Source organism: Neovison vison, chromosome 2 (assembly GCF_020171115.1).
Source record: "Neovison vison isolate M4711 chromosome 2, ASM_NN_V1, whole genome shotgun sequence".
NCBI lineage: Eukaryota > Metazoa > Chordata > Mammalia > Carnivora > Mustelidae > Neogale > Neogale vison.
In genome coordinates this window covers 24,929,493-25,000,161 of record NC_058092.1, presented here as the reverse complement: position 1 = coordinate 25,000,161, position 70,669 = coordinate 24,929,493, and the positions used below count along the sequence as shown (strand labels likewise).

The 70,669-nt window shown below is 48.5% G+C and overlaps 1 protein-coding gene, 1 long non-coding RNA gene and 1 other non-coding gene across 6 annotated transcripts; all 3 read right to left on the bottom strand.

Moving 5' to 3' along the window:
• Positions 1–19,434: 19,434 nt before the first annotated feature.
• AZIN2 (antizyme inhibitor 2) lies at positions 19,435–58,006 on the bottom strand. 3 transcript variants are annotated; one of them, XM_044237736.1, is made up of 11 exons: positions 57,906–58,006; positions 57,694–57,814; positions 56,832–57,014; positions 55,145–55,318; positions 48,352–48,524; positions 47,242–47,376; positions 46,343–46,508; positions 44,829–44,991; positions 43,534–43,646; positions 24,768–24,982; positions 22,022–22,220 (listed from the first exon to the last, which is right to left on the bottom strand). In XM_044237736.1, exons 3-11 carry the CDS (start codon positions 56,934–56,936, stop codon positions 22,082–22,084), a joined length of 1,383 nt encoding a protein of 460 aa, XP_044093671.1. In that variant the 5' UTR covers positions 56,937–57,014; positions 57,694–57,814; positions 57,906–58,006; the 3' UTR covers positions 22,022–22,081. The 3 variants fall into 3 exon arrangements, with proteins under 3 accessions (XP_044093670.1, XP_044093671.1, XP_044093672.1); XM_044237735.1 differs by lacking the exon at positions 24,768–24,982 and having other exon boundaries at positions 19,435–22,220; positions 57,694–58,006; XM_044237737.1 differs by lacking the exons at positions 22,022–22,220; positions 24,768–24,982 and adding an exon at positions 43,314–43,437 and having other exon boundaries at positions 57,694–58,006.
• LOC122901522 lies at positions 35,397–35,502 on the bottom strand. Its single transcript, XR_006383535.1, has one exon. It is a non-coding gene; the product is annotated as a U6 spliceosomal RNA (small nuclear RNA).
• An 8,809-nt stretch (positions 58,007–66,815) lies between the features above and the next one.
• Positions 66,816–70,351, bottom strand: LOC122898646. 2 transcript variants are annotated; one of them, XR_006383019.1, is made up of 5 exons: positions 70,256–70,351; positions 69,992–70,058; positions 69,582–69,768; positions 68,984–69,081; positions 66,816–68,862 (listed from the first exon to the last, which is right to left on the bottom strand). It is a non-coding gene; the product is annotated as an uncharacterized LOC122898646 (long non-coding RNA). The 2 variants fall into 2 exon arrangements; XR_006383020.1 differs by lacking the exon at positions 68,984–69,081.
• Positions 70,352–70,669: the final 318 nt, after the last annotated feature.

Below are 70,669 nucleotides of genomic sequence, written 5' to 3'. Positions count from 1 at the left end.
GAGAGCAGAGAGGGAGCCACAACAGTCATTGAATTTTGGGGGGTTCTAGATGGAGGGGCATGAAGAAAGATTGGAGAAATTAGCAGAGGGAAAGGTCTCTGATGGGTTGATAGAGAGCACCCAGTTTTGGGGGGAGGTGATTTTGAGACTAGAGTATCCCCAACCGATCCCTCAAATCTCTGTGGCTCCCCCAAAGCCATGCCCCTCCATCTTTGCTCAGCATATCTGTCTTCTGGGGGAAGAAGCGCCCCCTCCACAGTCCTTCCTACCCCTCTCCCACTCAGCCTTGGCACAAGGTCCAAGGAGTGCTGGCCATATCCCAGTCCTCCCTTCAGAATTCCTGAATGAAAGAATCTGGAGTTGTCTGGCTGATCCCGGGAATCCCCCACTTAACACAGACAAGCAGAAAGTGGAGGCAAAGGCATCCCAGTCTTGGGGAAGAAGGAGGGATCAGTGGAGGTCTTACCCAGAGCACGAGAGAAATGTATCCCTATTTGGATCCCAGTTTGTGGTCAGCAGACAAAGGGCTGATACTTATCTAACACCAAGACAAGCCCGTGAGGTTGGTATCATTTTCTCAATGTTTGAGTGGAGAAACATCACCTCCCAGGGGACCCACAGCCAGTACTCAATAGGGCAGGAAATCAGACCCAGGCCCATGCAAAGCTAAAGTCAAACTCGTCACTGGACCTCCCTCAGAATGTTTCTCAACTTTGAGGACCCCTTCGGTGACAGGCAGCAGACACTTGAACTGGATCCCCCTGGGACTCAGAATGGGACTTTAACCCTTGCTCCACACCATTGTGCATTTGTGCAATTGTGGGTCGAATCTCAGCTTCGAGCCAAGACTCATGTGTCTCTCAGAGTCGGTAGACTCAAGAAGTTACTCTGTGACCCTAAGTAGGTACCTGTTTCTCCCTGGGCCTCAGTGTCCCTCATCTCTTTTGGGGGAGGAGCTAGAGACCCAGTTAATTGATTGCCCAGGTTCTGGCTCTGATTATCCAGGATTCTCTAAGTCTAATGTGGCGTTTGTCCTGCTCAGAACATAACAAGGCCATTAGCTCTGGATATTTCTCTCTGGGGTGGCAGCAGGAATAGAAAACAACAGAGATAAGGTCTCCTGGCAGCACAGAGCTCAGCTGGAGAGGTCATTCCCGGAGGCTGACTGCTCACACCTGGGCAGTATTCCTGGCTTCCTCTCATTCTGCCTGGGTCCTGAGTCTGTTCACCATCCCCGAACAACCCCCCAGGAAGTCCGTTGCAAAGGGTCATGTCACAGGCTTAAATGAAGGGGGTTGAAGAGCAGTGGGTTTGGTGGAGTGGTGGGTGCTGGCCAAGGTGCTGAATCATAATTGCCCACCCGGGCGTGGTTATTTCTCCTCACTCTGGGGTGCCCATGATTCTCCTCTGTGTCTCCAGGAATCCTGAACCACCCCCGAAGATGGTATGATGGGAAGCAGAACAGAAACAGAGACAGAAAGAAAGAGAGATGCAGGCAGGAGACAAAGCCTCCAAAAATTTTGGAGGAGGGGAGACTTTTATTTTGAAATGTGTTCATTTTCCTTTGTTTTTTCCTTGTATCTGGATGAAATATCTGTGTGTGTGTGTGTGTGTGTGTGTGTGTTTACCCTGTGTACAGAATAGAACATTCTATTTTCTTTCAAAAAATTGATAGTTCTGTTAGATTTCTGACTATTTCAAAATGCACCCCCCCCACAGGCCCTAGGAATTAGATGAAATATGGGAAGGATTGACACTTGGGACCAGAGGCTCAAGGGCTTCCTACTCTGATGTCACAACAAGGCAGACCTTTCAAGAGGCTGAAGCCAGGGGCACAATGCCCAGGTCCCAGTGAATTCCCAGAAACTGTGGACCTGGGTATGATCAAATCTGAATGTTGGTGGGGCCTGAGGCTCAGAGAGGGTTGATTCCTAGTTCAAGGGCACACAGCACATGACAGAGCCAAGACCCAAGCCCAGATGTTCTGGTTCCCAGTCAGTACCCAGTGAAGGGAGAATGGTCAGCTAAGAGGGCCTTGCCCAGGCAAGGAAAAGGAGCTGAGAAGACCAGCTGGAAGGGGCCAGGAGCAGGGCTGAGGAGGGAGGCATTCAAGAAGGATCAAGAAGGATCTGTCTAAAACAGTCAGTGGGGGTGTAGGGGGACCCTCAGAGTCAGTTGCCATGCTCCTCAGAAAAGAGGAGAGAACAAAGGGGTCATAAGGTTGGAAAATCTTCTCTGGGATGGAGACAGCCCAACTGAGCTGCCAGTCAGCATCACAGGACAACTGCTGAGAGACCACTGGCTTCAACCATGTCATTTTATAGAGAAGAACACTGTGACCAATGAGAAGACACCAGCCTGTGGACCATAGCCAGGCCCAACCTAGGTCTCCCGCCTCCCAGTCAATGGCTCTTTTCATGCAACCTTTAATCTCCCCCCAGTGGATTCTGGTGCCTTCTCCCACCCCTTGGGAACCTGGAGCCTGAGCAGGGAAAAAAAAGCGAGTGTCCAGGGCCCCCACAGCCCCAGACACAAGGAGCCGAGTGCCTTTTTCTATCCTCTTCCCCAAAAAGGGACAGTTGGCCTCCACCCTAACATCCCTCTTCCAGGGCAAAGTCAGTTGGTGCCTGCCCACACCTGGCACCTCCCTTATTGGCAATAGAGTCCAGAGCCAGCACCAGCCAGGCAGCTGCTGGGCCACAGGGAGTGTTCCAGATAAATGAGGGCATCGGGGCAATGGCCCAAGGGGGCCCCCTGATTCCATGGCACTAGAGTCAGCACTGGGACTTCAGTGGTTTGGAGGTTTGGGAATATTTTTTCCAAGAGAAGGGGCTTTTGTCCCTCACTCCCTGTGGGCTGAGCCCCTGGACCTGCTTTCTCTGCCTACTATAAACCCCAGACAGGAGCCCCTCCCACCCAAACTACCAGATCTATGAACCAGGAATGAAGTCCTGGGGCCAAGCAGTCTGCTCTTGGCACGGGAGAAGGGAGATGCAGATAAGGACCCCAGGAGGTCCCAGAAAAAGTAGGATAGGCTGGACACATGGTATGTGTGCATATCAAAGGTGTGGGTTTGAGGTTTGAGACCTGGGAGAACCTTGCTAAATCTGGAGTGGGTTCTGGCTCCATCCCTGACACTCCAGTGACCCTCGAGCTCCCTTCATCTCCACCTTCAGGGTGTCCCTTCCTCACTGGTTCCGCAAGAGGGATGGGTGGCCCTGAGCAATGGGGTGACTCCTGGTTCTAAGGTTCTAGCAGGAGGTAGCCTTGTGGAGTTTGCCCAACATTGCCAACCCCCTCCACCCTCCCTCTTCCTCTGTCACACTCCTGCAATGTCCTCCTCTGTCCCTTTCCTTCCTCCATCAAAACACACCCTCCTGTGTTCCTCAGGGTAAGTGGCTTATGGCCTGAGATGCCGTCCTCTTCCCAACCTATGCATATTCATAACAGTCTGAAAGAGTGACCAGTGGTGGGACTTCAGGCATCACACCAAGTAGGTAGGTGGAAGTTTATAAGGGTATAGGAAGAAGGAAGGGTCTTCTTATGACCATTAAGGCAGCACAAGAGCAGTTGTTACTATGTGGGCACAGACCCAGCTAGACATGGCGGTGGCTCCCGTGCACCTGGCCAATGCAATTGTTGCTCTGGCCCAACCTTCAGCCCTCATTCCCCCTCACCAACACCCTGTCACAATGTGGCTTTTCTGTTTCGAGGGGCTACCTGTAGAGGAGGAAAAGACTGCATATAATGATAGAAGGATTCCAAATGGAGCATGGTAAGCATATTCGGGTCCTTAACTCCTCTGCTTTGGTAATACTTGTCTGCCTGCCTAGAAAGCCCTTGTCTTCCTTTTTCTCCCTGTTGATATCCTGTTTGCCCACCCTTCATGTCCCACTCAGGGTGCAAGCTGTCCCAGTTTTTCAGACCCAGCAGAACTCATGCTCTGGGCCCCTGCAGCACGGTGGGTCTCCCACTGCCACGAACATCTTGAGGCAGGGATCACATTTCCCAGTTCTGCCCACCGGAAACTGAGCCCCCAGAGTGAGCCCACTGACCACCCCACCCCCTTCAGCCAGATTCTGCGCAGGGAGAACGGGAAAGAGCAAGCGAAGGCTAGGAATGTTGCTTGATTATTTGCCCTTTTAATTTCTGCTCATTGTTTAAAAATTCAAATAAATGGGGCACCTGGGTGGCTCAGTGGGTTAAGCTGCTGCCTTCAGCTTGGGTGGTGATCTCAGGGTCCTGGGATCGAGTCCCACATCTGGCTCTCCGCTCAGCGGGGAGCCTGCTTCTCTCTCTCTCTCTCTCTCTCTGCCTGCCTCTCTGCCTACTTGTGATCTCTTTCTGTCAAATAAATAAATAAAATCTTTTAAAAAATTCAAGTAAATGTAAGAATGTAAAGCAGAAAACCCCTTCATCTGTCTCCCAGAAGTCAACAGCTGTTAACAGTTTGGTCCAGGCCCTTCCAGACATTTTTGTTTATGTATAAACAAAGATAGAGTTTTCTTTTACGAAAACATGACCAGTCTTCATATTTCTATGTGTTCTGTGGAATAAATTCCTACAAATGGAATTGTTGGTAAAAGACTTGCTCACTTAAAGTGTGTTGCTTTCCTGAGTAAATTTTTTTCTTATAACGTGCTTATTATAGAAAATTGAGAGGGCACCTGAGTGGCTCAGTGGGTTAGGCCACTACCTTAGGCTCAGGTCATGATTCCAGAGTCCTGGGATCGAGTCCCACATTGGGCTTCCAGCTTTTTTTTTTTTTAAGAGCTTATTTATTTATTTGACAAACAGAGATCACAAGTAGGCAGAGAGGCAGGCAGGGGGGTTGGGAAGCAGGCTCCCTGCCGAGCAGAGAGCCTGATATGGGGCTCCATCCCAGGACACACAGATCATGACCTGAGCCAAAGGCAGAGGCTTAACCCACTGAGCCACTCAGGTGTCCCTTGGGCTCCCAGCTTGGCAGGAAGTCTGCTTCTCCCTCTGACCTTCTCCCCTCTCATGCTCTCTCTCTTTCTCACTCTCTCTCAAATAAATAAATAAACTCTTTCTTAAAAAAAAAAAGAAGAAGAAAATTGAGAAAATACAGTTGAGACACACAAAGTGAAAATCATCTGTCCACCACTGTTCAGAGATAACCACTGATAGTTCCTTGGTGATAACATTTACAGTCTTTTTGTTCCCATGTGAGTGTGTTAATTTACAAAAGTCAGAACACAATCTCTTTTTGCTCCATAGCCCATTTTTTCCCACTTAATAGTAGATTGTGTTCATTTTCCCATGTCGTCCAATAGTCTTCTACAGCATCAGTTTGACACCATAAGGGTTGTTTGATCTCAGAGCCCCTGGAAGCTTGCTTTTCCTAACCCCCCTTCTGAGTAGGGAGCCTGCTGCAGCAGCTGCTCCAGGATCTAACCTTGGTCTGTCCCCTGCCTGTCAGAAAGAGAAGGCCCTGGGAAGGCCTTGAGTACCTGCCATCTCCATTCCTCCTGAGCTGAGGCCCCGACACCTCACTGATGGGCAGAGAGCCCGCCTGCAACTTCTCCAGGTGGTGCAGTAAGTAGAAATGGTGCCCACTGGTGTAGTAAGTAGAGCCCTGCCCCTTTCCTCTGCCACTTTCTTGAACACCAGGCACCTCTGATCATGGGGCGTGGAGGGCCAGGGTGGTCCTGATTTTTGGCAGAAGAGGGCTTCTGGGCTCCAGGGGTGGGAGGGAGTTGACGAAAAATGCTCCTTACCCTTGGGCTTCACTTCAGCCAGCTTTCCCTCAGACTTATGAGACTGGGGAAGGAACAGCCACAAGCCCATGCCACGGGGGGTAGGGAAGGAGCTGAGCCACTTGAACATTTTCCGGTTCCCAAAACAAATACCCAGCTTCCTGCCCAGGCCCCACGTTCTGCCCCAGGAATTTTCCAGCCAAATACCAAGGACTTGAGTGTGATCTTGCGCAAGACCCTTCTCCACTCCGAAGAGGTCTGTGTCCTCGTCCATATACCATGTGGTTCCTCACTCACCTACCCGACTCTGGAATTCTATAACTAAATATGAAGCCATGTTTCCAAATGTTTTCTTTTCCCTCCAAGTCCCTGCACACATTATGATGTCTTGAACCTAACCAGGCCTTTTTTGAGGCAGCATTAACAAAATAATTATTGAAAGATTTCATCTCAGTTAATCCTTAGTACCTGCCTGAGAGGAGGTACTTCTTTTCTCCCCATTTTACAGATAAGAACACTAAGTCTAGAGAGTTAAGATGATGTTCCAATTAAGCAGTAGAGTTCAGATTTGAACTCAAGGCTGTGTGACTCCCAATCCCATACTCCTTATTATCTTGCCATTCCCATACCACCCTGTGATGTATGGAGGGATCAACTTCCCTTGCTCTAGCTGGGGAAACTGAGGCCAGAGAAGAGAGATGAATTCCTCAAGGTCATACAGAAAGTTCATGGCAGAACTGGGTGAATCCAGGCTTTGTGCCTCCCAGCTTACCTTCACCTCCTGCCCAGTACTGGCTAATTTTCAAAGAGGAAAATTGATGAACAGACACAGCCTTTGAGCTGGAGTCAAATGCCCAGAACTGAATGGGGGTGGGGTAGTTAAGTGGGGAAGGTCATGTTTGTTCAGCCCAGCCTGGGTCCATCCTCCCTGAGCTCAGTCCAGAGAAGTATTGACTTTGAGCAAGTCTTAGAGGGAGAAAAGGTGACATTACCTGTGGAGTGGGGGAGGCTGGGCCAGAGGGTCACCCTGCAACCTTCTCCATTCTCCTCCAAAATAGCCCCACTGTGCTCTCCACTCTCTCTCATTCAATCACTCACCCAAAAAAAACCATATAAAGTGCCTACTATGTGCTACCACCAAGATAAGCAATGACAGGTGCATCCCAGGTCTCTATCCAAGAGTTGACGATGACCAGGCAGTCACAGCGCATGTACAGAGGCGAGGCTAGAGAAGAGGCAGCAGGAGAAAGTTCTGCTGAAGCTGAGGCCTGCAGGATGAGTCAGAGCTAGGCAGAGTGTTCCAGGAAGAGAAAACAGCATGTGCAAGGGTTAGGGGGCCAGAAATGGGATTATGTGGCTGAGGGTTGAATGTGACACAGACAGCAGAGCGATGCAACTGGAGAGGAAAGCAGGGCTGGGCCACACCATGCTGTGAGACATTTGAGGACACTGTGGAGCCATGACAAGGTTTTAAGCAGGTCAGGGGTGAGGTCATATTTGAACAGGAAAGAGCAAAACTGGAGGCAGAGAAGGCTGTTAAGGCTATAGCACAGGGTGGAAAGAAAGACAGAAGAAGGGAGAAGTTTCCTGGGAGCACTGGGGGCTGTTTTGGAGTCCTATTGTTCAGCCTCACTCCCTTATTTCAAGAGCCCCAGAGAGGACAGGTAGAGCAAGCTGGCAGGTCCCACATTGTTCCTCACACCAGTACAACCCGTAGAATGTGATTCCTGCTGTCTCCCACAAGCCAGCCTCTGCATCTCAGCCTCTCCATCTGGTAGAGGGGAATATCACAGGCAGTTTGCCAGGTTGGATTAGACAAGGCATAGAAAGCATCTGGTGTTATTAACATCACTTCTTTCACTTAAAGTCCACAAATATGGACCAAGTACCATGAACTTCTAAGTGCCAACCACTGGTGGTGGTGGGGGGGCGACTATTGGCTACTTGCCCAAGGTCATTCAGTCTCTGGCTCCAAGACTGTTCTTGCCTATACCATGCCTCCTCCAGACCTGGGATCCCAACCTTATGTGGGCACAGTTACTGAGGGCAGGGGCACAGCCTTGATGCCTCAGTCTCTTTGGCCAGATGTTGGTGGCTTACAGGCTGTAGTGATCATCATTCCAACCCTGTTGTCCTTGTCCACTCTGCTGATCATCAGCTGCATATTATGGAAGACCTGTTGCCAGTGGTCTCGGGTCTCCCACCCCAGCCCACAATCCCCATCAGGAGCCCAGGTAAGCCACTCAAGACTGAAAGACTGGAAAGCTTCCATTCTGTTTTATTCTCAGTCTCCTTGTGCACAACAAGGAGAAAAAAGCTTTATCATGTGTGTATTGTCCAAATGTGTAACATGTGACCCTTAAGTCAAGAGAAGAAACCCCTTTACTCTCTTGAGGAAATAAGCAATAATGTATGAGCTAGATAAAACCACGCAGAGGTCACAGCCATGTTGTGTGGCCTCAAAGTCTCTTGTCCAGGTTCTGTTGGACATTACTCACAAACTCTTGGCTCAAGGAAGCCCATTCTGCAGCCCCTATAACTGTCGCTCTGGGTGACTGTGAGACCTAGGTTGCCCTTGGCCACACACTGCCCCCTATCTCCCTGAAAATCTCCCTACCCTGACCTGGTGGGACCTCCACAGGGAACCTCACCAAGGAACAGGAAGTCCTGCTCCAGGGACCGGATGAGAGCATGTAGTTTCACTCCAGCTGGGCTGGGGCTTATCACATTACCCAAGGCTTGCTGTCCTTAGAATTTTCCACCTGTCATCTTATTTTTTTAAAGATTTTATTTATTTATTTGACAGAGAGAGAGAAAGCACATGCAGTGGGGGTGGGAGAGAGTGAAGTAGGCTCCCCCACTGAGCAGGGAACCTGATGGAGGTCTTGATCCCAGGACCTTGGGATCATGGTCTGAAGGCGGATGCTTAACCAATGGTGCTACCCAGGCACCCCACCACTTGTCATATCTTAAAACACCTCTGCTTTCCTGAGGTCATGGAGTTTCTGCTTGTTACATGGTTCTTCTGGAGAACATGGCCCTCAGCCCCTGACAGGCAAGGCTTGGATGGCATGGAAATTGCCAGGACTCTGAATCCCTGTCCAGCCTGGAGCCTCCCCTCTACCTTACCCACTGCCTGATCTCTAGATTCTGAGGGGCAACAAAGGGAGGAAGCAGGTATCACATAGCTAAAAGCCCAGAATTCTCACTAGTGCCCTAAGATCTCAGATATCTATTCTTTCTGCCCAGCACAGGTTCATGGCGTCTTTCCACCCATTCAATGATAACCAAGTATGTTGGGTGTTGTGTTCATATTGACAAATGAGACCCAGACTTATGTTTTTTTGTTTTGTTTTGTTTTTTTTAAAGATTTTATTTATTTATTTGACAGACAGAGATCACAAGTAGGCAGAGAGGCAGGCAGAGAGAGAGAGGAGGAAGCAGGCTCCCCGCTGAGCAGAGAGCCCGATGTGGGGCTCGATCCCAGGACCCTGGGATCATGACCAGAGCCGAAGGCAGAGGCTTTAACCCACTGAGCCACCCAGGCGCCCCCAAACTTATGTTTTTATGACTACTTTTGTTGTGACAAATAGTTGTTGACTACAAATAGTTGTGACAGAGATATTATGGCTTGCAATATATAAAATATTTACTATCTGGCTGTTAACAGAAAAAGTTTGGTGACTCCTAGAGGTTACAGAACTCAAGCTGCCTTTTAGGAACATAATGGCTGGAGGGTAGAGGGAGGAAATGTGCAATAAGCAGCTCACAATGAGTCCTTAATGGTTTGACCCAAGAATAGACACATCTGATTTAAACTGTTCTAATCAGGGGCACCTGGGTGGCTCAGTCTATTAAGCCTCCAGCTCTTGATTTCAGCTGGGATCCTGAGATCAGCCCCACATCAGTCTCCGTGCTCAGTGGGGAAGCTGCTTGAGAGTCTCCCTTCCTCTCCCTCTGCCCTTCCCAGACTCATGCTTGCTCTCTCTGTCTCTTTCAAATGAATGAACAGATCTTTTAAAAAATAAATAAATAAACTGATCTAATCAGATTCTCTCTTCCTAGGAATTTGAAATGTGGAATGTAAGACCCAGAAATGGAGCTGAGTTACAGTATTGTCTGTAAACCTCTGCTGATATGGCCCCCAGACTGGTTAATCAACAATTCCTTTGAGTCAAAAGCCCCTTGCAATCAATTCCCCTAAGCTTTGAATTTTTGTTTCTTTTCAAAGTCAGTTTCTGTTATTTTTAATAACTTTAACTAAAATTCAGGGAGTGGAGAAAGATGAAACTGGAGGGGTATGTAGGTTTAATCAGCATAGTCCAATGTAAGTATAATATGAACCACATATGCAATTTCACATTCCCTAGTAGGCACACTGAAGAAGGTAAAAAAAAAATGAGTGACTGAAATTAATTTTAATAATATATTTTACTTCACCCAATATATACAAATATTTCAGTGCGTAGCCAATATTTTAAAACTGCCAATGAGATACTTTACATTCTCTTTGAATTACATCTTTGAAATCTGGGGCGTATCTTATATTTATAGCACATCTCAAATCAGACTAGCCACATTTTGAGCACTCCACAGTCACACAAAGTTGGAGGCTAACATAATGGACGGCACAGATTTAGATCCTCAGGGCCATGGAGGGGCAGCTGAAAAGTCCTGGCTTCATTCTGAAAGCAGTGGGCATCACCCAAAGAGATTCAAGCCAGAAGATTCATTTTAGGAAGATCATTCTGACTTCCTCTTAAAGAAAAGACTGGACAGGAGCTAAGGCTAGCGTTGGCGAGATCAGCTGGGAGGAGTTAAAGTCATCCAGATGAGAGAGGAGAGATGATGATGACAGGCTTTGTGAGCAGCAGCAGGAATACTGAGATACAACTGAATTCAAGAGATGCTTGGGAGAGAGACACAACATGCCTCTTCATCACTGTTACCCTGACACACAAGCGCAATTTCTTACCCGCACGCTTTTGCATATCTCCTCCCCGCCACCCCATCCCAAATATTTCTCCTTGTCTCTCTGACAACCAAAGAAGTAAATCCTCCCAATTTTTAAGGCTGTAGTCTATGTTACTTACACATGCAGAATGGCTCACAGCAGGGAATCAATTAACAAATGTCTCCTTCCTCCCTCAAGAAAGTCTTTTCCAGGGCTGCTTGAATGACTCAGTTGGTAGAGCCTGAGACTATTGATCTCAGATTCATGAGTTCAAGCCCCACATTTGGTGTAAAGCTCACTTAAAAAAATACTGAAAAAAGAAAGAAAGCCTTCTCTGAATGCTCCTGCCCACACTCAACCCCCAACCATGAAATAGTTGAAAGCCGGAAATATCAGTCCCCCTCCCACAACTAGGTAGGCTAAAGGTCCTGTTCCTGGAATTGTTGGCAACTTTGAGAGGTGCAGAGATTTCAGCTGCATGAGTGAAGGTAGAGAGTTGTATTGAACCAAGGTTATGGTTTTGCCAAGAGAATACAACAAACAGAAAAGAGACAAGAAGGGCACCTGGATGGCTCAGTCACTAGGTGTCTGTCTTCAGCTCGGGTCATGATCCCAGTATCCCAGGATCAGGCCCCACAACAGGCTCCCTGCTCAGCAGGAACCCTGCTTCTCCCTCTCCCAGGACCCCTGTTTGTATTAACTCTTTCACTATCTCTCTCTCTCTCTCTGTGTCAAATAAATAAATAAAATATTAAAAAAAAAAAAGAAAGAAAGAAAAAGAGAGACAAGATTGTTGAGGGTGATTGTAAGGGAATGATGCTAAAGTTTGGCCCTGGGATTTAAGCTGTTATGGGAATCTTTTTTTTTTTTTTTAAGATTTTATTTTTTATTTATTTGAGAGAGAGAGACAGTGAAAGAGAGCATGAGCGAGGAGAAGGTCAGAGGGAGAAGCAGACTCCCCATGGAGCTGGGAGCCCGATGTGGGACTCGATCCCGGGACTCCAGGATCACGCCCTGAGCCGGAGGCAGTCGTTTAACCAACTGCGCCACCCAGGCGTCCCTGTTATGGGAATCTTTAAGTGCTGTTCATAAATATTTCAATTCTCAAACCCCACCCCTTCACCTCATTTTTAAATGGGAAAATTGCACTTTTCTGTTCACTTGACATTAGGCATGGCCATGTGACTAGTTCTGGCCAATTAGTAAGAGACCCTAGCTGAAGCATATAATTGACAACAAAACCCTCAGAGTTCTGTTTTCCCTCTGGCATAGTGACCAACATGACTTGAGATGTTGGCTTTTCTGTCAGCCTGGATTTCTGACTACAATAAGCAGAGCCCCCTGTAAACCCACAAGGTTCAAGGTGTATGAGCAAGAAATAAACCTTTATTGAGTTAAAGCTTAAAATGTAAATCTTAAATGTAAGCCTAAAATTTGGAGATTGGTACTCCATTACCACTTGGCCTATCCTGACTGATAAAGCTGGAAGAGAGAACATCAACAAACAGAGGAAATGCAAAGTATGGGATTACTAGATTTCCGTTCCTGGCATTGAAGGATTGATGGATTCAGAATAGGAGAGAGAATAACCGGAAAGATATGATGTGCTGCTTAGAAAATCAGATTCATGGCAAGGTCAATAGATGACTATGCGTGAGTGGCTGAGGTGAGAAGAAGACAAGATCTTTGAAGCAAGAAACTGAGAGGGCAGAAGGTTGGAAGGACCATCTCTGTGTCTACTGAAACCATCAAAGAATAAAACAGAAGCAGTGTTGGAGAAAGTGACAGCCAGAAACTAAATATGGTTTCTCTTCCCACAAGCAAGATATGAATGCCATGAAGGCAGGGACTTTTGTGCTCATTTTTGTGTCCCTAGTGCCTGGAGCAGTGCCTACCACAGAGAAGGCACTTAATAAATATTTGCTGAATGAATGGATGAAGATGAGACTAGCACCCCATACAATCTGACAATGAAATCTAACTCAGGGAAGAGAGTTCCCTCCAGTTCTTGCTTCCTTGACTCTATTTTACTCCAACATTTATTCCCCAGATCACAGTAGTTGTTTTCTCTTTGTCCATCCCAGAGTCTGCTTGTGGATCTACCTTGTTGTTGCCAGAAATCTTAAGGAACTACTTTTTAAACTCACCCCCATAGCCAGCATGCAAGCAACTCTAGCTAATACCATCCCCCACGTTATTACCAAACACTGACACTGTTCTCTCCTCTGCCTTCTCCCTCATTCCCACATCCAACTCCATTGCCATATGTCTTCATTTATTCCCAGACATATCTCAAATTCGTTCCCTGCTCTTCCACCCCACAGCCACAGTCCCAATTCCAATTCTCATCATCCTGGCCTACAACAACAGTCTCCCTCTAATCTCCCTGCTTTCTCTCCTTACTCCTCATCTCTCTATATTATCTAGTTAGCTATTGCTGCATAACAAGTTACTTTAAAATTTCATTAAAACTTAAAACCACAAGCATATTATCCCACAGTTTCTTTGGGTTGGACACCTGGTAGTGGCTTAGATGGGTACCTCTGGCTCAGGGTCTGTCACATGAATGCCATCAGGTGGTGGCCATGGCCAAAATCATTCCAAGGCCTGCCTGAGGGCAGATCCACCTCCAAGTTCACTCACATGACTATTAGAAGTCCTCAATTCCTTGCTAACTATAGGACAAAGACATCAGTTCTTTGATACATAGACCTCTCTACAGGACAGCTCATACCATGATATATGTCTTCCCTAAGAACAAGTGAAAGAGAGAAAAAGAGAGGGTACCCAAGACAAAAGTCATAATTTTTGTAATCTAATCTCAGAAATAATGATCCATCGCTTCTAACCCATTTTATTCATTAGAATAGAATAGAATCAATAAACACAGTCATGGAATCAATAAACACAGCCCATACTTTAGGGAAGGGAATCTCACCAGGGTGTGAATACTGGAGTTCAGGATCATTGGTGACATCTTAGAGACTGTCTATCACATCCTCTTCACTGCCTCCTAGGGAGCCATGTGAAGTACATAGTTGACCGTTTCTGTCTCCTGCTCAGAAACTTCTGTGGACTTGCTGGTACCTCAAGGACATAAGCTTCATAATATGCCCTGACCTCCATTGCATTCTCATCCTCCATCCAGTACTCCAGATCCCAAGAAAGGACTCTAAATTATCATACCATTATTCCTTTGTACACACCATTTCCCTGGTCTGGAATGCTCCCCTCAACCTCCCTGACTTTTCTACCTGGCCAGCTTCTATCTATCCATCACAGCCCACTGCTTCTGTCCTAACCTTAGCAGGCAGTTACATCTATCCCTAATCAGACCTCCCTGGGCATCCTGTTCTTTCCACTAACAGCACCTACCACACCTAATCATTATTAACCCCATTCATACATCTCACATGATCTTAAACTTAACATGTTCAGAAGGTCATTTTTTAAAAAGATGTTATTTATTTTTTATTAATTTTATTTTATTTTATTTAAGAGAGCGAGTGAGCAAAGGGAGGGACAGAGGGAGAGGGAAAAGCAGACTCCCAGCTGGCAGGGAGCCCACTGCGGGGTTCAATCCCAGGAACCCAAGGTCATGACCAGAGCCAAAGGCAGCGGCTTAACCGATTTAGCCACCCAGGCCTGCCAGAAGTTCATTTCTGCTGATTTTCATACTAATGGGATTTAGCAGATTCACCCTCTTTTTATTTATTTATTTATTTATTTATTTTATTTTTTATTTTTTAAAAGATTTTATTTATTTATTTGACAGACAGAGATCACAAGTAGGCAGAGCAGCAGGCGGGGAGCGGGGGGGAGCAGGCTCCCTGCTGAGCAGAGAGCCCGATGTGGGGCTCGATCCCAGGACTCTGGGATCATGACCTGAGCTGAAGGCAGAGGCTTAACCCACTGAGCCACCCAGGTGCCCCCCAGATTCACCCTCTTAATTGGAGATGTACAGAACAAGTTATTGAACTTCACCATCTTAATTGACGTTATTAAAACGCCCAGAGAGCAGTAATTTGGTAATAGGGTCCTACTAGATACATAGGCTACTGTAAAAGCAACTGTGGTCCCCACAAGCTTCCACAGGGCTGGGTGAATAGGATTGAGAGTTTCCCCCAGGGCAGGCCGAGATGCTTCCCAGCCTGCCTTCAGGGAATACTCTGTTCTGGCCAAGCTCTGTCCTATCTAAGACTTAGTCTCCTAAGTCGTAAATTGAAGTAACTTAAGGAGTTGCTATATTAGCAAGTCAGATGGAATTTTAAGTGCTTTAAATGTCCGTTAACAACCGTATAAGTGCAACTATTCCATTTCACAGACGCAGAAACCGTGGCAAAAAATCTGAACTTGTCCCAGGAAACGGGCAAGAACAACAGAATCATGATTCCAATACAGGCAGTGAGGGGTGGGGATCCGTCAAAATAACTTCACAGGCTTGTGCGGATTAAATGAAATAGAGCGAGTGGGGGGCGGGGGGAAGAGCAGGGCAAGTCACACGGTCAGAACTCAGAAATCTTTATTATTTTAAAACGTAAAAACTGCTTGTCCTCCAGGTCAAGAATGCGTACAAAGACCCTGGTTTTCTGCGTGAACTCATCAGGTGTCTCTCAGATACGAAACGGATTGGCAGGGCAGACACCTCAGCCGAGCGTCCCAGCGCCCTACAGCAATCCGGTCCTTTCCCCTAGGATCCTCCCACTTTGTAAGTGAGGCGGAAGTAGCGAGAGGGTAACAAGCCCACTTCCTGTGTCACTTCGACCCTTTCTCGCCCGGCGGAGACCCGGTCGCCGCCTTCCCACGCCGCTTTCGTCCCGGGCTGACCCCTTTCCTGTGGGAGCCCCGCCCACGACGAAAGTTCGGTTTTCCATTGGTGGAGACTGGTAGCGGCGTCGGTCTTTCAACCAATGGAGTCCGGTCTCTCTTCCGTTTGGTAGAGCCAGTTCGTCCTCCGGGCCGGCAGAGAGCACGAGAGCGCAGGGCTCGAAGCCGAGGAGGCTCTCTGGCACGGAAGAGACGTCACGCTACCGGAAATCCGCGGCCGCAGCGACTGGAAGCCGAGCGTTTGCGGTTTGATAAGGCCGTGGCGGTGAGAATGGTTTCTGCCCATCGTTTCTTCAGTGAGAAAACCGAGCTCCCGGTGGAAGGGCCTTGCACGTATTCACTTGCACATTCCGGCGAGAAACTCTCCCGAGACCAGCGCGCTCGCACGCGACTCCGCAGAGGGACGGCGCCGGGGGCCGGGCGGTCGGGGGGCCGTTGCTCCGCCTGAGGAGCCCCTCGAGGCCGGTCTTGCAGAAATAGCCCCGTTTCACAGATGGGGAAAACGAAACCCAGAGACAGGCAGGGTCAGGTTACCAGCGTTAGCAAATACAATGCAGGAAGCCCAGTAAGAGCTGAATTTCAGGTAAACCACAAGTAACGGCTCTCTGTAAGAATAGCCCACATATTGTCCGGACATAACGTTCCCTTAAAAAAAAAAAAAAAAAAATGTCCGTCATTTGTCTGAATCCGCATCTATCCGACAGGCCTCGGCCAGGGTCACCCAGCTGAGTGGAAGAGTAGAAGTAGCTACGGAGGCACCCTGTATGCGTTCCCTGCTAAGGCTCACCCGTGTGTCGCCCTCACTCCGGCTGCGTGCGATGCTGAGGTGGCCTGCAGGACGCCCAGCCCGTGCCCGTCCGTGGTCGGCACTCTGCGGGGTCCAGACTGCTGCGGGGAAGCTGAGCTGAAGGGCCCCGATGCCCAACCTTCTCCCCACGCCCTCCAAGACTAGTTTATTCAAAAGACACTAAGCACCTACTCGACCAAGCGTAAGCCCAGGCTCCAGGTGACACTGGCAGTTAGGAGAAGCTCCCTATCTTTGTGAGATTAACAAATGCAGAAAAAAATACCTTGTGATCAGCAGTTCTGTTTGTTGGGGTTTTTAAAATCATTTTATCTGTCAGAAAAAGGAAGAGAAGCAGGCTCCCCGCTGAGCAAGGAGTTGGATGGGGCTAACTCCATCCCAGGACCCTGGGATCATGACCTGAGTGAAAGGCAGACGTTTAACCGCCTGAGACACCCAGATGTCCCTCAACAGTTTTTTAATAGGGGTAGATAGATAAAGGAGACTGTGAATGCTTAAAGAAGCATTACCTAGCCGAAAGGGAGAGAGCTAAGCTGAGACATGCAGGATTCCTTCACTCAACAGTTACTTATGGAACAGCTATGTATAGAGCAGAGTCTAGGCACTGAGGACAGGCAGTGAACAAATCTCTGCCTTTAAGAGCTTAATTCTTTTTTTTTTTAAGATTTTATTTATTTATTTGACAGAGAGAGATCACAGGTAGGCAGAGAGGCAGGCAGAGAGAGAGAGAGAGGAAGAAGCAGGCTCCTTGCTGAGCAGAGAGCCTGATGCGGGACTCGATCCCAGGACCCTGAGATCATGACCTGAGCCGAAGGCAGTGGCTTAATCCACTGAGCCACCCAGGCGCCCTAAGAGCTTAATTCTAAATAAGATATATAGTATGTCAGATGGTGAGCTATGGGGCGGGGGTTGGCAGAGGGAGAAGAGTAAAGGAACAAAGAGGTTACAAAATGCTGTGGTGGCAGTGTTTGTTTTAGAGTGATGGTCAGGAAGGCTTCACTGAGAAGGTGACATTTGAGCAAAGACCTGAAGGGGTGACAGTGAGAGATCATGGAGCTATGTGGGGCTCTAAGGACTTTCAGGGATAATCTTGATGCATTTCTTATCTCAATGCCTTCAAGGATCTAATTCCTATAAAATGTGACTCCACCTAACATAGATGGGGGGCTGCCTTGTTAAGGGTATTTAGAAGAGGCCTTCCTGAGAAAGTGACATTTAAGGTGACCCTTTAAAATGAGAAGTCAGCCCGGGAGAAGCAGAGAGAAAGCAAGGGCAGAGACCTAGAGGCAGGAAAGAACTCTGTAAATGTGAGGAACTGAAAAGAGGGTACTAGGCTGGAGCGTGGTGAGAGCAGAATGGCATCAGATGAGATTGGAGAGATGGGCAGAGGTCTCAGGCAATTTCGCTTTTATTGGTATTACAGTGGGAATCAACCGAAGGGCTTTCATCAGAGGACTGACAAGATCAGGGTCAGGTTTCAGTAAGATCCCTCTGACAGGAGGCTGTATTGGATACTTTTGCTGGTTGAATGTACACAGGCTTAGCTGCTCATCCCAGAAGTGCCAGGAAGAGGATTTACATTGGAGCAAAGTGTTGAGTGGGAACTCCCATCCTGTTGACTTTCCTGTAGTTCCTTTACAACTGCATGAGCTGGCCTGGGCAGGTGGGCTTCCAAAGGGAGGGATGACACCCAGAGAGCCACAGTGTCCCTCCAGAACAGGCATAGACAGAGATGACAACTTGAATTCCTGGGACGTCCATAATGCTCCCCGGCAGGGCCTGCCTTAACCATGCTGGGGTGGGGGGAAGGAAGTACATGCTATCAGCAGCCCACCAGCGCTTCTCCTTCTGCCTCTTTTGGAATATACTTCGAATTATCTTCTTAAAGATAGTGTCGTGTTTCTATTCCAGAAGCCTGTGGGGCTCCCTGCTGCCTACAGAATTGAGGTCAGACTCCTTATTCTCATTCAGGGTCCTTTATGACCCCACTGCACCATGAGATCCTTGAGGACTCAGCTCTGCATCACCAGCGTCTGCTACAGGCCACGGCCACTGCAAATTTTCAAGGAATCCCCTTTCAACATCATTTACTTAGCACCTAATAATATTCCAGGCCCTGAGCTGAGTACTTTATGCCAGTAGCCCTCTGAGGGGAATATATTTAGCAACCCCACTTTACAAAGGAAGAAACAGATTCAGACAGGTCAGATGCTAAACTCATTCGCTGGTCCATTTGATAGATGCTTTTGGAGCACCTACTCTGAGTAATGAAGACCTAGCAGTGAAAAAAACTAAAGTTCCAGGTGCCAAACTCACATTCTGGAGGGGCTGACCAATGATGCGCAGAACAACATATAATACAGTGTGGTAAGTGCGGATAGGTAAGAAGAGAACCGGTTACGGAAGGAGAGAGAGCCTAGAAAGTGCTGTTTTCTGAAGACTGATCAAAGAAGCCTACGCCTGGAGACAACGTTTGAGTAGATCTTGGAGTGAGCCCCATTGGTAACCTGGGAAGGTCATGTCAGAGAGAGGGGACCGCAAGTGCAGGCCCAGCATGGGGGCGATGTAGGGCGTGTTCAAGGAATGGAGGGGCCGGGTGTCTGGGGAGTGAGTAAGGGAGGAGGAGAGGGAGTCAAGAGAAGTAGTTGGATGAGAACTTTAAATGTTATTCTCGATGAAATGGGAATCCTGGCGGCGGCTGGATCCACCTCTGAGCAGAGTGGACGGTGGAGGGGCAGGAGGGGGCCAGTCCCTGGGTGAGAGGGGTGGCAGCGTGGTCTGGGAGTGCCGAAGCAGGTCCGTGAACCTCCCAGAGTGAGCAGGTGGGTCCACAGGAGCAGCCTCAGGAGGCGCAGATGGGTTGTGGGGAGGTGTTGAGAGGAGGGTGTCCCTTAGGTGAGGTCCCAGGGCAGGATGGGTCTGGCAGAGGCCGACAGGAAAGTGACCTCTGGGGCAGCCAGCATGGCATTCAAGTTCACTGCCAGTGGCTGCTTAGGGAGGCAAATGCCTGTGCAGCCTGGGCTCCCGGGACCCCGGGTCAGATTCCCCTGTAGAGGCCTGAGGGCCTTAACATCCTCCACCTGTTTAATACCCTTCTCCTCACAAAAAGATGGAAATGACAAACCAAAACAACTGAAATGACTGTTTATTATTCTCAAGCAAGTTACAGCAACTTCTGTGTTTCTCAGAAAAGTATAAATTTCACACTCTTGCTGCAAATGGAACGTGAAACATTTGAAAGGCTCCAGTGAGAAATCTGTTCCAACTCCGTGCCAGCTGCTGTCACTTTAAAAGCCACAGAAGCCTCTCCCCAGCGAACTGGTCGTAGACAAGGCAATGAGTTATGCCTGGATCTCCCTGCAGCCAGCGCGCTTAGCAGCACATCTGCTGCCTTTGGAAGCAGATGGCCAGTTCCGGCAGAACCTGTGTCTGCCCTCCTTCCCTCTCCACCAAACAAGCATGAGCAGGTCCCAATCTGCTTGGCATCAAAAAAGCATCAAAACACGAGAAGTCTTCAAAACAGCCTCACGCACGAGGCCAGAGCCTGGCATGGTAAGATGCAAAAACCTGGTGGTGCGTTAAGAACCAGCGGGCAATACAGGGATCCTGGCTGTCTCTTGGGGGTCCTGACCTTTCAGCCTGCTTATTGTCAAAGTACCACAAACTAGGCTCAGCCCAGAAAAGGCATCTCTGATTTTGACAAGCACCCAGTTCACTCAGAACATGTTGCCTCGTGAGGGGACCTCAGAGCTAAACGCAGGACCCAGGACTGGCTGAGACGCTGGAACTGGTGGACCAGGTATGATATCGTGACTTTCAATAACAGACATGTGCTTTGTTTTCATCCCCATTCCTGGCAGGGAGATCCTAAAATTTCCTAAGTGACGAGGTGACAAAGGTGTCTTTTGTTATATCCTACCCTCCAGCTCTGGGGAGGGAAGGAGGCAGGAGATCAAGTTCAGCCGCCGATGCCAATGATCTAATCAGTCCTGCCGAGGTAATGAAGCCTCTATAAAAGCTGCACAGGACAGGGTTTGGGGAGCCTCCAGGCTGGTGAACACGTGGGGATGCTGGGAGACTGACGCCTGGGGAGGGCACTGGAGCTCTGCACCATCACCAGGGCTTGCCCCGTGCAGCTCTTTCTCTGGCTCTCCTGAGTTACATCCTTTCATCATAAAACAGGAACATAGTAAGGAAGGGGTTACCCTGAGTTCCATGAGTCACTCTAGCAAATTCATTAAACCCAAAGAAATGGGTTATTGGAACCTCCAATCTATAACCTGTTGGTCCAAACACAGGTCACGACCTGGGCTTGGAGATCAGGGTCTGAAGTAGGGGGAGAGTGGGGCAGTCTTGTAGGACTGAGCCCCTGACCTGTGGAATCTAAAGCTGTCTCTGGGCAGATAGTGTCAGAATCCAGTTGAACTGAGGGACACCCAGCTGGTGTCGGAGAATTGCTTGGCAGTGTGGGAAAAAACCCCATGTACCAGGCTTACCCAGACAGAAGCTCAAGTGAGGGTATAAAAACATTCATAATGATACGTCCAGAACAGCCCAATCCACAGCGGTGGGCAGTAGAGTAGTGACTGCCAGGACCTGGGGGAAGGGGGAAAGTGAGGCGTGAATGCTAATGGGCACAGGCTTCCTCTTCAAGGTAATGAACATGGGATTGGACAGTAGTGACGGTTGTACAGATTCAGTATACTAAAAACCATGAATTCTGTACTTGGAACGGGTGGGTTTTAAGGCATGTGAGTTTTGTATTTCAGTTTTTCTTAATTACAGAAGAAAAATTTTTCAGGGCCCCTGTAGCAGCTAGGGGAACTCCTAGCTAAGCAGCTCACTCCCCGCAGGTGCATTGCCTCGGACCCCAGCAGTGACATTGAACTTCCAGTTGAGGAGACATCAGTATCAGGCCCCTCAGCACTGGACGTGGCAGTGCTCTGTGGCCAGCCCTGCTCTGGTAGTTATTGCCTGGATAAGCAAAACCAGCCTCCCCATCTCTGCATTACTCTTACTGCCTTACATACCTGCAAGGACGCTAAGGGTGCAAGGTGTGTCTTCAGAACATCTCTGACACCCATCTCTTTGCTCTTTGCCCCCACATTGGGCCAGGCCTTAGGCTGGGTCTTGGGTTCCATAGAGGCCCCTCAACCAGCAGGGAGCTACAGCTCTAGGGCCAAAGGACAGCAGCTCTGACCCCCGCCTCCAGCCCTGACACCTCACTCTTCCTCATGACCCCAGGCATGGCAGCTGCTGCAGAGCATAGAGGTGAGTCAGAGAAGCCGGGTGCCACGGGAGATGCCCACACCACAGCTGGGTCAGGACTGAAGCAGAGGGCATGGGGTCATCCATATTGGGTGGGAAAGTCTCGGCCCTGGTCTCGCCCAGGCTGCTTTGTGAATTGAGCTGCTAGATTCCACTGGAGTATTAAAAAAAAAACCTAAATATTTATTTGCTTCATATTTACAAAGGTGGGAAGGAGACCAAGGGAGACCCCGAGAACACCCCACACCTGGCTGACCAGGCCCCATGCGCTGCAGAGGAGGCAGACACAGCTGGAAGGGACAGGATTTATGTTGCATACTTGAACTACAGCGAGTGTAAGACTGGTCCTATTTACAGGGCAGAAACACTACAGGCGGAGCGTGCGGGGAAGCAGAGCGAGCACCAGAGTCCTGGCCAGAGGGTGTCCCTGCTTGCTGCTTTCCTCACGTCTCCCAGAGGCATCTCTGCGGCCCCGCTGGAGTTCTCCGGGGGGGAAACGGGGTCCGCTCACATGATGCTCGCCGGGGTGAAGACAGGGCCCACGCATAAGGTGTCTGTGATCTCCCAGCCACAGGACAGAGGCTTGCACAGGCCCTCGGTGTCCTCGTCCTGCTCTGTAGGCAGCAGCTGCCCTCGAAGCGCTTCCCTGTGGGTGAGAGAGGGGCACTGGAGGCAGCCAGCATGGGGCCCCACAGGCCAGGAGCTCCTGAGAAGACCCCGGCATCAAAAGAACCAGCCCCCTCTGTATATAGGGCTCCCCCCTGGCCCCAGAGCCCAGCCTCGGGCAGGAATGGGGGTGGGTCTGCTGACTTCTTCCCCCAGCGCTCTCTTCTCCCCTGTGGCCCACCTCCACAAGGGAAATGGGACCCACATTCACTGGGTACTTACTACAGGCCACACATTGTGTGCCAGGCACCTTTCTTAGAGCATCTAGTTGTGTCCTCCCCTAAACCGCGTAAGGGCAGCATTATCATCCCCATTTTACCAATGAGGAAATTGAGGCCGGGAGAGAAGTGACCTGCATAAGGTCACATCCCTAGAAAGGGGGAGAACTTCAACAGAACTCTCAGTCCAAAGCCCACATTCTTTATACCCCAGGCTTAGGACTTTAAAAAAAAAATCACCTCCGGCCCCCCTCAAAAAATCCTACAAACCTACCTACCCAGGTTGATAAATGGCCCCACCGTCTGACCAGCTGCTCAGCCGCAAGTCCGGCATCTTGTTCCTTGCCCAATCCATCCCTGCCGAGCCCAGCTTCTGAACCTCCTGGTGGGTGCCCACCTCCCAGGGCTACCACCATCTCTAGCCGGTCTGCTCCTGCCTCCTCCAGACAGTTCAGTTCTCCAGGAGGCTCATTCCCACCCTCGAGCCACCAGCAGCTTCGATCTGCTCTCAGGCTCTGTCCAGCCCAGTCTCCCACCTGCAGGGAGGCCTCCCTCTACGCTGACGTGTTCACTTCACCAGGAAGTCGGTGGCCCGGCTCTTCTTTCCAGCGGGAGGCTCCCCAGCCAAGTCCCCTCTGTCTATCTCCTTATTTCTCAGAAGGGGTTGGTCCAGTTTCTTAAAAGGCATCCATGACAGACTCCCTACGGCCTTTGAGATCAAGTCCAACCTGGGCTTCCAGGTCCTTCGCCATCCAGTCTTCTGCACAGGCCACTCCAGCCACATGCAGCTATTCTCAGTTCTCTGACGCCACTGGACTCAAACCCCCACATCTCAGCCCGGACCACCAACCCCCCATCTGCCTTCCTGCACCTGGCTAACTCCTAGCCCTGACCACCCCGCCACCCTGCTGTCCCTCGCTCCCAAGTGACCTTCCTGCTTCTGCACCAGCGTCTGTGTGCGCAGGTCACCATGCCGGCTCGGGTGCTCTCACTGCCCTGGGACTCGGCACAGAGCCAGGCTCTGAAGCAGGATGTCTGGGCGGGGCTCCTTTGATACTTTCTGGCACAGCCAGTTTAATACATAAAAATGTTTTGTTTCTAGCAATGAATAAAGGGATTTCCTGCACCCCATCTCCCAGTGTTTGCTATGATGGAGCAGGGACGGGATAAGGAGCCCTGTGTGGTTGGCTTTTTCAGTTTTCAAGCCTTGTCACAATACCCCTGATGTCACAACAGCTGCACTGGCCCAAACCTCTGTCCCTGGGGGGAGCAGATACAACAAAGGTCTGTTGACTGGATGAATGAAATGTGCCATTGAGACTGAGCCCCGTGAGGGCTGGGGGTTGGTAACACTGTTGGGGGGTGGGGTGCTCCAGCATCCAGCTTGTCCCCCAGAGCACAGGCTGAGGCCCAGCATGGAAGACCCTCTGACTGCTCTGTCCCTCCCCACTCCCACAGCAGTCCCCTCACCACTGACCAAACCTCCCTCTTTGTGAGAGCACTGATTCTGTGCAGTGGAGAGGAGAGGCCTGATGGGAGGGTTCAACAAACGTGACTTCTGTAGGGCTCGTGCCCCTCTTGCCTCACTGGATCCCAGCACCGGCCCAGTCAGGCAAGCAGGGGGAGTGTGGTGTGCATTTCCTGAGGAGGCTCAGTCAGCAGGCAAGTCTTCCCCAGGCCACAGAACAGCCCCCCAGCTAGTCTGCTCAATCCACATCTGCCCCCGTCCTCTCTTATTGCCCCCAGGAGCCAGAGAGCCCTTCTAAAATCCAAACCAGACCACGTCTCTCCCTCGCTTCATATCAGTCCATGATTCCCACAACTCAAAGCCCTTCACTTGGCCTTCAAGGCCCTTCGCAGATCCAGCCCTGCTCCCTCTCCAGCCACAACCAACTTCAGGTGGTTTCTCGAAGGCCCCATACTCACTCTGTGCTCCTTCTGCCCGGAGCCCCCTACTGCCTCCTGCCGGCTGACTCCCATATCTTCCTTCCTCTGGGAGGTCAGTCTGGGCATCAGGGAGGGCTCTCCGGATCCACAGCCCAACCTCGGTGCCCCCCACCCCCGGCCCCCGTATTATCAGGAGGCCCGCCTGCTGCTCTGTGTCTCTCACAGGGTGCTGAGCTGCTCAAGGGAAGCTCTGTCTCCTTCATGGCCACGGCCAGGTGCCAAGCGCAGGCCTCACTTGGAATCAATAGCCAAGAGTACTCATCAAACTGGATTACATGGAAACCAGTCTCAGATCTCAGATTTCTCGTTCCCCACCTGCTCCCTTCTCTTCCCCTACTGCCTTCTCAGCAGGGCCCCCTTACCAGGCCACCCGGGACATGGCATAGGTGACTCGGCAGGTCTGGGTCCCCCCAAGGAGGGAAGCCATGCCCACGGTGTAGGCGCCCATGTTCTCAAAGACCAGCCAGTCCCCTACGTGTAGTAGCGGCAGCCACAGGCCCTCAGCCACGCAGTCCTGGCCGTCGGCCACAGGGCCCCACAGGCTGCTGCTGTACAGGGGCTGATCCGCGGATGATTTCTGCAGGAGAGAGGCACAGTCACGTTCAGCTTTCCTTGGCACCCTGAGCACAGCCTGAGCACTCCCTCCCTCAAAAGCTTTCCATGGCTCCCATAACCAGTACAATAAAGACTGAAGGGGCTTCTAGCCTGGCGTTTAAGCCCCTCCTCCTCCTTTGCATTCATTGCCTCATACATTCTGAAGCCACAATGCCTGGTCTTCAATCCAGGCTCCAACACTCACTAGGTATGTGATCTTGGGCAAGGTACTTAATCCCTCCGAACCTCGGTATGCTCCTTTGTAAAATGGAAATAATTATAGTACCTAACTCATAGGGTCACTGAAAGGATAAATGAGTGTATTTAGGGCGTTTAGACCAGTGTCTGGCACGCGACAAGGGCCCAGTGAGATAGCGCCATCATTATCGTTGTTATCATTACTTCCTCTCTGCTTTGGTCCTCACTGACCTATCTGCCACTTTCCAGACCTGGGGTCTGTCCACATCTCTCCAGCCCTTCCCCCTCCCTCAAATTCAGCTTGGCCTCCGGGCCCAGCCCTGGGGTTTCCTTTTCTGTGAAGGCCTCCCAGATGCCCTCATTCCATGCCAGGCCCTGTCACGGGAGCCAGAAGAACACAGGTGAGTTAGACCTTCTCCCACCCTCAGCTCTCAATCTGGGGAGGAAGAAGGGCCTCCAACAGGTAATCACAGGGTGACCCAGCAGAGGTCACAGAGAACCCCAAGGGGTAGACAAAATTCCTCCCCTTTCAGGAAAACCGAGGCTCTAAGAGGTTATGTGACTTGCCCAAAGACGGAACTACAAATTACATAAAATTAAAATTTTTTTTCTTAGATGACTTAAAAATGCAGAAAAGCAATCTGTAACACAGACCATTTGCGGACAACCAGTGCAATTTGTCACAGTGTGAGATTCTGCCAGGCAGGTCCTAGAGGAGGAGTCCTGACTGAAAGACGGATATGAGAAAGCCCTGACTGTGCCCTTGAGTCCTCTCGTCCCCGCTGCGCTACCATGTTCCATTAAGCCAGTTGCTCTGGGCTCCTAGGGAAACCTTGCTTCCCTTCCCCCAACCCCAGCCCTCCCCCTGCTCTTCCCTGAGGCCCCAACCCTGCCAACTCCTAATTTTCCTTTAGATCTCAGCTACAACACCTTCATGAAAGCCTTTCCTAAGGCTCCATGCGCCCCCACCCCCCCAAAACAAGCTTAGCCTTCATAGCATTTGTCATAATTTATAATTAGGTATTTGTGAAATGTATCTGTTCAGGCCTGTCTTCCCTGTCAGACTCTAAATTCCATGACCCCAAAGATCATGACCATCTCGTTCACCCCCATCTCCCCCATTCCTAGCAGTCTGGCATAGAGTAGGTGCTTTTTTTAATAATACCTTTTAAATGAATGAATGAATGAATAGGAAATACATGAGTGATGAGAAAAAGAACCAGAAGAAAAAAAGAAAGAAAGGGAGGAAGAAAGGAAGAAGAGATTAATAGAAGCCCTCTGAAGAGTCTAGAAGGAGGTAGTGGAGAAGACCAACAGGGGAAAAACAAAAAGTATTACAATACCATACCCAGCCACAGGAGTGAGTAAAATTGAGAAAGATAAGCCACAGGTTGCATAAGCAGAAATAATATTCATGTATATGATAAAAAGCTAATAAGCCATTAGTCTCATTAGTAAAGAAAGGCATGCACATATTAAAGTCAAAAATTCAAGCTATCCATATTCATTGATTGAGTCATTCAACAAATATTTTTTGAGCACCTACTATGTGCCAGGCTTCAATCTTGGAGCCAGGAAGTATATATTCTAGAAAAGGAAAACAAATATATCCTTGTTCATAATACTTAACATTCTTGTTTATGAGATTCCTGTTACTAAGTAAAATTAATCTCAGTTGCTCTGAATTATTTCCCTTAGCTCCACTTCTTAAAAAGCATTAAGCTAACTTTTAAAGCTTTTGGGAGGAAATACTATATAAATGAATCCATGAGGATCCTGAGAAAAGAGGTTCCAAAGTTTTTTTCACAATAAAGTAAGAAGAAAGACACCCTTGTGTTACAATAAGAGTTCTCTTCTTATTAGTGACATAAATAAAAAAAAATTTAACTTCACAGGAAATAATGCAAAGCTACCCTTTTGCTACTTCAAGCCCTGCCTTGGGATGCCTGGATGGCTCAGTCAGTTAAACTTCTGCCTTCAGTTCAGGTCTGGATCACAGGGTCCTGGGATCAAGCCCCTATTGGGCTCCTTACTCGGGGTCGGGCGGGGGGACCTGCTTCTCCCTCTGCCTGCCACTCCCCCTGCTTGTGTGCACTCTGTCTCTGACATAAATAAATAAATACATCTTTGTCTCCTCCCCCTCCCCGGTCTTTAAGAAAAAAGGAAACAAAAAAAATCTGCAAAATAAATATTCTAAAGGCATGTGGCAACAGGCTTGTTAAGTCTTAGCTCTTTTTATGAGTCTGGAAACTGAGTGGAAACGGACAAACACCTGTAAAAATACAAGCTGCCCAATCTATCAGGCCCCTCCCAGAGAGAGGGCAGGGAGTTTACAGAGCACCCCCACCGTTGCCTCACACCCCATCTGGGCGGCAGCTGCAGTCCCCATTTTACAGATGAGAAAAGTCAGAGAACGGAAGTGACCTGTTATAGGTTCTGGAGGGAGTTAGTAGCAGAACTCCGAGTGGTCCCAGGCAAGGGGCCATCCAGCTGCACCCAACTGGGTGCCCTCCTCAACGAGGCCCAATAAATTAGTGGATCCACACAAGAAAGAAGGCCAAACATTTTAAAATATCTTCTGGCCCTGATGGAGTCCTTAAATAACTCCCCAACTTTTAAAGAATAAATCAATAATCTCTATTCTACATAAAGAGCACAAGAATATTTTAAAAACAAAAAAATGGAATGAACAAAGGCAGCACATACAAAGGGAGAAAAAGAACAAAAACATATGGTCAGGATTTAACTTGTGAACATACAGGAAAATCTAAAATGAAACCGTAACTAACCCAATCTGCCCTCGTAGCCAAAGAATCACCTTCAGTGAGTTTCCTCTATGTGGAACAATACAGACAATTTACCTCTCTCTGGAAAACAGGAACAATGTGAGCAAGGCGACCACTGGCTTCATCATAATATGGAAAAGAGGAATCTACAATTCAAATCTCATTTTCTCAGTATGTGTGAAGATAATATTCTGTAGCCTATAGCATCTATTCTTGATTAAAACTACAGACAAAGTCAAACCTGCAATGCAGAGAGACTATTTAAGATAAGAGCGAGTCCAACTTAATGGAAATTCATTAGAACGGCCTCATTTCAGAACCAACCTTAGTAATTAAGTTCAACCTTTCATTTTCCTGATGAAGAAACGGGAGAAACAGTTTCAGGGAGATTAAGTTAACGTGCCTAAAGTTACTCGGCTACTATATGGAAACGCCGGGACTCGAGCCAGACTTCTGGCCAAGACTTCTGACTTGACAAGCCAGACTTCTGACCCAAGTCTGATGCTTTCTGTCACCATTCCTACGTTATATATCATGTTTCTTTGGGCAATAGCTACTGGGGGGGGGAGAGAAATGAGGGAAAGAAATGAAAAATATAATATATAAGAAGTGAAAAAAATATATAAAATGCAGATGACTTGTTTGCCTACCTGGAAAATCCAAAGGGAATGGGTAGTTTGGGGGGGAAATCAGTGTCTCAGTGTCTCAGCATGCAAGTCATTGTCTCAGCTCAGAAACACAGGGAAATGTTTCCACTCACAATAGTAATGAAAGCATTATGTTATTAAATTCTTGGATGTACTTGAGCCACAATAACTTATTCAAAGAGAATAATAAAACCTTAATGAGAGAAATAAAATACAAGAGCTCTACCTCTCCTAGCTAGAAAACGTTAATAAAGCAAAAAAGAGAATGCTCCCCAATTTAATAAATAGATTAAGTAGGCTACCACTAATTAAAATCCCCAAGATATTTTTCTGAATGTTAGAAGTGGCATGATAAAAGAATAAATATGAGCCTATCAAAGAATATAATAAGTAATAATGACAGACTCAATTTTTGTTAAATATTTAATTCCTACAAAAAATTTTGTACATGTAAGATATAAAGAATAACAATCAAATGAATATCTGTGTAGGGAATGTGGGTGGCTCAGTGGGTTAAGCGTCTGCTTTGGGCTCAGGTCATGATCCCAGCGTCCTGGGATTGAGTCCCGCATCAGGCTCTCTGCTCAGCAGGGAGCCTGCTTCCTCCTCTCTCTCTGCCTGCCTCTCTGCCTACTTGTGATCTCTGTCAAATAAATAAATAAAATCTTAAAAAAAAAAAAAGAATATCTGTGTACCCACCACCAGCTAAATAAATATAAAATTTCCAAGATCTTTGAAACCCCCATGTGACCCCACCCCAGTGACATGCTACTTCCCTAACCCTTCCAGAGGTACCCGTTACCCTGGATTTTGTTTTCATTACTCTCCTGTTCTGTTTGGCACAGTATTTAGTACGCTTCTGAAATTTATGTAAAATGAAACCATACAGTACGTAATCTCTGGAACTTGCTTTTTTTACTGTTGAAACGCACATTCCCAAGATTCATCCAACTGAAACATGTAGCCATAATTCACAATATGCTGCATCAAATTCATTATATGGAATACACCGTAATTTATTTATCTATTACCCTGCCAACAAACGTTAATGTTGACTCCAATGTTTTATACTAAAAAAATTTCTCCTGTGAACACTCTTATGTATTTCCTCAAATATGCATGCCAAGAGTTTCTTTACAACACATATCTAAGAACTTGCTGGAAGGTAGGGTACAGACATTTCTAACTTTATATGAATAATGCTAACTGGTTTCCCAAAATAGAAACACCAGCTCCTACCTGTCAGTGTCTAAAAGATCCAACTACTCTATACCCTCACCAGCTCTTGATTTTGTCATGCCTTTAATTTTTTTCTAATCTAGTCAGTAGAAAATGATGTCTCCTTTTATCTGAATTTGTGTTTCCTTGATTACCAAAGAGGTTGAGCACTTTTTCATTTTCTATTTGGATTTCCTCCTCTGTGAACTGCCTATTAAAGCCTTTTGTCTATGTTTCTATTGCTTTCTATTTTTTACTGCTTTTCTTCTTATTTTCTTTTCTTAAGATTCTTGTGTAAGAATCCTTCATAGAGGGGCGCCTGGGTGGCTCAGTCAGTTGAGCATCTGAGCTTTTGGCTCAGGTCATGATCTCAGGGTTCTGGGATCAAGTCCCACATCGGGCTTTCTGCTCTTCTGGGAGTCTGCTCCTCCCTCGCACTCTCCTCCTGTGTGTGTGTGCTCTCTCTCTCTCAAATTTAAAAAAAAAATTTTTTTTAAAAAGAGAATCCTTCATAAATTCTGTGTACTGATTCCTTATCCAGTTGTACATGTGTTTGCATATTTCCTCCCAGGGTCTGATTGCCTCTTTCCTTTCACTAACAGGTGAACAGAAGTGCTTCGTTTTAATGTAGACAAACATGAGTCTTTTCCTTTTTTGGTTTGTAAGAGAGTCTTTACTCTTCTTCCCTGTTTCAGGGTCAAATAGATATTCTCCTATATGGATTTCTGGGATTTATATTCACACACGCATTGAGATGGGGATTCAATTTCATTTTTTGCATTTGGACAATCAGGTGCCCCAACATTATATATTAAACAATCCCCAATGGTCTGTTTTGCAAGCCCTGTTGAAAATCAAGTTTCCAGATATATATGGGGTTTTCCTGTGCTCTCAACTATATTTCTTGTCTATTTTTTATTCATTTGACAGAGAGAGAGATCACAAGTAGGCAGAGAGGCAGGGAGAGAGAGAGTGAAGCAGGCTCCCTGCTGAGCAGACAGCCCAATTCGGGGCTTGATCCCAGTACCCTGAGATCATGACCTGAGCCAGAGGCAGAGGCTTTAACCCACTGAGCCACCCAGGCGCCCCTCTTGTCTATTTTTTAAATGCTGGTGTCTAAACTAAACCATTTTAATTACCTTCAATGTTGGCAATTATATCATCTACTTCTATAGATATATATTTCTAATATATAAAATATATTATCCATTATATTATCTATTTATTATTTATTTGAGAGACAGCATAAGCTGGGGGAGTGGCAGGCACAGGAAGAGGAAGAGGGAGGAGTCTCCCCACCGAGCAAGGAGCCCAACATGGGCCAGATCCCCGGATCCCAGGATCATGACCTGAGCCAAAGGCAGACACTTAATGACTGAGCCACCCAGGTGCCCCTAAATACTGTTTTTAACCCCACGAATTAAATGTTATTGGTGGTTGAAGTGGTGACAGTCAATGATCCTTTGGATACACCCACATATTTAGCTATCTTTGGTCACCATTTCTTCTTGCAACACAGACCATCCTTCTGGAGTCATTTTCCTTATGACCGAAATACATCCTTTAGAATTTCTGTTAACGAAGTTCTGTCTCTCACTATTTGCTTGTCTGAAAATGCCTACATTTCATACTCATTCTTGAAAAACAATTTTGCTGGATACAAAATTCTAGGTTGGTATATTAAAGCTGCTATTCCAGTATCTCCCACTTTCCACTGTTATAGAGAAAAGCTCTAAGTCTGTCATTCTTCTATAGGTAGTCTATCTGTCTTATTTCCCTCACTAGTTTTAAGATTTTCTTTTTGTCTTCAGTATTCAGTTTTACTATTATTTGTCTAAGTGTGGGATTTTTTGGGTTTCCTAAATCTGAAGACATGTCTTCCTCTCTCCCATTCTATTGACTTTCTGCCAGTTATTAACTTTTGGCCTCTCAGTCCCCAATCCACCCTTCTTTGTCTTGCTTTGTAGTACTAGAGCTGAACATTCTTTGCCAGGTAGCTCTGTGTTAGGCTTTGTCAACAGAGGTTGCTAGAAGGACACCGTAAGGCATATCAGGAAGAAGAGACTTTCTCTCTTTAGCCTGCTACTTTCTGTGTGGCCTCCATGGCTCAGCATAGGATAGTATGGTAGCCTTCACCTCAGTTCAGCCTTGAACTGAACCTTGAACCCTCCAGCAAGCTTCCCCTCCACTCAGAAGCAAACCAACCCTATGATCGGGTTGTGGTAGGCACCCTTAGACAAGTTTCTTTGCCACTGATAGGTTGTGTGTCTCTGTGATGGTCATGGCCTTTCTTCAAAGGTTTCAACCTCAGCCTTGGAGGGAGGAGCTCTCTGCCAAGTTGCTTCCTTGTTCACTCTCTCTTACTAACAGCAGTAACTGCTTTTGCCCCTTTTAGTAATTAACCATTTTTAAAGTTGACAATTCTTTATACTGAAATTCTTTATACTGAAATCCTGTTCAGATTACTGGTAGGGTTTCTGTATCCTCATGCAATCTCCCCTGAAACTATAATTAGACATTGTGTCTGATGTGTGCTTATTCTGTCTGCCACTTCCTGTGCCTTTCTTATTTTTTATCTCCCTGTCTTTGTGCTACACTGACATCAGTTCTTCAGCTCTATCTTCCCATTCTCTAATTCTCTCTTTAATTGTCTCTAATAGCTTGCTTACTCTGTGCACTATTTTAATTATCATATTTTTTAATTTTTAGGAGTTCTATTTAATCCTTTTAAAAATTTGCTGGTGGGGCACCTGGGTACTCAGTCGTTAAGCATCTGCTTTGGCTCAGGTCATGATCCCAGGGTCCAGAACTGAGCCCTGCATTGGGGTCCCTGCTCAGTGAGAAGACTGCATCTCCCTCTCCCACTCCTCCTGCTTGTGTTCCCTCTCTCATTGTGTGTCTCTCTCTCTCTGTCAAATAAATAAATAAATAAATAATATCTTTTTAAAAAAAATCTGGAGAGGCACCTGGGTAGTTCAGCTATTTAAGCAGCCAACTCTTGATCTCAGCTCAGGTCTTGATCTCGGGGTTATGAGTTGAGGCCCCATGTTGGCATGGAGCCCACTTAAAAAAATCTGCTAGTTCATATTTTTATATTTGCTTATTCTTTGTTCACACTTTCTTTTCTTTTAAGAGAGAGCACACATGCTCGCTTCAGCAGCACATATACTAAAATAAGAGAGAGCACAGTGGGGGAGCAGGGGCAGAAGGAGAGGGAGAAAGAGTTTTAAGCAGACTCCACACTAGGTGTGGAGCCCAATGCAGAGCTCAATGAAGGGCTGATCCCATGACCCTGAAATCGTGACCTAAACTGAAATCAAGAGTTGGAGGCCCAACCAACTAAGCCACACAAGTATCCCTTTGTCACAATTCCTTATTTCTTTAAACATTGTAAACATTCTATTTTATCTTTAACATCTGAGAATTCTAATACATGAAATAATTTCAGGTCTGGTTCTGTTGTTTATTACTTCGGCTGGCTTTTCCTCAATGGTGACCTATTTCTTTGTGTTTTGTGATTTTTGACTGCTAATTCATGTACTTTGGCACTTTACTTGTGAGAATTCTTAAAAGTCTAGGCTAAAGATTTCCACTCCAGAGGGACGTGTTTGCTTCTGCAAGATATAATACATTCTAGCCTTGAGGTTTTTCAGACAACACAATTAATATAAATTTGGGCAACAAACCCAAGAAAAGGTTAGCTTAGGGCTGTAAAGTCTCAGTTTAGGGCTGTAAAGTCTCAGTTTGTGCCCTCTTCCAACCACTACCAAGATCCCAAAGACATGTGTTTTCTTGGTGTTCTCTTCTGTGGGGTAGGTGTTTTTCTGGTTTATCCTTACACTGATGATGGACCTTTGGGGGTGGTTCCCAGCTTACTGCAAGGGATCCTATCAGAGTCTCCATCCTGACTGAGCCCCTAGGAACCCATGCAGCTATCAAAACTAAAGATCAATCCCACAAGGGTTCAACATACACTCCCAGAGAGAAAGCCAGTTCCAGAGTTAGGTTTTCTCTCTGAGTTAATGAATTCATTTACCACATATTTGAATAGTCATAATTTTACATGTGTGGGATACACTAATGAACAAAGTAGACAAAGTCCTTGTCCTCATCATATTTACAGTCCATCAGGAGGGAGGTAAATAAAATAAAGAAGTAAGTTATATAGTAAATTAGGAGATAATAAATGGTATTGAATAAAAGAAAGAAAAGAGCAGGGAGAGGGGCAGGTGGCAGGATTAAATAAAGCATAAAGCCTCACTGAGAAGTTGACCTTCAGGCAAAGATGCAAAGGAGGTCAAGGAGTGAGCCTGTGTGGTACCTGGAAGAAATGTGATCCAGGCAGAAGGAAAAGCTGGAGCAAAGGTGCTGAGGCAGGAACGTGCCTGGGGGAGCTCAAGGAATTGCAGGGAGGCTGCCAAGACTGTGATGGGATGAGCAGGAGGGAGTGTGGTGAGGGAGAGAATCTGAGACGAGACGGGGCTGATCACAAAGGGCCTTAGAAGCCCTTGGAGGACTTTGGCTTTAATTTGGAGTGAGACGGGAGCCAGCACAGGGTTTTAGGCAGTTTCAATAAAACCTGATATGATTTGACTTACATTTTAAAAGAATCCCTCTGGCTAGTGGGTGGAGAATAGGCTGGCTTTTACTCTAAGTGGAGATGCCTGCTTTCACTTAATTTTGACCTCTGAAGGATCCCCCGCTTTCTTGTAAGTCAGGATGCAGTTTTCTTTGTTGTCAGTGGGGAGGCTGTTCAGAGTATCTGGACCACCACATTGCTGGAAATAGAAGGCACCCCACCAGTTTTCTAAACACAGCACAGAGCCATTGCCAAAACACTATGGAATAGGCTGAACAAAGAAAAAAAAATATCAAAAGGACAGGATAAAGACAAGAGATGAAAAAAATAAAACTAGTATATTGTACGGCAAAGCAGTAGTAAAACAAAAAGCATTAGAGATCATTTCTTAAGAATTCTTAAGAACTAACCAGATCCACGCTTGACAAATGCTATTACAATACACAAGACAGAGTCACACTTTGTAACCACAAATCACTAGAATAAAATACAATAGCAATTAAGAAAGCCCAACCCTGTCCACAGAGAGAGGAGATCCGGACAGAGTGGAGTGATGGAAGCTTGTATCCTGAATTTTGGTTCCCAAGATTCTTATAAAATTCCCAGGGTACTTGCCCCATCTGGGTCCCTCCCCACACCCCACTCTACCTTGCATTGAAGAGGTGCCAATACACAGTTACTAAATTGTATCTTTAACCCTAAGTATATGACATTTTAGACCACTCAATGAACATTTAAAGTGTTTATACATTAAAAAGTCCACCTAATATATCAGTATTTAAAGAAAAACACATCTCCCAATATACGCTTTTTTAAATTAAAAACAGTGTGTACTATGACACTTAAAAAAAAAGGAATCAAAGTAAATTTTAACAATAATCATCTCTGAATGGTGGGATTAAGGGATCACTTTATATGGCTGTATGTACTAGATTTTCCTCAATAAATATTCTCTCTCTCTCTCTTTTTTAATTTATGGGACACTTGACAAATCTGCATGTCCTCCTTGCACAGGGCCATCCTAATCTTCTCTGTATCGTTCCAATTTTAGTATATGTGCTGCCAAAGCGAGCACAACACATTCTATTTCTACAATGGAAAACATATGTATAACATAAAGGCGGTCTATAGCCCGCAGAGCACAAAAGGTACAGAGGAACAAATTCCCTCACTATTAATTGCAAAGCACTTAGTTAAGACACATGAGAGTATGTTGAAACTTCTATGAAGGAAAAACAAAGAATCACAAAACTCAAATAAAACCAACAGACTGATGAAAAAGCTACTTATATCAAATACTATATGAAAAACCCACACATATGCATATGCAAGCTCATCTTCACTTATAAGAAAAAACTCCAAATTAGGTAAGTGGAGAATATAAAAAGATATTGACATCAAAGGAAATAAAACAATAAAATGCTTTATCCTTGTCAAGAAGACAGAAATGAAAGAAATACTGAGATATATACCATTTCAGATAAATTAGTTAACCAGAAAAAGTCACAGCATGCATGGATAGTGAGCTTATTATGAAGTGAGTACAGCTGCTAACGGTATAGACTGGGCAAGCTTTGAGGAAAACAATCCGGCGATATGTATCAAGAGACCTAAAAAGGCTCCTATCTTTTTACCTGGTAATCCTATTCTTTTGTTTTTTTTCTTTTAAAGATTTTATTTATCCATTTGACAGAGAGAGATCACAAGGAGGCAGAGAGGCAGGCAGAGAGAGGAAGGGAAGCAGGCCTCCTGCTGAGCAGAGAGCCCGATGTGGGACTCGATTTCAGGACCCTGAGATCATGACCTGAGCCGAAGGCAGCGGCTTAACCCACTGAGCCACCCAGGCGCCCCTGGTAATCCTATTCTAGGGGCTCATCATAAAACAGGTTTTTAAAGGGAACCCACTTTCAGTGTGTAACTTGAGTCAGCCACACAGAGACTGACAAAGTGCATCCTAGGCAGAGGTATGACTCATGGACACATGAATGAACATAACCAAAAATTAGCAATGGCCAGAGCGCCTGAATGGCACAGTCAGCTGAGTGACCAACTCTGGGTTTCAGCTCAGGTCATGATCTCAGCATTGTGGGATCGAGCCCCACATCAGGCTCTGCACCCATCAGGGAGTCTGCTTTCCTTCCCCTTTTCCTCTGCCCTTCCCCCCCTCCCTCCAATAAATAAATAAATTTTCAAAAAAAAAAATCAGCAATGTCCAAATGCCTGGTGGTGAGAAGATTTTATCTGGAGGCAACAATTTCATAGGAAAGTAGCGAAGAGCTTGTTCTCTGGTGACACCCAGCTAATCAAAAACAAAGAGGCTATGCACCCTACCCCCAGGCACCTCACAGTCTGCAGTATAAAAATTCTTCCCTTTATTAGCTGTGATTAATACTCTTTATAAAGCTGGGACTTTGAGTAAGTTGCTTCACCCCCCACGCTTCAGTTTTCTCATCTGTAAAATGGGTCTGATAACAGTATTCACCATGTAGAACTGTTATAAAGATTACATGAGTAACGCCACATAAAGTGCTTTGTACAGCATGTGCTACAGTAAGTGCACAGCCACCACCACTAAGCGTGAGGCTCACAGCCACATGCCACTTGGTGTGTCTCATGGAAGAGGGGTGACATTATGAATAAATTAGGATAGAGGACTGCAGAGCTTCTCCCTCCTTTGTTCCTTTAAATTTAAATTTCTCCATCTTTTTTTTAAAGATTTTATTTATTTGAAAGAGAGACAGACAGAGAGGGCATGAGTGGGGAGGAGAAGGAGAAGCAGACTCCCACCAACCAGGGACCCCAATGCGGGGCTCGATCCCAGGACCCCGAGACCATGACCTGAGCTGAAGGCAGATGCCCAACCAACTGAGCCACCCAGGCGCCCCACTCCCATAATTTTTAAAGACTGATTCCATTCCAACATAGAGCATCTACTATGTGTCAGGTCCTGTACTGAGGAAACAATTTCTGCCCTCAACGGGCTCCCAGTATAGTGAATGATGCATTCATTCATCCTTCATTCAACAAGTAGTTATCGAACACCTACTATGTGCCAGGCACTGCGCCAGGTGCTAGGAATTCAAAGGTAACGAGTAGACAACATGGCCACACCCACAGAGCCTGCGCACTAGTGGGGAAGACAGATGATAAGCAAGGAAACAAAACCCAATAGGAATAATTAAAGATTCTGATGCATTACGAAGATAATCAACAAGGTGACAGTATTATCTGATAATGAGGAGCAAACGCCCTTGAGAATGAGCCATCAGAAAGGTTTCCCCAAAGAGGTGACATCCAACCTGAGACATACCAGAGGAGAGTAAGGAAGTCATCTCAGGAGCAAGGGGAAGAGTGTTCGGACAGGTGAATACAATGGTTCCTAAGTCTGAAGGAGCTTAGTTGTTCCAGGAGCAGAAAGGAGGTCACTGGGACTGGAGCAGGTAAGTGAGGGGCTCAGTGGGGACTGATGCAGGTAAAGACGTGGGCAGGAGCCCTGCCAGCCAGGGTGAGGAGCCTGGATTCTATTCTGAGAGTAACAGGGAGCCACCAAAAGTTTTAAGAAGAAAAGAGAGATGATCTTTGGGTACTTAAAAAAATCACATTGGGGACACCTAGGGGGCTCAGTTGGTTAAGTGCCTGCCTTCAGCTCAGGTCATGATCCCAGGGTCCTGGAATCAAGTCCCGCATCGGGCTCTTTGCTCAGCAGGGAGCCTGCTTCTCCCTCTCCCTTTGCCTGCTGCTGCCTACTTGTGCATGTTCTCTCACACTCTCTTGCTTGCTCTCTGTGTCAAATAAATAAATAAAATCTCTTAAAAAATCACTTTGTCTACAGTGTGGAAATTAGATAGTAGGAAGCAGGAGTCAGGGTGAGACCACCAGTGAGTGAGTGCTACACTAGCCTAGGAAGTGGGGTGAGGGCAGCTTGCACTCGGCCCTGGTGGCGGGGAAGAAATTAAATGGATTCCAAGTTATTTTGGAATTGGACTGAAAAATTGCAGGTGAACAGCCTGTGGGAAGAGAAGAAAGCAAGAATCAAGAATACCACCAGTGTTACCACTTGAACAGTTGGTTGGCTGGCGGTGGTTTCCTAGGAGAAAACTTTGGGAAGGAAGAAGTTTGGGTTGAATATCAAGAGTTCATTTCCGAACAAGTTAAATTTGAGTGCCTGTGAAATATCCAGCAGAAATGGCAAGTGGGTCGAGGGATACACAAGTCTGGAGCTCAGGGGAACCGTCCAGACTAGAGATATAAATTTGAAAATGATGAGACCATTAAAGATATTGAAAACCTCGGTCTGGAAGAACTCACCTAGGAAATTCATGTAGGCAGAGAAGAAGATTGAGAATGGAGGTCTGAGAGTCAACATTCAGGGGAGTGTGGGAAAGTGCTGGAGAGGGAAGGTGGGAATGACCGAGGAGGAGGCAAAGCCGAGGACAAGAAGGTGGAGAAAGATCAGCTGCTGAAGACAGAAGTGCCACCCCTGGGCTGGCCACGTGCAAGGAACTTTCAAGAGCATCTTCTGTACAGCTGCCCAATCTATATTCCACTGGGAAGGTTCGAAGAAGAAGTGAGAGCCGAGGGAGCAAGTGTAGCGAGTGCAGGCCACTGGCTGGAGAGGTTCAGACGCAAAGAGCAGACACTGAAGGGAAGGTCACAAAGTCTCTGACAGAAGATAAAATATGTGTGTCCAATAAATACACAAAGAGATATCCAACTTCATTAGTAATCAGGGACATGCCCATCAAGACAGGAGAAACCATTTCACATCCATTCCACCGGGAGAATGTTGAAAGTCTGACGATGCCGAGCGCTGGGGAAAACACGGATCTACCCAGCCTCTACCAGGGGTAGGGGATCACCAAGCAGTACCACCACTATGGAAAACCATTCAGCATGATCTCATGAGGCAGAACAATCAGGTGCCCTATCTATGCCCAGCAACTCCACAGAGTCACAAACAAGAGTATTCAGACTGGCAGATCTCACAGTAGCGAAGACCTAGAAACAGTCCAGTGCCTGGAGAGGAAGAGCAAATGGACTGGCCGCAGCATGCTCACCCACGGTGTGGGCCTTAGGGACACACAGCAGCAGTGACGCAGCTTAGACTGTGACAGTACACTTTTCAAGAAGTCCAAAAATGTTGCATACATCATAACATCCTTTTTGTAAAGTAATGTAAAATAAAATAAAATAAATTATAATACGTTGAGGAATAAGCTTTGATGTGACAAAACGTGAAAGAAGTCAGATGAACAGCAAACCGGCTCATGACCAGAGCCTGGATGTCATTAGTCATAAAAGAAACACAAGTTGAAACCACAATGAAATGTCACCTCACACCTGTTAGGAAGGCTGTTATCAAAAAACAAAAGATGACTGGTGTTGATAAGGTCGTGGAGACACTGGAACGCTGTTATGCCGCTGGAGGGAATGCCTCATGATGCAGACGCTTCCTGGAAAACAGGATGGTGCTTCTCAAAAAATTCAGTATGATCAAGCCATCCTACTGCTGGGTATTTATCCAGAAGAACTGAAATCAGGATCTCTAGGAGGGATTAGCAGTCCCATATTCATCGCTGCACTGTCAACCGCTGCCAAGACCTGAATGTCTGAGGATGGCTGAATGGAGTCTATCCTTACAATGGATAAAATGCAGTCTATCCTTACAATGGAATATTATCCGCCTTATCTGCAGCATGCACAGCGTGAATGAACATGGAGGACGCGATGCTAATTGAAATGAGCGAGTCACAGAAGGACACACAATGCACACTTGGTTTATTTGAGGTATTGAACACTCAAACTTGTGGAACAAAGACTAGAAGTGTGGGTGCCAGGGGCTGATGGAAGGGGGAACTGGGAAGTCGATAATCAATGGACATAAAATCTCAGCTCTACAAGATGAACAAGTTCTAGAGATCTGCTATACCACGTGTGCCTACAGTTAATAGTAACGCATCATACACTTAACCATCTGTTACAAGAGGAGATTTTATGTTAAATGTTCTTACCACAATAGGAAAAAAAAACTATATTAAAAAAGAAAAAAGCCATATGGAAAAAATGGTAGCAGTTGAGTCAAAACAGTGGGTACTTTCCATGGGAAGAGACAAAAGGAATGGGGCAGAAAAAGAATAAATAATGTAAGAATGGTTATTTCACTAAAAAGAAAGACAAGTCCTCCCAGGAAATGTTTTTACCCTAAAACTGATTAGGAATCCACCTGAAACCATGAAATTGAACTACCTAGTTTCAAAGAAATAAATACAGGGCACAGAACAACATAGTCGATAACACCAGAGGGAAATCCAAGGAATCCACCAATCAGGAAAATCCAGAATGCAGGAAACTTTAGGACCAACAACTCAGTTTCATCAACAAATAATTAAAACAAAAAAACAAACAAACAAACCAGGAGTGAGTTTGGGGAAACCAATAGGTTAAGAAGAGACATTGGACCAAATGCAGTATATGGACTTTTTTTGGCTGCTGCTTTCAGCAAGTCAACTAGACAAACCATTTATGAGGCAGGATGATGGGGGATATTGTTTATGTTTTTTTAAAGATTTTATTTATTTATCAGAGAGAGTGGGGGGAGAGAGTGAGCACAGGCAGACAGAATGGCAGGCAGAGACAGAGGGAGAAGCAGGCTCCCTGCCGAGCAAGGAGCCTGATGTGGGACTCGATCCCAGGACGCCGGGATCATGACCTGAGCCGAAGGCAGCTGCTTAACCAACTGAGCCACCCAGGTGTCCCCGATATTGTTTATTTTTAATTTGATAATGGTATCATGACTTTTCTAAAGTCCTTTCCTTTTAAAGATATGTATTAAAATAATTTTTTTAAAGATCTTTTATTTATTTATTTAACAGAGAGAAAGAGAAATAACAAGTAGGCAGAGAGGCAGGCGGGGGGCGAGGGGAAGCAGGCTCCCTGTTGAGCAGAGAGCCCAATGCGGGGCTCGAACGCAGGACCCTGAGATCATGACCTGAGTCGAAGGCAGAGGCTTAACCCACTGAGCCACCCAGGTACCCCAATATACTAAAATCTTTTTGAAAAAATTCCAATAACACTTGTTCTGTACCTTTCTGAAGCCTGTATACTGCTCACCACTTGCATGCACACACACACACACACACACACACACACACACACGCATACAGACACACACACACACACAGGCACACACTCCCGTACCCAGCAGGACAGCATTTCCAAAGTGCAGACAATTCTGTCTCACCTACTGTCCTGTGCAGGCCTCAGGAAGGGGCTTTGCATAGCGAGAATACTCAAATGTTTCTTGAGTTTTTAAAAAGAAAACAAACAAAAAGGAGCCAGGTAGGCTCCAGCAATAAGAAGTATATTTTGGGGTGCCTGGGTGGCTCAGTGGGTTAAGCCGCTGCCTCCGGCTCAGGTCATGATCTCAGGGTCCTGGGATCAAGTCCCGCATCGGGCTCTCTGCTCAGCAGGGAGCCTGCTTCCTCCTCTCTCTCTGCCTGCCTCTCTGCCTACTTGTGATCTCTCTCTGTCAAATAAATAAATAAAATCTTTAAAAAAAAAAAAAAGAAGTATATTTTGAACCAAGGACTGATTATGTTTAAGAGGACTTTCCGTGTCTGGCGTCCAAACACAAAGTCCTGGGGAACGTAGAGCAGGGATGCAGACCTGCCACCGAGACTCATGAAGGGGACCTTCCTTGGGGAAGGAGGTGCAGATGCCACCGCAGGCAGGCCGGGTCCCTCTGACACACGCCCAGCACAACAGTAGCTCATTTACTGTGTGTGTGGTCATCTGTCTCCACCACCAGACAAGGGGCCCCACCCTGGATCTGGTCACAGGGCTGGACCTGGTAAGTGGTTGACAAGCCCCAAGGAAGAAACTTCAGTAGCATCCAGAGGAAAACAGGACTGATCACAAAGCAGATCAGTAACATCCTGGGGCCCAAGGCAGGAATACCAACCAGAGATTCATCAAAATAGAGACCCTGGATGGGGAGTGTGGCAATGAGCTGGGCCCACAGTCCTGCTCATCTGAGTTACTGATGAAGGGAATGGGGCGTGGGTCAAGGACGGCTTGCGACAGTTAGAGGGGTACTGGAAGGCAGATGGGGTCTGGAGGGGGTCAGGACCTGGGAAGCAGCTGCTGCCTGCTGTGTGACCTGGGGCGTGGCTGGCCTAGGCCAGCCTTGTCCTTTCTTAGTGCAGTAGGATGTGGGAAACCACAAGAATGCAGGCAGGGCTAGCATATCACGGGAGAAAACTGAATTCCTGAGCACATCAGGGAGGCTTACTCAGACTAGCTAGAGGAAATCACATTGAACAACCCAGCTCAAGTCGTGGCATGGGCACGTGGACGTGGGCATTGGGGTGGGGGGGCTCCTTCTGCCTGTGACAGATAAGGGGAAGGAAAGGCTACGCAGAGGAGCTGACACTTGAGTAGGTCTTGAAAAACGAGATAGGATGGAAAAAGAGAGAAAAACAAAAACGCACCGAGCACTCACGATGGTCTAGGTCCCTCTAGACACTGAAGTTCCCTTCCAGAAAAAGGGCCACACAAAGGCCTGGAGATGTGAAAATACAACAGTGTATCTGATAGTCTTTCCCCTCTCTGTCCATGCCTGTTCCCTGGTCACCCTGGAAGAACCCATCAATGATGAACTGTTTCTTTTTGCTTCTAGAAACTCACTCTAGGGCTTGACCACAGATGGATGTCAAGATATTCTCAACAACACTCAAAACAGCAACCCCACCATAGGTTAGATGGGTTAAAATACTACGTAGTCTTCAAAATGCAAGTTGTCAAAGGCGAACTAATGGCATGGAAAGAGCTATACCCCATAACGAGTGGAAAAACAGCAGTTACAAAAGAACACAATCCAACTTTATTTCTGAAAACAGAGTACATTTTTTTAAAGACTAAGAAGAACTCTAATGTTCCAAGAGTCTATCTCTACATGGTGGGATTGGGTGATCTTCGTCATCCTGCCATTTTCCACAATGAATATGTGTTACTTTTTAAAAATTAGATAAAAACACCCCCCAGAATGTTATTTAAACACACACATACACACACAATTGAAAACAGGCCCACGTGGGGGTAGGCTCACCTTCTGCAGGATGGGGATAGGGCAGGTGTTGTCAAACAGGACTGAGTTGAAGATCCCATACACGCCCTCACTGAGGTGGTACACGATGGTCTTGGGGATGGAACCACTTTCCTCTGTGGGGAGGGCAGGGGTCAGGGGAAGCACAGGCAGCAGTGTGAGGGGGCGGGAGTGGGGTGCTGGCCCAGTGGGCAGCTCAGCAAGGATGACGGGTAACTGAAGCCCAAAATCTGCCCCTTCCTCAGCTCTGGGGTGGGTCCTGCTGCCTCTTATGACACAAGGTTCATGTGATGCAGCCTCACCCCTGAAGCTGGGCACCCCTACACAGGACACACTTCTGGCCTGCAGCTGAGCCCCTGGACGCCCCAGCAAAGGCCGAAGAGCAGCCCACCCAAGCTCGAGACCCCAAGAGGTTAAGCTGCTCACTCAGAGGCATATGATATGGGGCAGAAATGAGAAAGCAGGTCTCCTGGCTGGACCAGATAGGGTAATGAGCCAGATTTATAAAGGAAGCCAGAAGAATGTCATCTCTGCACACACACACACACACACACACACACACAAGACATTCTACCTGGGGCCCACCACCCCTCCCAATGAATTCTCAGGGGAAGACACACAGACCTCAGCTCTCCTGCCTGGGACCCCGGAGCAGAAGGCGAAGCCCCAAGATCAGAGCCTCTGACCCCACTCACTCAAGGGGCTGCTGGAGGGACTGATCTCTCTGGAAGGGCAGGAAAGAGTGCGGACGTTGCAGTGTGGGCAGAGAACCCTGAGTCAGCCCGGCCTGAACTTGGATCCGGGCATTGACTCTACCAGCTCTGTGACTTTGGGCAAGTGACTCAACCTCTCCAGGCCTATGTTCTGTCATCTATAAAGTCGGCTTAGACAATTATAAGTTGTCATTAATTATTTTCCTTATGTTATGAGCAGCAGTAGGATGAGTAAGAGCCTGTCCTTTAGAGAGCAGACAGACATGGGGTCGAATGCAGGCTTTGCTTTTTACTGTTAAGCAATTCACTTATATTCTCTTTGACTCTCAGTTTTCTCATCTGTACAATGGGTTAATAAACTATCTGTTCTCCCTAATGTTGTTTTGACCTCAATCTTCATAAAGTATAAACATACATAGGAAAAACTGACACCAAGTATCTTGAGGGGGTAACTTGGATATAAGTTTCCCTAAGGCAAGGATCCATCCTCCAGACTCTCCAAGCCCTAAAACTAGATCTTGCTCAGCCAGCCACTGTCCCTAGCTTTGGGAAAAAATGGGGCTCTGCTGCCCACCTGGAACCTACCCTCCCTTCCAGGCTGGTCCAGAAGAACCTCCTTCTTGGCGATGATGCTGACAGCCAAGGTGAAAGCCGAAGTCACGTAGTAGCGCCCCAGCCTGGCAAGGATGTCCACGCCACAGCCCTCTGGGAAGTACAGGTCCAAGGCTGAGTTGATCACAGAAGCAATCTGGTGGGTCAGGGATGGGGAACAATGACATGTGTGAAATGTGGGATTTACATACTGAGGACTTGCTATAGCTTCAAGTCTATTCCTTGAAAGCTTCTTTGATTTCAGAAAGAAGCATTTGGCAGCTGCTAAGGCCCCAACTGGTGACTGCGGACAGGTGGCCAGGAAGGCAGGATGCAGACGGAGCAGAGTCAAGACCCTTACGCTTGTGTCAATCAGCTTCCTTAACACTCCCAAATTGGGAAAAGGTGTTCTTTTTAAAATTTTTATTTTATATATTTATTTGACAGAGAGAGATCACAAGTAGGCAGAGAGGCAGGCAGAGAGACAGAGGGAAGCAGGCTCCCTGCTGAGCAGAGAGCCTGATGCAGGGCTCAATCCCAGGACCCTGGGATGATGACCTGAGCTGAAGGCAGAGGGTCAACCCACTGAGCCACCCAGGTGCCCCGGGAAGAGGTGTTCTTAACATAATAGTTGGTACTCAGGTTCTAGAAGCCCTGATGTATATCTTTCTTTCATAAGTGACCAATCTGTTAAAGGACATGTTTTTCACAGAAAATATAAGAACAAAGATCAAAATCACCCTTAATTCTATCACCCAGATTGTTAATAACTGTTAGCTCTTTGGAGTAGCTCCTTTAATTCTTTTTCTATACAAACACAGTTTTTTATTATAAATATGATAAGGCTATACATGTTTTATAACCTGTTTTACGCCACAGACTCTGGAAATGACCTCACAAGGAGGTCATATGAATGTACCACCATTTAACCAATTCTCGAGTGTTAGATGGACCACAAAAGTCCACTGGGTTTTTGTTATGAACAATGCTACAAAGCTCCTCTTTGAGGCTCTTTGTGCCGGTGGGGGATTATTTTCTTAGGGTCGGTGCCCGTGTGAGCGCCCAGAACTTGGCTCTTACTAGGGAGAGGCGACCCCTAGTGGCTGCAATGGGGATTGCTGGGGGACATTTTTCTGGATTTCATCTCACATGGAAAGGAGCAGACAGGTGGGCCTTTCTTTTCCCTGCCCTCCCGTTTGATTTCTCATCAGCTCACCTAAGGCAGAATAGAGCAGGCCAGGCCCTCAGAGAGTTTCAGGACTTATGCAAATAGGCCTGGTTAAGCTTCAAATATGCGCATGGACTAGTGTCAGAGAGCAGGGTGTGTTGCCAGCTCTGCCGTAGACCAGAAAGTGATGTAACCTTGAGGAGCCTCAGTTTGCTCGGCTGTAACATGGGGCTAATAATAAGATGATCTGGGAAAAGCACCTAGCACAGCAGGCAGCACATAGGACCCACTCAACAGCCCTGAGCACACCATCCCCACTTCCCACATAGCCTAGGGTTACCTCTTCGAATCTCACTTTGGCCCCCTCCAATCCAGGGAAGCCACCACCAAGGTCCAGGAGATGCATCCTGTGGCCCAGCTCAGCGCCCATCTCAAACACAAGCCGGGCGTCTGCGATGGACTGAGCGTAGGCGTGAAGGTCAGGACAGCCGCTGCCAACGTGAAAACTGGGAAGGGAGGAAGACCCTCGGCTTACATGCAGGGCCCCAGGTGCCATGGCTGCAGCCCAAGCCAGGAGCAGCCTTGGGCAAGCACAACGGGCATCGTGCCCATTCTGCAGATACAGTGACTGAGGGCCCAGAGGTTAAATGCATTGCCAAAGGTCATGGGGCAAGTGAGGTGTGGACAGGAGACTAGATCCAAAGTCCTTTGGCACTTGGTGTCCCTCCCATCCCTTCATGCTGCCACTGGGGCTGAGTCCCCTGGGATGAGGAGCAGGGCTCAGAGTCAGCCGTGTCCGTAGGTCCGTCCCAGCCAGCACTGTGCTTTAGTTTCCGCAGCTATAAAGTGGAGTTAAGATCCCACAAGGCTGTGCAATAATGTACCTGAAGCATTTAGCACAGTGCCTGGCGTATCTTAAGCACAGAATAAATGAAAACTATATTATTAGGTCATTATCATGACTTCTTCCATATCCCTGCGTGCAAAGAGACAGAGCAAAGGTGTGCATGGCTCCTGCCAAGCCAGGTCCCTCCTGGGGCCTCTGGGGACCATGGGGTTGAGTGAGTGGGACACTCCGAACTTTCTTTCCAAAGAGAGGAAACTGTCCAATGGCAGGATTCTATGCCTGAGGACAGGCCCTCCTTGCAGACCCTGAAGGAGGATCTCATAAGAGAACTGATTAATTTCTGGGAAAGAGGCAGGGGGCTGGCAGGGAGGGTGGGATTTCCAGGCACTCACCTCACCCCCACTACCTCCACGTGGCTCCTCTTGGCGTTTTCAAGCAGGTGTCTGCAGGACTGCAGCGACGCTCCAAACTTGAAGCTCAGGGGGCTCAGGGAGTGACGGTCATCAGTAGCAATGCCCAGAACCATCCTGAGGAGACACGCAGCACACCTCTGTGGGGGGACCCCACCCCCCCACCCCAATTATATCCTCTCGGAGAACAGAGACATAAGCTCAGAGCCACCCACCCCACAGAGCCCTGACCCCTTCCTGTACCTGCACTGCCAGTCAGCCTCTGGAGCCTGTCCAGTCCATTCCCTAAACATCCCTGGGCCCAGCCCTGCGGCCGCTGCCCTGGCCCTGACCTCTCCAGCTCTCCCAGGCAGCTCCACTTCCTCCAAATCAGCCTCTATACCGGCCAGGCTTTTCCAACTTTTCTTGTATGAGGGGAACCGTTTTTTAAACACAGTCTTATTGAGAACCCCGATATCACGTAAAATCAACAACATGGAAGATGCTTTGGGTGAACCAGAGTGGTCCCCCATCACCCCAAGGTGGCCCTCCCTGGAGCCCCTATGGCATCAGGCGACTGCGAGAAAGCCAAAGCCGGAGCAAACATCCAGCCCCAAACCCCGCCAATGCCCACGTGCATCACGTCTCTGCCCTGGGACTGTGACCGACCAGCCTTCACAGCTGCCCTCTGCCCTCACACAGGGTTTGTTCTGGCCATCCCAAATTTCTGCTCATTCCTCAAACACCCCAGGGCTGCTTCTGACCTCCTCGCATTCTTTGCTGAAGCAGTTCACCCAGATACACTGTTGATCGGGCCCACCTCGAAGGCTGCCTCCTTTGTGCCGCCTTCCTGACCAACCCCCTCTTGCTCTCTCGGCCCGTGACTTTGACCTCCAGAATACCGCAGCTTTGTTGTGCCCAGGCTGTCGCAGGTATTTCTGCCCCGGTCCTCATCAGGCCCCAGCTCGCTGGGTCTGACCCAGGCGCGCCCACCCCAGACTCCTGGGACTATGGCCCGGGCCAGCTCAGGGTCCTCGGCTCCAGTGCTCCCCTTCCCTCTCCCTCTGCCCTCACACTCAGCCCAGCCTTCCCCATGAGCAGTCCTCAGCTTACCTGGCACTGGGGTGGCCCTTTACCACCTTTGCCAGCTCCATCTCATTGTCAAAGCTCAGCAGCCGGACCCCGTGCTTGGCGGCGTACTTGATCTGTGCAATTTGCTTACAGGGGTTGGCGTAGATGATCTTACTGGCAGGGACGCCAATACGCTGGACCAACTCCATCTCTGCCTGTGGGATCACAAAGGTGATGGTGAGGAGGCTCAGGGTCTACCAGGCCCACAGAAGTCGAGGACGCACAAATGAGGGGCAGAGTCATAGTATGCCTGGGGAGGTCCCTAAGAAGTGGGCTGCATTTTTACACAACAGATATGCGAAAATCAGGACTCATGCCAGTTCGCCATTCTTTGACAGACAAGGCTGCCACAGACAGCTGGGCAGGTGGTGCACTGTACAACCGAGGTGAGGGAGGTCCCAGTCACAGAGAATCCATGGTAGATTTATATAGTTATTATAACTTCCTGGCAGTAGAGCATCTTAGCCTCACAAAGTCATATATATATATATTATAATATATCATATATATATTCTAATTCATTGAAAGACATTACATAGAGTCATGATAGGCCTAACAATAGGCGTGATACATTTTCCTGACAGATTTAATGTTTAAAGAGTATTCCTTGGTGGGGATACCTGGGTGGCTCAGTTGGTTAAGCATCTGCCTTCAGCTCAAATCATGATCCCAGGGTCCCTGCTCAGAGGGGAATCTGCTTCTCCCTCTCTATCTGCCCCTCCCCCAACCTGTGCAAGCTCAAGTGCTCATGCTCTCTCTCTCAAATAAATAAATAAAATCTTTAAAAAAAAAAGACTATTCCTTGATGTACTGGAAAGTTCACCAGACCAAGAGTCCTTTTGACACAGGTCATCCTACATCCCAAGGCCCGTTGTGTGCGTGGCGCTCTGCTGGGTGAGTCTGGTCAGCCCTTCCCCGTGAGGGGCCTCCTCTTCCTCACCTTTACAGAACACAGTTCCACCAGCTTGCAGCGTTAATGATACAGACAATGATGATGGTGCTCACTGTTACTGAGCACCTACCATAAGCAGGCACTGAATGAGATGTCAGAAAAAGGGCCAGAGAACAAATAGTTTAGGGGCAGAGGGGGAGGAAGAGGAAAAGAGCATCCAAAGCAGACTCCAGGCCAAGCACAGAGCCTGAGGCCAAGCTGGATCTCATGACCATGAGATCATGACCTGAGCCAAAACCAAGAGCCAGGTGCCCAATGGACTGAGCCACCCAGGCGCCCCAGCCATAGAGTTTCCCTGACATCTGCTCAACACGAAAGCAGCCAGAGAGAGGGCCCAAGTGAACGAGCACGGCTGTGATCCGACAGAACCTGACAGAATCAGGCAGTGGCCTGGCTTTGATAACCATCCATCATTGGCCAACCCTTGCTTTGGATTCACTGCTTTATCTACTCCTTGCAGTAATCCCGTCAGAAGGGGGCCGACTCCACTCTAGAGAGAAGGAAACTGGTACTCAGCGGAGAGATGCAGCAGACAGGGGGCAGAGCCAGCTTTCAAACTCAAACTCCCACCCACACTCTCCATGATGGAGGGCAGGAAAAGAAGACGAAACCAGCTCTGAAAAAATGTAGGAGACACAGGGCCATTTTTAGCCATTCTGAGTTTATAATAAGTCTCTAAATTAATGTAGCAATTTTTCAACATGGGGTACTATCATGCATTATCTCGCGTGATATCTGTAACTGTCCTGAGACATATGCACTGGCCACACTTCACAGAGGACCACATGGAGCTCAGAGAAGCCCGCGTGCCTGCGGAAACACTAAGGAAGAAAGCAGGACGGAGCTGGAACTGCTGGCCTCCCAGCTGTTTTCCAAAGACTCTGAGTCCAAGTGGACGTGCAAATGTGTTTCTGCTCCTGACTTCACCACATGAGGAAGCCACGGTGGCAATCTGGGGCTTGTGTTTTAGCTATAAACACCCAGTAATGACTTTTATTCACTGAAGGATTTCCACAGGCCAGCCATCGCCTTAAATATTTTATATTCATTTGTATTTAAGTCTCATAATAATTTTATGAGGCAGGAAGCAGAGGCTCAGAAGTAAAGTGACTTGTCCAAAGTCACCCAGCTGGTAAGCGGCAAAGCTGGGACTCTAACCCAGGACTGTCAGACTTTAGCACACAAGCTCTTACCACAGTACTGCGACAGAGAATTCAACCTCAAAGCAGACAAGTGTTCCTGGAGCATCAGTTGAGATGCTAAAGAAAACAAGTGGTGAGAGAAGCAGAAAATCTCTGACCCTATAGAGCTTTCTTGGGTTAGGGCAGGGGCAGGCAAGAACAAATGAGCACTGAATGATGAAGGAGTTACAAACGTGAGCAGAGCGTGGGGAAAAGGCACGGGATACTAGAGAGCCCAATGGGGGACCTGGATGTGAAGAGTCAAGGACAGCCTTTCTGAAGGTCAGAAAGTGAAGCTGAGCTCCACAGGAGGCTTCGTCCAGGCCCAGAGGGAAGGAAAGAACTTTCTGGTAGCAGGAAGAAGGTCCTGCCGAGACCCTGAGGCAGAATGTGCTCAGCTCAGGGGACCCTGGGGTGGCCTGGGCAGGGAGAGCACCGTGTGGGGAAGACAGGGTGTCAGGGAGGTGGGCAGAGCCAACAGGGAGACCGAGAAGGCTGATATGGATTTATATTTTATCCTGCGACTCAAGGTAATCCGTTGGAAGGGTTTCGAGGAGGGAAATGGCACAGTCAGATTTGCACTTGAACTGCAAGGTTTAAATGCACATCACTGGCTACCATGTGAGTACAGACTCAGGAAGGGCTGTCAGGATTCTGTGGGGGACTGGTGGCAATCTCCCGAGGTGAGGGAACAGATGGGAGAGAGGTACTCCAGGGGCCGGGCTGGCAAGTGTGGTGGTGGCTAGCTCGTGGGGCTGTCTGACTCCATGCCCAGCAGGCCAAGCAGCCCTTCTCCAAGGGGAAGATGGTGAGAGCGTTGGAGCACACTGGGTTCTAGGTGACCTGTGGGATCCAGGCAACCACTGGATATATAAGGTCTGGTCTGGAGATCGAAATGTGGGAGGTGGTGGCATACTAATGGTATCTACAGCAGTGGGAGATGAAATTCCCTAAGAGGAGGGAAAGTTTACAAGAGAAAGGGAGCCCGAGACAGAATCCAAAGGCATTCTCCCATTGAGAGAGAGGGGAGTCGGGCACCCAGGACCTGCAGAGAGGGGAGGAGCAAGGATTCATCCAGAAGGGGAACAACACCTAGATTGTATAGTCTTGTCATGGCAAACCTTATCTTGTGACTCCTATCCGTACAGAAGGAGGGTGTCAACTCTCACAGGTGCGGGGCGGGGTGGGGGGGGTTGGGCGGGGAGGGCAGGTGCAGAGCAACACTCTCATTCCTCTCATTTACTTCTGAAGTCTTTAAACTAGGAACATGGGTTATTGTTGAGTGTTTTTAAAAAGAATCTGTCCCAAATGGGGAGTAGCTCTTAGTGCGTATAAAGTTCCTGTCCTGCAAGATGAAGAAAGTTCTAGAAATCTGCCGAACCATGTTTACAATCAACCATACTGTGCTGTACAGTTAAAAATGTGTTAAGAGGGTAGATCTCGTGATAAGTGTTCTTTTTTTTTTTTTACAATTTTATTTATTGGAGCAAGAAAGAGAAAGAGAGAGAGCACATGTACTCACACAAGCAGGAGGAGAGGCAGAGGGAGAGGGAGAAGCAGACTTCCCGCTGAGCAAAGAGCCTGACATGGGGCTCGACCCCAGGACCCCGGGATCATGACCTGAGCCGAAGGCAGATGCTTAACCGACTGAGCCATCCAGGAGTCCCTCACGTTAAGTGTTCCAAAAACGAACAGTCGCTGTGTTGAATGTTGCTGAGAGTCTGGATAATAAGAGAACCAAAGAGTGCCCCTGACAAGATCTAAATGCATCTACACGGACAGATCTCCAACCTGCCAAGCTTAAAGCTATTGAGACACAGTCCCCACCACATAAACATCTTTTATGTTTTGTATCTTTTCTATGGATCATATTTGTACGTATTTTTTAAACACCATATACCCACCAAAGTCAAATAGAGATAATGGTGATTATCTCTGGATACACAAAGTTGATGGCCTACATGTGTACGTGAATGAATCAATGTATTCTTCGAATAACTCAAAATGCATGTTTAAAATCAAGTGCTTACTGAGTCTTGGGAGATCGCTGGGGAAGTTGGTAAGAGATTCCTCAGAGTAGTGAGAGTGGAAATGGGGGCGCATGGCTCAGATGTCGGGGTTAGAGGAAAGAGCCAGGTGCACACAGACAAGCGGGTGTAGACAGCTCTGTTTGGACACGGAGAGAGAGCACGGGACTGCGCACGAGGTGGTGTAGAGTCCCTGGAAGGCTTTTTAAGATGGGAGGATGCTGATAGAGACAGCAAGAAAAGGCAGAATGGGGGCAGGGGAGATGACATTAGGTCCTTGGGAAGGTGGGTGGGTGGACGAGAGCCCCATGCAAGGCATGGCCTGTGCCATTGACCTATCCATGGCATAATTACACCCAGCCCACCGCTCACACCAGATCCTAGGTCAATGTTGGCCAGGGGCATGGTGATGTTAAGTGTAGCCACTAATGATGGCCAACCAGAAGAGGGCAGTCTTGGCCTTTCAAGAAAAGCTGTGCTTCCCGGAGCCACCTCTCAGTAAGTGGGATCATCTCAACTGCAGGGAGGGAGCCATGGCCCCTCTCGGCCCTGGGGGTTAACAAAGGCAATCGTCACCAGCTGGGGCCCAGCTCTGCCATTCCCTCCCCAAGGACATGGATAGATGCAGCGAGAGCTGGAGACGCCACACTACCACTGGCCACACTACACACGTGGCCACTCCCTAGTGAGTCACTTATGTCCTGCGCCCCCTTCCCGGTCTGTTAACTGCTTTCTCACAGGGCTGTTGTCAGAATCAGGGTAGTAATAATTACCTCACAGGGTTGTTGCGAGAATAAAATGAGATAATGTACAGAAAACGCTTGGCAAAATGCCTGACAGGACAGAAGCACTCAACAACAGTATGCACTTTTAACATCCCTTCGGACTTCAAAGTCTAAGCCCTAACCCCCTCTAACTCTGCTCTTTGGAGGCTAGCTCTGAGGCCAGATGGTCAAGCACAGTGTCCCACCTCTGGGTTTCCAGATGCATAGGACCTGTCAGGGGGTTGGCTCCTTTTCTTCACCCCTAGACGAAGAAGCCTGGGAAGGAGCCCCTTCCTCTTCTCCCAGAGCTGAACCCCGGCATGGCAGGCCTGCAGGGGGACGTCCGGGCTCTGCTACCAGCAAGCTGCGCACAGTTGGGCCCAGTCTCCTCCACTGTAAAATGGCGATCTCTCTCCTACTCTCCTCACAGGCTTGACGCAAGACACGCATGAAGCTAGGTGTGCAAAGGAAGAGCTAATGCCAAGAGGTTTTGCGATGACGATAGGGAGAGACTCATCTATCACTCACAGCATTAACATTGTCTTTGAGAAAAGACTTATTCTCACCATCCCACCATGCTGCACACCTCCTTCCCACCCAGAATCCCTCCACCCCTGTCATCCTGCCCAGGCTAGCTCTCCTCCTTTCTCCTCCAGGGTCCCTTTCTAGAATCCTCCTCCTCCTAACACCCAACCACACTGCCAGCCAGGATTTCAAATGAGTTCCCCTCAAAACAATCAATACTAACCATTAAAAAAAATAACAGTAATGACAACCTCACAAAGCAACGCCCACCAGGTTTGCTCTCACCTCAGGACCTTTACACTTGCTGTTCCCTCTGCCTGGAAGCACGTCCCCTAGTTATCCACCTGGCTGGATCCTTTGCTTCCTTTGGGTCCGTATTTAAATTTCAGCAAAGCCTTCTCTGGCCAAGCTACATGAAAGTACAATCTTCCTTCCTAACATTCCCTAACTTCCCTTCCCCAATTTCACTTTCTCGCTAGCAATGACCATCTAAAACAACATAGATTTTCATCGTTTCACTCGTTTATTTTTTAGAAAGCAAGTTCCATGAAAAAGGGCCGTTTTTGTTTGGTTTGGTTTGTTCACTTGCTAAATCCCCACCTGAAATGTGCCCTCTGGTAGGTGCTCAAAAAAGGTTTGCTGAATGACTAAATGTGTCCAAAGTGGTACTCTGAGAAACTTTATACGCTTGAAGGCTGTCATCAGCTAAGGACAGGGAGAAAAGAGATGAGCAAAGAGTTCAACCCCCAGACGACAGAGCCTGTCTTACTCAACACTGGATTACACACTGACCCGCACACTGACCCGCACATTGGTGCCCGATGACAGAGAACGACAGTAAGTAAGCAGAGTAAATCTAGAGAGAGCAGGAGGGGAATTCAGACAACAGTAGTAATCTCATTAGAAAGGCAGCAAAATTGGCAACACAACAGAATTCTCAAAGGACTAGTTGAGAAAAGGTACTGCCACACATTACTAAGACTATAAAAGAAAAAAAAAACGATGATAAGAAGGTATTTGTTTTGTTTTGTCTTGTTTTAATTAGAGGGATACCATGCAGAGCTCTAAGCCAAGAAGCCTGAAAATTTCCATGAATAAGGTGACTCACCTACACACACACACACACACACACACACACACACATACGGGTTCCCATTGAGAACTTCCATGCTTGTTTCTCCCTCCCTCATCCCTTCAAGCCCTCTTCCAAGTGGGTGGCCTGTCCCAGGGGGTAGGGGCCAATGGCAGCACTCCAGCCTCCTGTGTGCTGAGCAGGCAGCGAGGGTCAGTAAGCAGTAGGGTTGGGGGGGGGGGATAGGGGCTCACCTTGTTGGCACAGCTGAAGCCCAGCCCCAGCTCAGCCAGGACCTTCAGCACACCTGGGCTGCTGTTGCACTTGACCGTGTAAAAGGGCCGGACTCGGGGCAGGCACTTCAGGAAGCAGAAGTGCTTCCTCACCACAGCACCCAGGTCGGCCACGAAGAAGGCAGCAACATCACCCTGCGCAAGAAGAGTGAATGTGAGACCCCCCTGCTTAGCTCCCTCCTGGTGCGTGCCATCTGCCATCCTCCCGGGGAACCTGACCCAGGCCCCACTCTGGCCACCAAGCCGCCCGGCTCTACCTCTACCAGTCTCTGCATAGAAGGCCGACTGCACTGGGGGTTCTGTGATCTGGCTCAAGTCCCCTCGTCCCCTCACTGCAGCTCCAGCCCCAGCTCCACACCTTCCGAGCTCTCGTTCCCATCATGCCCTTGGTGCAGAATTCCCTTGCCCCCACTTGGATCTGGCAAATTCCCAGTCTACCTTCAAGATTCCCCTCACAGGCTACCTCCCCCGAAACAATAACGTCACTTTAGGGCTCTCGCTGCATGTAACACATGCTTTCAAAGTATCAGAGCTGTATATACATTCGTTTTCTCCAGAAAAAGATAGATTCTTTGCAGGCCAAAGCTACGGCCTGCAGCCCATGGCTTTCCACATGTAGGTACCCACTGAAGCCTTGCATGAGTCCCACCTCCACTGCGACCCCTGCCTCTGAGCAATGGGTCACCACAGATTTGTTGAGGGCAAAACCTGTACGAGGCTCCGGGTGAGAAAGCATTTACTTCAGCCCTCCCTGGAACTCAGTTTCCCTTTTATGCTACACTTTTTTACTGAAGCCCACTTGGTGTCTGACGTGATGCTTAGGGACACAGGTGACCAGACAGGGCTCTGGCCCTGAAGGCGCTTGGGTCTTGAAGGCAACCAACCCTCTGAGCGATGACAGGTCCGTTCAATAAATGTTCTCCCGGTGGAGGCCACAGAGAAAAGGAAATACAAAATCGGCCCGGGAGATTAGGACAAAGTGACAGTGATGAGTAATGAGGAAGGACGGAAATAGGTAAGCGTGAGACAGCCTGGGAGAAAGGCATTCCAGGCAGAGAGAACAGCCTGGGCCGAGGGGCGATAACAGCACAAGGCGTCATGAGGAAGCAGAGTGGTTGGGCTGGGATCAAGCATGATCTGGGCAAAGCCGGGCGGGTGCGGGGCTCCAAAGGCAGAACTCTGGCTTAACCTTGCAAGCAGTTGGGGACCGTCTGACAATTCTGAGTTTGAGCATGGCTGTGATGGGGTTGGGGGGTGGCTAGTGAGAGGAGGCAGGGAGGAGGTTAGTGGGCCCCTAGAGAGATGAGGTCTAACTACAAAGCCAGGGCCCAGCAGAGCACCCGGGGGCGGGCTGGTGGTATAATGAGCTTGGTGGTGCCCTGGGGAGGGGTGGCGAGTCAGACTCCCCAGTTTCTGACCTAGAGGGCGGGGTAGATGGTGGTGGTGCTGTTCATCAGGGCAGGGCAGGCAGGAAGGACAAAGTTTGGGGCAAAAACAAGGAAATGGGGGTCAAATGAGCCCATCTCAGGCAACAGTAAAGACTGAATGCCAAATATGAAGGAAGATGAGGACCCAGGGAGTCCTTCCAGGAAAGGCAGCTGGGCCGGCATGGGGAATAAGAGACCCAACCCAACTCCCCATCCCTCACCGCGGTGGCCTGTGAGGCCCCCAGAGTGAGCTCCTCCAACAGGTCTCGGGTGCTGAAGCCCTCCTCCACCATCACAAAGTCTGTTTCGCTCAAGTAGCCAGCCATGCCGAGGAGGAGGAGCCGTTTCGGGCTGGATGGAGCCGCTGCCCCGCCGCCCCGCCGCCTTAGAAAGTATGCAACACACTGCAGGGGAAGAGGGAGTAAAGTGAGGCGGCTCGCTGGAGGGCTGCCCTCCGCTGTCCCTCTGACCTCCCCAATCGGGGGGCCCCAGTCCTGTCACACCCCACCACCAGCTCAAGTCTGGAGAGCTTAGGCCCCCTGGGAAGGGTGGGGACGACCAGGAATCCCGGAATGGGACAAGGCATAACATGCCTATATGTCACTGCCTCTCCGAGCCTCAGTTTTCCCATCTGAAAAACGGATGGATCATTTTAGAGATCCTTTCCAGTTATGAAATTCGGGTTTTGGCAAAAAATGAAAGAAGGAGAGGGAGCAGGAAAGCCAAGAAGCTCAGGTGGGGAAGTTTTCAAGGGACCCCCAGTTTTGACCATGCCCAACCAAAGAGACTGGAGGTGGCCCCACTAAGGAGTCTCAGCCCCAGAACAGGAGCTTAGGTTTGAGTCCCCCCTCAGCTCCGTGACCTTGGCTATGCCCTGTCACCTCTCCGAGCCTCAGTTTCACCGTTTGTAAATGGGGTGGGGGGCTGGGGGACAGGTCCTGACCTGCCAGGACTCTAAGCGTGCATGGGGCCACATGGTGGGTAGAGGTCGCGGGCTCCCGGGCAGGAACCGAAACCTGAGGTTCTGCCCGGGAGAGCCCTCCCGAGTGCAGGGCCAAGGACCCGCCCCCCACATCACCTTACCAAGCCCCGTCCTCCTTCGCGGGGGCCAGAGCCAGGCGCGCTGCTAGGGGGGGTCGCCGGTGACCTCGAAACTTGTGCAACACCCCAAGGAGGAGTGGCAGTTGCGGAGCCGAGGCCCCTGCTGAGAGGAGGCAAGGGGGCCGGGGGCAGGTCAGCACTGGAGCCGAGGGCGTCCGCCCCCGGAGGCTCCCCGAGCCACTCCCCGCACTCGCCTTAAAACGCATTTACACGGCTTCGGCCCATAGGTCTCCCCAGCGAGTGAATCGGATCCTCGGCGCCTCCGCTCGCCCGCTCCCCCCGGCTCGGGCCCCGCGGCCTGCGCCCCGCCCGCCCAGCAGCCACCGACCCCACGCCCCGCCTGCCCCTGCCGCCTGCTTATATAAGCCCCGCCCAAGCCCCGCCCCTGACGCCCAGGCCCCGCCCCGCTCGGCCCCCTCCGTAGCCCGGGCAACCGGGTGCCGCCATCCCATTGGTCGATTCCGACATAAAGCATTCAGCTCTGCTACCCTGCTCCGCAAACCTGAGTAAGCGTCAATCCTCCCCGCCGGGCGGGCTGCACAGCTGCCCCACACTGGGAAGTGGGAACTGCAGAGCCGCCACCTCAGAATCCGGAGCGCCTACACGCTGGGAAGCTTAGGTCCTGGACCATGGATCTTAGCGAGCGGGCAAGAAGCCAGCAGGTTTTCTATTTGCTCTGGGAAATCTTCTCTAACTACCTCCTCTTGCGGGTGCCTCTCTCCTCTCCTCTTGGTGATCTCCTCATTTTATCCCTCAAAGCCTAGGTCAAATGTCATCTTCTTGTGTTACTTTTCTTAAAAAATCCTTCTTAATTACCTCTCCCAGCATCTTCTCTGATTCCTCCAACTCAAAACCCAGCTTTAAAAACGTGACTTTCCCAGCTCAGGGCAATCTCTCCCTTCATCTCACCTTCTGAATCTGGCAAACTCCTACTCACTTTCAAATAAAATGTCTCCTCCAAGATGCATTCTCTGACTTCCTCTCAACTCAATGCATTTTTTTTTTCTCTTCTACACCTGGCAAACTCCTGCTCACCTATCAAAGTACAGTATAATGTGACCTTCCCTGTTGAGCGTCCATGACTTTCCTTGGCTGGAGGGACAATGGAACTCACAGCGGTTATATCTGTGTGCACTCCTCACTCATCTGGCTCTTGTTACCTAGAGCATGAGAATCCTATTGTTGCTTTACACTTCTTGCTTGGTTACACTTCCCAGCTATTGTGTGATCTCCCAAGGGCAGGAAATGAGGGCCTGACTCCTCAAAAAGTATCCAGTGCCTGCTGTAAACAAGCGTGCCAAAGACGATTCAGTATCTGTGTTATTCAAAAACTGCTTCAAAAGTCCATCTGAAACAGTGATTGTACAAGTATAGCCAGGACATTCTTAAGAAGGAAAGAAGGGGGCACCTGGGTGGCTCAGTGGTTTAAAGCGTCTGCCTTCAGCTCCGGTCATTTTCCAAGGGTCCTGAGATCAAGCCCTGCATCGAGCCCTGCATTAGGCCCTCTGCTCAGCAGGGAGCCTGCTTCCCTTACTCTCTCTCTGCCTGCCTCTCTGCCTACATGTGATCTCTGTCTGTCAAATAAATAAAATCTTTAAAAAAAAAAAAAAAGAAGGAAGGAAGGAAGGGAAAGAAAAGGAAAGGTAAGGAAAGAAAGGAAAAGAAAAGAAAAAGAGAGGACTTCTTAGACCAGATATCAAAATATTTTATAAGCTATAGTCTTTAAAACGTGTTGCTGTGCAGGAAGAGACAGCAGAACAGAACAGAGTCTAGAACAGTCTCATGCAGATTGTAGAATCTGATAGGTAATGGGGGCAGCATTTCAAATCCGTGGGGCCAAAGGGCTCTTTGGTCTAACATACGTGTGTTTATGTTCTCTGTCGGGCTGTAGGCTTCTTGAAAGCCAGAGGCACTTCTTGTCCTGCTTCAGTACCTCCCTAGGGCATCATGCACAACCTAATTGGAAGACATACATATGGTGTAGACCGTGGGAGTATGGAGGAGCCATTTTCTGCTCCCTACTCAGCCTGACCACATGACTGCTGAGTGTCCTTGGTTGGGTCATTCTGCTTCCACCAAGGTTCTCTCTGCCTAGCTTAGTTTCCCCACTGTGAACTGAGAGGGTTCAGACTGAGTGAGTTCTCTAGGCCCTTCTGCCTGGAACCGTCTTGCTCTCTATGCATTGCAGCAGCCTTTCAGGGGCACTCCTCTTGACAGGATGGGTCATCGGCAGGTCCTTGCAGGTCTGTGCTCTGAGAGATTTGTAGTCATTTGCACCGTAAGATGAATTAGTGACAAAGGTCTTCCTGAGACTAAGCATCCAACTTAGCTATGGCAGAAACCTCAAAAGGAGCTTTCAAGAAAAGGTGACAGCAAGAGAAGGGTATGGACACTCCAACAAACTGGCTCTATTTTGTTTTAATTATTCATTGAGCTGGCTGTATTTGGATGCCATGGTCTAAGTCTGCCTCACTAGCTCTTGTCATCACCTGGGACATGGTTAAGTGCACAGTGGGCCCATTCAGTCTTCTTACTGAATGAATCAAAAAAGGTAAGAAGGAACAAGCCCGAATCCACCCTATCCATTTGTAATTTGTCACGGGTTAGTAGTCAGAGCAGAAAAATATGTATCCCTGGGCTGGATACAGATAAGCTGTAGATTTATCTTTTTCCCTCCTGGGTATGTGATGTCACTGAATCTCCATGACAACCCTATGTCATAGGGGCTATAATTGTTCGCATTTTATAGATGACGAATCTGAAAACTCAGAGAAGTTCGGTAACCTGCCCAGGGTTATATCACGAGTAAAGGGGGAGACCGGATTTAAACCCATCCATCCCAATTCAGCCTTTATGCTTTGCTGCCAACCAGTGCCTGAGCATTTGGGCCCCAGGTCACCAAACATCACCCAGTCATACTGCTGGCATCCAGATGAGAGGCTGGTTGCTCCTCTTCTGCCAGGCTCCTGTACTGCTATTATCCCTGCACAGCCCTCAGAAACATGTTGCTAAAGCAGGACAAAGAGCCTCTCTTCTCTGGCCAGGATCATGTCAGTCAATTTCAACCCATTCCTCCTAAACCAATCATAATTATAGTCACCACCACAGCAGAAATAAAAATGCCTTACATGTGTCGAGAACTGGAGAGTTTACAAAATACTTTCTGGTTCATCATTTTATTCAGGGTTCCCAGTGCTTCACGGGATTGGACATCAGTTCAATTTAGGCTTGGCTGAGGAAAATAAGAGGACAAAACTCCCAAAGCAGGATGTCTGGGTGGCTCAGTCGGTTAAGCATCTGCCTTCAGCTCAGGACATGATCCCAGAGTCCTGGGATCAAGTTCAGCATGGGGGGGTGGTCCCTGCTCAGCAAGGAGCCTGCTTCTCCCTCTGCCTGCTGCTCCCCCTGCTTGTGCTCACTCTCTCTCTCTCTTCCTGACAAAGAAATAAATAAAATCCTTAAAAAAAATTTCACGAGACCATGAACACACACAGGTCTGTTCTGCTATACAACGTTGGAGGTGGGCCGTCAAGCCTGGTGTGGCAGCTCCACAAGGTCATCAGGAACCAAGGCTCCTCCCCTCTTCTAACTCTGCCATCCTCATCTCCTGGCTTCTGGCTTCATCGCCCAAAAGGGCCGCAGGAGCATTCCCAGAGCTAACATTTAACCAGTAAGACCAACTGATCGGGGCCCATCTCCCTGTGATTGTTCCCAACGTTAAGGACAAGCGCTGGATGGTGCGGTCACCAGGAAAGCTAGCTCCGGTCGCCATCACCAAATCGCACATTTGTTAACTTCCTAGGGCTGCTGTACCAAAGTACCAAAGACTGGGTGGCTTAAGACAACCGACATTTGTTGTCCCAGTTCTGGAGGCCGGAAGTCCCAAATCAAGGTGTGGGCCGTGCCACGCTCCCTCTCTGATGGTCCTAGGGGAGACTCTTCCCTGCTTGCACAACTGTCTTCTCACTGTGCTTCTTCACCCCATCTTCCTGTGTCTGTATCTGATTCTGCGTCCAAATTTCCCATTTTGTTTTTTTTTTTTAAGATTTTATTTGTTTATTTGACAGAGAGAGATCACAAGTAGGCAGAGAGGCAGGCAGAGAGAGAGAGGAGGAAGCAGGCTCCCCGCCAAGCAGGGAGTCCGATGCGGGACTCGATCCCAGGACCCTGAGATCATGACCTGAGCTGAAGGCAGCAGCTCAACCCACTGAGCCACCCAGGCGCCCCCAAATTTCCCGTTTTAATAAGGACTCCAGTCATATTGGGTAAGGACCCACCCAAATGACCTCATTTTAACTTGATTTACCTATGTAAAGACCTTATTTTCTTTCTTTCTTTTTTTTTTTAAAGATTTCATTTAAAAAATAATAATAAGATTTTATTTATTTGGGGCACCTAGGTGGCTCAGTAGATTAAGTGTCTGCCTTCAACTCAGGTCGTGATCCCAGAGTCCTAGGATGGAGTCCCACATTGGGCTCCCTGCTCAGCTGGGCGTCTGCTTCTCTCTCTGCCCTTCCCCCCCATGCTCACTCTCTAACTCTCTTTTTCTCCCCCCCCAAATAAATGAATAAATAAATAAAATATTTTTTAATAAAAAATATTTAATTTATTTAAGAGAGACAGAACAAGAGGTAGAATACCGGCAGGGAGGAAGGGCAAGGGGAGAGGCAGAGGAAGAGGGAGACACAGGCTCCCCCCGGCTGAGCAGGGAGCCTGATGGACTGGATCCCAGGACCCTGGGATCATGACCTAAGCCAAAGACAGACACTTAACTGACTGGACCACCCAGGGGTCCTTATTAGTCCCATTTTACAAATGAGAAAATTGGGGTTAAATCCTTTGTCTGTCACACAGCTAGTGAGTAATAGAGCTGGGACTTAACTCTGGTCTGGCAAACTTGATGCCTATAAGACAGGCCCTGGGAATGGGGCAGGAAGCCAGAACAAAGAAGGTGAAGACCAGGTCAAGAGCAAACGACAGGAGACCCAAGAAAGGCTGGAACTGAGAGTCAGATACAAGCTGACCTGGCAGAAAGGGCACAAACGGCAAATTCCCAGGAGGCATCAGTGAGATGGAGACTTTGAAGCAACCAGAAGCTGGAAGCAGCCTTCGGCATCGCAAGAGCAGAGCTGTCTTCAAGTTCGGGATGGAAACCAGTAATACCTGTAGCCACCATGGATTGAGCGTACTACCGGCCCAGGCACGGTAGTATGCATTAATGATAACATGGCCAGAGTACTTGCCATCACGTGGCCTTGTTGTAAGATGGATATAACCCCTAACCTCACAGCCGCCTGATGCGGTGTGTGCCGTGGCTATTAGAGGGGAGGCAACACGAAGGAGAGGCTAATCTCAAGGACCCAAAACGAGCATGAGGCACCACCAGGCTACATACATTTCCTCCATCCTCACAACAAGGCCTGCAAAGTGAGAATTACTACTCTCATTTCACAGTGGAGGAATTTGAAACCCAGAGAGGCCAAGTGATTTTCCCAAGACCACACAGCAGGCAGACGGCAGAGACTGGACTCCACCTCAAGGCTCTACAGTGAGGAAATTGGAACCATGGAGCCCAGCGTCATGTGGGAGCAGACGTTGGCCCCCATCCATGGGAACCCAGAATTCTAGTTATGAGTGAGGTGTCCGTATCCCCTGACACAGGGGCAGGTGGGACAGAGGCCCAGGGCGAGGCACTGAGGAGGCGAGGTTCGAGCGTGGTGACTGCCTGTAGAATTATCGTCACACCCCTTCCCTAGATGAATGAGGTGCTGAGATGCTGAATTTGGTAGTTTGGATCTCTTTATGTTTGTTTTCACTCTCTTTCAGGCTGAACAGAAATGTGAAAAAATAGTAATAGTGTGTGACAATTAGGGAATTCACACACCCTCTCTCAAGCCGGACCTGAGTCATTTCTGACAAATGTGATAGGAAAACAACAATAACCAAATAAAAACTACTCAGGGGAAAATTCTTTCTCCAGCTGCCGTCCCTGGAGCCACTGGGAGGGGAGGGAAAATGCTGTGGCCTCTCCCACCTTCTCCAGCGGCTCTCAGATAGGAGCAGATGCCTCAGCTTCACCCCAGAGTTTCAGTTTCGGAAAGTCAGGAGAAGGCTTGACAATATGCATTTCTGACAAGTTCCCAGGGCATACTGAGGCTGCTGGCCCAGGGACCACACTTTGAGAACACCTGCTTCAGTGAACTTGAGGCACAGCCTGCAAAGAGGTCAAAGCTGAGTACTCTTCTTTTTTTTTTTTTAAGGTTTTATTTATTTATTTGACAGAGAGAGATCACAAGTAGGCAGAGAAGCAGGCAGAGAGAGAGGAAGGGAAGCAGGCTCCCTGCTGAGCAGAGAGACCAATGTGGAACTCGATCCCAGGACCCTGAGATCATGACCTGAGTCCAAGGCAGCGGCTTAACCCACTGAGCCACCCAGGCGCCCAAGGCTGAGCACTCTTAAAAGAAGGGCATCAGGTTCTCATCCCCAGCGGTAGAATGGGGCAAAAACCATCCTGGGCTGAACGGTTGTACCATCTCTAAACAACAAGAGAACGCATTTCAGGGGTGGATAAGCTTAGGTCCACTTCCTGGCTGTGTGACCTTGGCAAACTTACTTATCCTGCGTGAACCCTCCCTTTATTCATTTGTGACCTGGGCACAAGCATGCCTACCTCCTAGAACAGGTGTAAGGAATTCACGAGGATGTAAAAGGTTTTGCCTAGTGCCTGGCACATACATTCACAAATGCATTCTAAGTGGTAGCAATTAATATTATTACCCCGAGCCAGGGGTGCAGGAGGTCAGAAGAGAAAATCTGGAAATGTATCAGAAGGACCCTGCTGGGGCAGGGTGGGAGAAGCAGCTCCACAGGGAGCTTTGTCTGGGGACATGGGCTAAGGGACACCCACCAGGGGTCAGAGGCTCAGGGAGAGTCAGCCCAGTGTGAGTCAGCCCAAGAAATTGGAACCGAGGCCCATCATGCCAGCCTGACCCAAGCTGGGCCTCTTTCTAAATTACCGTAGTAGTCATGTTCTCCTCTGGAAAACTGCTCACTCACCCCCAGGCAGAGTGGAACCAGGCGGCCATGTCATACTTCAGGGCGCTCTGTTCCCCTCCCCCACTGCTGACTAAACATCCCCACATCCTTAGGCCTCCAGTGAACGCACCAATCAGAGACATGGAGACTGTGCTCAGGTGATAGGTCAGAGTCAGGGTCAATGGAATCTACTCTAGAGGGAGCCAGAGGCTTCTACTCACACCTCGAGTCTGGGAGATACTCTGGGTCCTTTGGGTAGGCTCCTTCACAGAGGTCACATAGCAGTCCTTGATGACATGGACACCAGGCTTCTTGCCCTTGAAAGGCACAGTGTCACTTCCTCTGCGTTCTGTTGGCTAAAGTGGGTCATGGAGCTGTCCCAGATTCAGTGTGGGATGAGACTTGTTCCTCGGGGCTGTCTTGGGAGCCTAGCTGCCCCAAAAGCCATCCAGTCTCTGTACTGCCCACTGCCCTGACTCTGAGTCGTGCTTGTCATCTCTAGCCTGGAGGTCTGCAATAATTTTCCAAGTAATCCCCCTGTACTACTCTTCCCTCCTGTCAATCTAGTCCCCATACAGCCCCCAGCATGTTATTAAAATGCAAATAATGTCAAAATGCAAATTAAGTCAGGGTCAGATTTCTCTGTTGCTAGTGGGATCAAGTCCCGATCCTTGACAACACCTGCGAGGACCTCCGTGAGGGACCCAGCTCCAGCCTCCTCTCTGCCCAGCTCCTCACTCTCCCTGCCACCACCATGGGCCACTGTCCCATAGATCCCCCAAACCGCTTTGCCCATTCCTTTCCTGGGGCCTTCGTGTTTGCTGGCCCCTCTGCCTGGAACACTTTCCCCACCTCTTCTCCTGCCCCATTGCTACTCATCCTCCGGGTTCCTGCATAAATGTCCTTTCCTCAGAGAGGCTGTGCCTGACACCTGGGAGCAGTCAACACATATTTTTGTTGTTGAGAGTAAGAAAAAATCCCACTCACACCGCTCAAGCAAGAAGTAAATTTCTTTTTGCCTCACGTACCGAAGCCACTGGAAGGCAGAACGTTCAGGTACAGACTTTGCTTTGGGTCTCAGCTCTGCCTTCCTCAGGACTGGTTTCCTCCTCAGGTGGGCTCTTACCCCACCACCGGCCCTGGACCCCAGGACTGTCTCCTCAGCCCTGTCTCTGATTGGCCGGGCCTGGGTCTAGAGCTACCCCTCTCCCCCAGATAGGAGATGGAATCAATATGGAAGGAGACTGGGGAGAGGGTACTTCCCCAAAGGAAAAATAGGGTGTTGTTACCTAAAGAAGAGGGATGCAGGGGCGCCTGGGTGGCTCAGTGAGTTAAGCCTCTGCCTTCGGCTCAGGTCATGATCTCAGGGTCCTGGGATTGAGCCCCAGATCGGGCTCTCTGCTCAGCAGGGAGCCTGCTTCCCTTCCCCTCTCTCTCTCTCTCTGCCTGCCTCTCTGCCTACTTGTGATCTCTGTCAAATGAATAAATAAAATCTTTAAAAAAAAAAAAAGAAGAGGGATGCATCCTAGGCCAGTAAAAAACCACCAATGCACTCCTTTTCTCCCTTTGGGAGTACTCTGTTCACTTCACACATTCGGGCACTCTCTCTCTCTCTCTTCTTTAAGTAATTAAGTTATTTTTAAGTAATCTCTACACCCAGCATGAAGCTTGAACTCCCAACCCCGAGAGCAAGAGCCCGGGGTGCCCCTCGGGCAGTCTTGCCTTAGGATCCTCCCACTGGCTGCTCCCTCTTCCTAGAATGCTTTTCTTCTTCTTTTTTAGGAATATAAATCCTTCAGGGCTCCTGGGTGCCTCAGTCAGTTCAGCATCTGCCTTTGCCTCAGGGTATGATCCCAAGGTCCTGGGTTCGAGTCCCCACCAGACTCCCTGCTCAGCGAGGATCCTGCTTCTCTCTCCCTCTGCTGCTCTCTCTCTCTCTCTCTCTCTCTCTGGCAAATAAATAAAATGAAATCTTCAAAAGAAAAAAAAAGAATAGAAATTTTTCAAAACAGTATTTTATTTTGAAAATTCATACAGAAAATTTCTAAAAATAATATATACCCTTCACCCAGATTCCCCAAATATTAACATTTTGACACTATTTGTATCTTTCTTTTTCTATGTGTACATGTATATTTATACAAGTGTGAATACACATGCATATTGTGTATCTATATCTATGTGTCCCTGTAATTTATTTTTTCTGAACTGTGTGAGAGTAAATTGTAGACATAATTTCCCTTTACCCATAATACATCAGTGTGTGTTTTGCCAGGAATGTGCTTTGTCCGGATGTCCATATAACTCACTTGGATGTGGCACACCTCACGTTCTTCAAGTCTTTGATCCAAAGAAACCTCCTCAAGGAGGCTGACCCAATCCACCTTGAAAAGACATCAACCCACCCCCTCCATACGCAGTTTTCATTCTCAGGTCTTAGCCCCTCTTTACTTTTTCTTCTTTTACACCTTTCACTTTCTAGGTTAGTTGGAATTTATATATTGTCTATGTATTGTAAACTTTATAAGGACAAGGATCTTGTGTTCACTGAAATAACCCATGCTCCTAAAACAGTACTTGGCAGATAGCAGACTGTCAATAAATACTTAGGGAATTAACGAATGAATGAATGAATGACTAGGGCAATCTAACACTCACAGCAAATGAGTGCTTTTCAGCAGGTCCTGCCACAAGCCAAGCATGGTTCTCAGAGATGTTCTGTGATGTCCTCTGGGGCTGCTGAGGCTCTCAGTGGGACCATCTGTGATGCTGATTCGATAACCCCTGGCCATTGTAGACTTGACCCAAGATAAAATTAGCAGATCTCAATTTTGCCATTGTTACCTTTGACTTTCCTTTCTCTCTCATTCCCCTCCCCTAAAGCCATTACCCTGTTATGCTTCTCCCACAAGGTGACAATTCCCCTCTGTGTGACAGAGGCAGGGCAGTGCAGTAGAAAGAGCCCTGGGCTGCTGGAGTCCTTGGAAGAGTCGCTTCCCTTTCCGGATCTCAGTCCCCTGCTCTCTGTGATTCCCGTGATCTCTGAGATTCCTGACTCTGGAATATGACCATCACCACCCCCCCACCCCTCCCATCACCTCCCCCCCCACACTCCCCAGCTCTTTATATCATCGCTCTGGGGAATCTGGATTGAGATTGTGGCTTTTTCTCTGATGGAGGAATGCACAGGGGATTTCTCTCACAGAGAACAGATAAGAAAAGTATTTTCAGGTCTGGGGTTGCTTCCTGGCCTCTCAGTGGGGGAACTAGACAGATCCAAATTGAAATCTAAAGCAGCCACGCCCTAGTAGCTCTAAGGTCCAAGGCAGGTGACTTCAGGGTCTCTGCTTCCTCCACTGTAAAATAGATTCAGGAATATCTGATATGGTGGGAAGAATAAATTAAAAGATGCACGCCAGGCGCTTTGCATATCACCTGTCACATAAGAAGTGTTCCAAAAATAGTAGCTGTGATTCGCTTCTGAGGCCTGCAGGTAGACCTGGGCATGAGGCCGGGGGGTGCGGGCGAGGGATGGAGGAACATTTCTGGAGTCTTCTCCCCACAGCAGTTGCAGGCTGGGTGCCATGTGCAGCTGTTTCAGGGCTGGGGCCGGGGGTAGATGCCGTGGCTATGTTGGAGACACCCATTCCTGATGTCTAGACAGAGCTCCAGGCCGCTCATCTCCCTGTTCCAGACACTGAGCCCAGAAGTCTGAGTCACGGAAAATGCTTGGAGGTCCTCTGGAAAGCCAGCTGGGCCAAGCGCACTTAGAAGCTGTTCTCCCCACATGTTCAGTTTACTGAAATCTTGTATTCCTCACTTAGAGCTCCCGAACAAATAATTCCCGAAATGTAATGGCTTAAAGCACTAAGCATTTATCATCCCACACAACTTCTGAGAGGAAGAATCGGAAGGCCGCTTAGCTGGGGGACCCTGGATCAAGGTCTCTCATGAGTTTGTGGTTAAGCAGCAAGCCAAGGCTGCAGACACCCGAAGGCTTTGACTGGGATTGAAGGACCCACTTACCGCAAGCTCGCTCACACGGCTCTTGGCAGGCGGCTTCGGTTCCTCTGCTACACGCCCTTCTCCATAGGGATGCTCAGCACAGGGCCTCTTCTAGAACAAGCCATATGAGGAGAGAGAGAGACTAAGATAGAACAGCAGCGTCTTCTGTAGCCTAATCTCAGCAGGGACTCACCATCCCTTCTGCCATATTCTATGGGCCACGGAGACCAACCTGACACCATCCAAGGAATGGGGTTTGCCCTCGGGCGTGCACACCAGGAGGCAGGGGTCCCGGGGCCTATTTTGAATGCTGCTCATCCCAGGTATGATCTACATATGATGAAATACATAGATCTTAGGTGAACCCCTCAGCTGTAACAAGCAAATATTCTCATGTGACTCACACTCCTATCAAGATTTAGGCTATTTTCCCCACCGCAGACCATTCCTCATCCTCAGAACACTCCACAGAAGAGCCACCACCTCCTGCGTCTTCTCAGTCCCGCCCCGCCCCACCCTAAATGACTACTGATCTTGAATCTGTCTCTGTATAATCATAGTTCCACCTGGCCTGGAGTTTATAAACCCTTATTCGACATGCCCTTGACCTGACACCAACCACTTCCCACCTCACGTTACACCTCCCACTAGACAGCGACTGGTTCGGGAATGGAGGCTGTATCTGCCTTATTTCTGGGTCCCCAACACGAGCTCAGCGCCTGGCAGGCAGTAGGTGCTGGCAAATGTCCCATCCTGGGATCTGTGGCATGTTGGGAAGTAGGGGTCACAGGGAGAGGAGGGGCAGGGCAGGCTGGACACCGGCCAGAGACCTGTTCACTGGGGCCAGAAATCACCGCAAGACCCAGCATCCTCCGGTCCCAGGAGCTCAGACGGCTCTCTGACCAGAGGCTCCGGGACAGAGAAGGGGTTTCCATCAAACAAATGCAGAGGGGCACTGAGCCCAGGTCTGGTACTCTGGAGGTCACCCTCTGGCTGCTGAAAAATTTGCTGACAGGCCTGAAAAGAAAGTAAAAATGGATTTGCCTTTTCTTGTTTCTCCTGCCCTTTCACCCAGCAGCACACCTGACAACTAGCCCAAACCCTCAGGCAGAGTCCAGCCCCTCCCCCTCACACTGCTCACACTGGCCTCCCCCTCAGCAGGGTCCTGAGGAGACCAGGGGAAAGGCTCTAACGCCCCGTAGGCTTTCTGGAATCCCAGGGCCCTAGAGCCTGGACTTACCGGTCAGGGTGCTGAGTCTCCGCTTACCACTTCCGGCTATGTGACCTTGGTTGGATTACCTCCTGCTCTGAAAAGGCAGGGAGTCTTAATTCCTAGCTAGTAGAGGGGTACAAGACTAACTGAGGGAAAAAGGTTAGCACTGCGGCTTGTAGGGAAAGGGTGGCAGGCCTTGGCAGGAGACGTGTGGGACCTTCCCTGTTTATCCTGAAAGGGAAACGAGCCCCAGAATCCAGAGCTGAGAAGAAAAGGTATGCACTACCCTACCTTCCAAGTTCTCGGAGGATGACTCCCAGGACTTGATAGGAAGGGCCATTTCCTATCTTGATCAAGTCCTCCCAGGACTTGATAGGAAGGACTGCAGATCTGTCGCTGGTAAAAAGCCACGGATCCCTCCCTTCCTGAGGGCTGGACCAAGGGACTGGCTCCTCCCCCTGACACAGGGCTCCAACTGTCTTTTGCAAAGATGGCCGTTGTTTCTCCCATCCCACTTGTTCTTCTGCAATGCGACCTTATCACTCCTCCATCAAGAGAACCTGTTAAATCCCTTCCTCTGGAATCTGCACTAGCCTTAGTGACTCACCTGTAACAGCGGAATACAGCAGAAATTACCCTGCTCGACTTGGGGACAAGGCCAAACGATCTCTCAGAAAGCCCACTCTACAGACACTCCTTCTCGTG

Excerpts from the sequence above, each read along its gene's own strand:
- AZIN2 (XM_044237736.1), bottom strand. The coding sequence starts at position 56,936 with ATGGCTGGCTACTTGAGCGAAACAGACTTTGTGATGGTGGAGGAGGGC. Across the intron at positions 48,525-55,144 it reads GCTTCAGCTGTGCCAACAAG|GCAGAGATGGAGTTGGTCCA; the intron begins GTGAGCCCCTAT and ends GTGATCCCACAG. Across the intron at positions 43,647-44,828 it reads GGACCAGCCTGGAAGGGAGG|AGGAAAGTGGTTCCATCCCC; the intron begins GTAGGTTCCAGG and ends CCCTCCCCACAG.